This window comes from Oncorhynchus nerka, linkage group LG15, assembly GCF_034236695.1.
Source record: "Oncorhynchus nerka isolate Pitt River linkage group LG15, Oner_Uvic_2.0, whole genome shotgun sequence".
Classification (NCBI taxonomy): Eukaryota; Metazoa; Chordata; class Actinopteri; order Salmoniformes; family Salmonidae; genus Oncorhynchus; species Oncorhynchus nerka.
Genome location: NC_088410.1, coordinates 61,938,850 through 62,010,938, shown reverse-complemented (window position 1 = coordinate 62,010,938; position 72,089 = coordinate 61,938,850). Strand labels below are relative to the sequence as shown.

General features: G+C 43.2%; 1 protein-coding gene across 1 annotated transcript; it reads left to right on the top strand.

Moving 5' to 3' along the window:
* The first annotated feature begins 20,978 nt into the window (after positions 1-20,978).
* LOC115143068 (nck-associated protein 5-like) lies at positions 20,979-61,239 on the top strand. The gene is given in 13 exon segments (XM_029683084.2): positions 20,979-21,064; positions 23,274-23,408; positions 38,696-38,764; positions 38,977-39,015; positions 39,150-39,269; positions 42,800-42,892; positions 49,082-50,498; positions 50,501-52,331; positions 54,967-55,135; positions 55,242-55,320; positions 55,422-55,709; positions 55,957-56,099; positions 58,745-61,239. Coding segments are annotated over 12 exon segments (4,623 nt in total). The 5' UTR covers positions 20,979-21,064; positions 23,274-23,279; the 3' UTR covers positions 58,991-61,239.
* The last annotated feature ends 10,850 nt before the right edge of the window (positions 61,240-72,089 follow it).

Genomic DNA, 72,089 nt, shown 5'->3' with positions numbered 1-72,089 from the left:
CCCATTCTGAATGTTATATTGTTTTTTTCACCTCTGAGTGATGTTCTATCGATTTCCCATTGTAATTTCATGGGAATCTGAGTTAATGCCATTCAAACAGGCAGAAATACAGCCGGTATGATGACCAGTGGTACGAATGAAAATGTATGCAATCACTACGGCATTTCGCTCTGGATAAGAGCATCTGCTAATTGACTAAAATGTTAATGTATTCACTTTTCAATGGGGACCCCATTTTCTTTCTGCCAAAATATCTGGTGACCCATTTTATTTTCCCACGGATTTCTTGCGACCCAACCCGACCCAAAATCGAATGACACATCAACAAATAACCTCCAATTCATTGCATTTTCATCTCTTATCAAAATGTGAAAAAAACTATAAATACATGTACTAAGTTTTTTTTTTAATACCACTGGCTTAAGGTGACAGAGCAGGGTCAGGCATGCTTTCACATTGTCTGCTAGAATTCTGTATGTGTGTGTGTCCATTATACCTGAGAACTTCCTGGACACTAGCCCTCTGACATTTACACATTCACACATCATTGTTCCACTGCTTCCTTACAATAACTCACAAGGACGTTTGATTAGATTTCACTTCACACAGATGAGGTAGTTTGTTATTCTAAATCAAGCTCACTGTTGTTGTTCAGATGTGCCATCGTTCACCATCCATCCAATCTCGTTTTGTTCTCACTTTTGCTGATAGGGAGTTAAGTCTCTGTTCTAAGGCACATGGCTGCTATTTAAAATGTCAATATGCTAGCTCTATCTGTATGGGTACTTACTTTCTGTGACCTTTGCGGATGAAGTGGAGAAGAGAAGGTTTAATGTAGAGTAATCCTTTTGCCCTGGTGTCAGACACTCTACCCTCAATATGCAGTAGAGTAAAACTTACCGTATGCTTCACAGTCAACAGTTTGTGAATATACTATGACACATTTTTATTTGTTTTGATGTTCAGCAGGATTTTTTTCAGCTTTCGAGCACTTTTTTTTTCTCTTGAGGCTTGCCGAAGTTGGTGATTGGTCAACAGTAGGAATTCTTCAATTAAGTGTTTGTCATTCAACGACAGCCGACAAGTTTTCTCATGCACATTTTTTTCACTTGAGAAATACTGCACATTTTAAATTCCAGCGCTTCACTTGACTTTACTTCAAAATCCCAAGCGTGTTAGCCGTCTACGGCCATCTTAGATGTAAAATTGCGTGACCTATGAACTCTTCTGCAAAAACGTCTCAATAAATTACATATTTATTTTATCTTAGATTAATAAAGACTATATTTTGAAGAAGTGTACTGGCTACAGTGCATCAAGAGGGACAAACGCTAATACTGCAGCTTATTTCTTGTTTTTCAAGTGAAGGTATTTTAAGGGAGGATGCGAGCACAGACATTAATTTTGACTAGCCGAGTTCGGCTAGGAGCAAACCGAACCTATGTATGCGGATGCCTTAAGCCCCCTCACCCACACCCTAAACAAATCCCACCTTGGTGTGGTCCAGCTGGTTGTCAGGCAGTGTCAGGCAGTGTGTGTACAGACACATGCATACACACAGTGCGTACAGTGTTCCCCTCCTAGCTTCCCCCTTCCCTTTTGATGTGTGCTGTGTGGATGCAGCCCCTCTTATTTTTATATATTTATTCATTCTTACCCTCTCCCTAGGCAGGGATTTGAGTCCCACTTGGCTTGCCTTCTCTTTCTCTCTCCTCACCTCCCTCTCTTTCTCAAAATAAGCAAACTGGAATCCAACTGACTGAATTGGTCACAATTAAACAGTAGGATTCTGTATCAGCAGGGTGCAGGCTCGTTTGGGGACCTAATACCACAAAAGCAAGATATTCTTTTATAAAGCACATCTTCATAACAGGCAGCGTGAAGGACACCGAAAATGACCCTCTCTGGGGGTAGTCTACAAAATGTACTGTAGTGCGTTGTGTTTGGCGATCTAAGTTAGAAGAAAAAAAATCTGGATGGTTGGTTCTGGGTAAAAACATCTGCTAAATGAATAAATGTATGATGAATAGCTACATAGCAGACAACGGGGTAGTCCTATATACTTGTTATGACCGAGACACAGGCCTCTGTACCAGATAAACACTCAGAAGAACAGCTGATACTACACATGCGTGTCTTCTCTAACCTTATTACAAGATATGAAAATACATTTGGAGAGCTTATCTATACACACTATCGGTCAAAGGTTTTAGAACACCTACTCATTCAAGGGTTTTTATTTTATTTTTATTATTTTCTACATTGTAGAATAATAGTGAAGACATCAAACCATGGAATAACACATATGGAATCATGTAGTAACCAAAAAAGTGTTAAACAAATGAAAATATATTTGAGATTCTTCAAAGTACCACCCTTTGCCTTGATGATAGCTTTGCACACTCTTGGCATTCTCTTAAGCAGCTTCACTTGGAATGCTTTTCCAACAGTGTTGAAGGAGTTCCCACATATGCTGAGCACTTGCTGGCTGCTTTTCCTTCACTCTGCGGTCCGACTCATCCAAAACCATCTCAATTTGGTTGACGTCAGGGGATTGTGGAGGCCAGGTCAGTTCTAAATAAATCAAACAGTGTCACCAGCAAAGCACCCCCACACCATAACACCTCCTTTTCCATGCATTATGGTGGGAAATACACATGCGGAGATCATCCGTTCACCCAAACTGTGTCTCACAAAGACATGGCGGTTGGAACCAAAAATCTAAAATTTGGACTCCAGACCAAAGGACAAATTTCCATCGGTTTAATGTCCATTGCTCGTGTTTCTTGGCCCAAGCAAGTCTCTTCTTCTTATTGGTGTCCTTTAACCTCTCTAGGGTATGTGGGATGCTAGTGTCCCAGCTGGCCAACATCCAGTGAGATTGCAGAGCGCCAAATTCAAATACAGAAATACTCATTATAGAAATTCAGAAAACAAAACATATTTTACATAGGTTTAAAGATGAACTTCTTGTTAATCCAACCACAGTGTCAGATTTATAAAATGCTTTTCGGCGAAAGCATACCTAGCCCGGAACATACCTAGCCCAGAACATAGCCCAGTTGACAAATTATTACAAACAGTAACCAACCAAGCAGAAGCGTTACAAAACTCAGAAATAGAGATACAATTAATCCCTTACCTTTGTTGATCTTCATATGTTGGCACTCAGAAGACATTCATTTACTCAATAAATGTTCATTTTGTTCGATAATCTCTTTATATCCAAAAACCTCAGTTTGTTTGCGCTTTTTCTTCAGTAATCCACAGGCTCAAACGCAGTCAAAACAGGCAGACAAAAAAAATCCAAATTGTATCCGTAAATTTCATAGAAACATGTCAAATGATGTTTATATTCAATCCTCAGGTTGTTTTTAGCCTAAATGATCTATAATATTTCAACCGGACAATAACGTTGTCAATATAAAAGGTAAACAAGATATGCACTCTCTTGGGATTGCGCATGAAAAAGCTATGTGATACGGCAGGGTCCACTCATTCAGACTGGTCTTACTCCCTCATTTATAATAATACAAGCCTGAAACAATTTCTAAAAGACTGTTGACATCTAGTGGAAGGCATAGAAACTGCAAATGGAGTCCTATGTCAATGGATACTGCAATGCCCCCCCCAAAAATGATTTTTCTCAGGTTTTCGCCTGCCAAATCAGTTCTGTTATACTCACAGACACTATTTAAACAGTTTTGGAAACTTTAGAGTGTTTTCTATCCAAATCTACCAGTTATATACATATCATATCTTCTGGGCACGAGTAGCAGGCAGTTTAATTTGGGCATGCTTTTCATCCAAAATTCTGAATGCTGCCCTCTACCCTAGAGAGGTTCAGGCCTGATTCACACAGTCTCCTCTGAACGGTTGATGTGTCTTACTTGAACTCTGTGAGGAATTTACAGTTGAAGTCGGAAGTTTACATACACCTCAGCCAAATACATTTAAACTCAGTTTTTCACAATTCCTGAAATGTAATCCTAATAAAGATTCCCCGTTTTAGATCAGTTAGGATCACCACTTTATTTTAAGAATGTGAAATGTCAGAGTAATAGTAGAGAGACTGATTTATTTAAGCTTTTATTTCTTTCATCACATTCCCAGTGGGTCAGAAGTTTACATACACTAAATTAGTATTTGGTAGAATTGCCTTTAAATTATTTAACTTGGGTCAAACATTTTGGGTAGCCTTTCACAAGCTTCCCACAATAAGTTGGGTGAATTTTGGCCCATTCCTTCTGACAGAGCTGGTGTAACTGAGTCAAGTTGTATGCCTCCTTGCTCGCACACACTTTTTTAGTTCTGCCCACAAATGTTCTATCGGATTGAGGTCAGGGCTTTGTGATGGCCACTCCAATACCTTGACTTTGTTGTCCTTAAGCCATTTTGCCACAACTTTGGAAGTATGCTTGGGGTCATTGTCCATTTAGAAGACCCATTTGCGACCAAGCTTTAACTTCCTGACTGATGTCTTGAGATGTTGCTTCAATATGTCCACATAATTTTTCATTCTCATGAGGCCATCTATTTCGAAGTGCAACAGTCCCTCCTGCAACAATGCACCCTCACAACATGATGCTGCCACCCCCATTGCTTCAATATATTTTGAAGTGCACCACTCCCTCATGCAGCAAAGCATCCCCACAACATGATGCTGTTTCACGGTTGGGATGGTGTTCTTCGGCTTGCAGGCCTCCCCCTTTTTCCTCCAAACATAATGATGGTCATTATGGCCAAACAGTTCTATTTTTGTTTCATCAGACCAGAGGACATTTCTTCAAACAGTACAATCTTTGTCCCCATGTGCAGTTGCAAACCGTAGTCTGGCTTTTTTATGGCGGTTTTGGAGCAGTGGCTTTATCCTTGCTGAGCGGCCTTTCAGGTTATGTCGATATAGGACTCGTTTTACTGTGGATATAGATACTTTTGTACCTGTTTCCTCCGGCATCTTCACAAGGTCCTTTGCTGTTGTTTTGGGATTGATTTGCACTTTTTGCACCAAAGTACGTTCATCTCTAGGAGACAGAATGCGTCTCCTTCCTGAGCGGTATGACCGCTGCGTGGTGTTTATACTTGCGTACTATTGTTTGTACAGATGAACGTGGTACCTTCAGGTGTTTAGAAATTGCTCCCAAGGATGAACCAGACTTGTGGAGGTCTACAAATGTTTTCTGAGGTCTTGGCTGATTTCTTTTGATTTTCCCATGATGTCAAGCAAGGAGACACTGAGTTTGAAGGTAGGCCTTGAAATACATCCACAGGTACACCTCCAATTGACTCAAATTATGTCAATTAGCCTATCAGAAGCTTCTAAAGCCATGACATCATTTTCTGGAAGGCACAGTCAACTTGGTGTATGTAAACTTCTGACCTAGTGGAATTGTGATTACAGTGAATTATAAGTGAAATGATCTGTCTGTAAACAATTGTTGGAAAAATTACTTGTGTCATGCACAAAGTATATGTCCTAACCGACTTGCCAAAACTACAGTTTGTTAACAAGAAATTGTGGATTGGTTGAAAAACGAGTTTTAATGACTTCAACCTAACTTCCATTTTCAAATGTATTTGGGCTGCAATCTGAGGTACAGTTAACTCTAACTTGTCATCTGCAGCAGAGGTAACTCTGGGTCTTCCTTTCCTGTAGCGGTCCTTATAAAAGCCAGTTTCTTCGTAGCGCTTGATTGTTTTTGCAACCGCACAAAGTTCTTGACTTTTTCATTATTGACTGACCTTTATGTCTTAAAGTAATGATGGACTGTAATTTATCTATGCTTATTTGAGCTGTTCTTGCCATAATATGGACTCACAACACAACTAATTGGCTCAAACGCATTAAGAAGGAAAAAATTCCACAAATGTACTTTTAACAAGGCACACCTGTTAATTGAAAATGGATTCCAGGTGACTACCTCTTGAAGCTGGTTGAGAGAATGCCAAGAGTGTGCAAAGCTGTCATCAAGGCAAATGGTGGCTACTTTGAAGAACATGAAATATATTTTGATTTCTTTAACACTTTTTTGGTTAGAAATAGAAATAGTTTTCACGTGCAAACTTTGTGTCCGAACTCAAAATCAAATGTGTTTCCCATGAATAATATGGTTGCTGTGGTGGTTTTATTTTGATTTGGTGACTTTCTGCATGTATCAAAGTCCCAATAGATAGCTTGATATCAGATGGCTCCATTTAAACATAATTATTAGGGAAATTCTTCTCCTTGCAAAGGACGTAAATGTTTAAATCAAACTATATTAATCGGACTATTGATGATAATCGTATTATTTTTTGTGTTTAACCGTACTCATTTAAACGCCCTGTACGGTTCCTCTGTGAGATGCAGGGAGGGGGCTGACTTATAATTCAGACAGTAGATCTCTTTATCGTAATTGAGAGGGGAGCTGTAGTAAACCCTCATTGATTTGGTCACCAGTGTCTGTGTCCTTGTTGGTCCCTGGAGTGGCTTCATTACACCAGGATATATATCTAATATTCTTTGATTAGCTCTGACTCACTTTTTGTAGGCTACTTCGACATCTACCCTACACTCGTTTCCTATTAATCTCACTATCTCACTCTCTCTTAATTAACCACTTTGGGTGGGGACTCAGTGTGTCTCGTCTTGTTAATCAGATGACTTGGCTTGATTACCCCCCAGGGATGATGTGATACAGGGGAATCCCACCCCTCAACTGGGAGACAGAGAACCCCCCCCCCCCAAGCAAAGACAAACTGTTCTGGGGTCAAATGTAGTAGTGGGGGGATGCAGAAGAGAGCCAGCCATACTGTAGAATGAGGGAAGTGTGACGATGACATTTTTCACACAGTTTTATCACTCAAACACACACACACGCACATGTTTAGTGTGTGCTAGCACTATACAAACATTATGATGAAACCAAATTTGCTGACGGGTGTGTTTTTGTTGGTATGAAGCCGTTGTGAAAGGGAAGTGAGCTTGTCGTTTTTGGCTTTGTGTTCTTAGGGCTTTTGTTTGTCTGAGTCGGTCCACATGAGGAACAGTGTTTTGCCAAGGTCTTATTATTGCAGTTCTTCCTACTGTAATGCACAAACCATAGGTGCTGAATGATTGCTGATCATGGAGCGTCAGAACTATCATCCTATTACACTAAAAAGATCTCTATCCATAACAGTTGTGTGTTATTGTATCTGATGTTCATTCTCAAACTGATGATTCACCTGTTCTGGAGGACATTTGCTGATCTAAACTAGGTTTCCATCCAACTTTTTTTATGCAAGTAAATTGCGTGGGATAAATGTCACGACCGACCTGATGGAAACAGCACATTTTGACAGTAAACTTTCCAAATGTCGACAAACGATATACGCTAGACAAGGTGGTATCTTTTGGTAGCTGTAAAATTAATTATGCGAGAAATGGAAGTGTAAACCCCTTTTTATACACAAATATTGATATAATAACGTTTCGAAGTAAACTTAGAATCAAGCTATGATGTGGTGTGTGTGATCCTCCCACTACGACATGGAAAAGCATGCAGTTTATTAGGCTACAGTTTAAATTATGGTAAGTTATGATGAACTTCACATGGTTGTGAAAGTGCAAGGTGATGAGCTTGATGCTCCTTTCCAATAGACATTGAGGGTCTTATTCTGATGCTTGGCTACCGTTTGACAAATAAACATGTTCTAGTTCTCATACATAATAATCTCATCATGTAGTAAGTAGCCTAACCACACTGTATCTGCTAGCTGTTGGCTAGAGCACACGTGCTAAGACCAGAATGTGCACATTCGCTATATAAAGCAACATTTGTTGTGACAAAATCATCAGTAGAGTTGAAAATGCAATGAAAACCCATTTAACTTGTACTTATTCAGTGCATGGGAATTTAACCACAAGTTATTTTATGTGCACCTCATCATCATGCACAGCCTTTTTTATCTGCAACAAGTCAATTAGATGGAAACACTTCTCACGTATTGTTTTTATGCAGATTTTTGAATATTCGCATGAAAATCTGTCACCAATTGGACAGAAACCTAGAAATATTTTATTGGCCATACCTAATTGTCGATGTAGCCTAGATTTACATGATGGATGGCTCATACATGGTGAGCTCTGGGATTCCAGTAGATGGCAGCTGATTTAAAGCTTATCTTGAGGCATGTGGCTGAATGCTTCAGTAATGATTCAGTGGGGGTGTGTCGGAACAAGTGTATGGGTAATGGAGCTTATTGAGCCAGCTACAGTGACTAGCGTCAGAACCAGAGCCACACCGTGAATGTGGCCCAAATAGCACACAATTCCATATAGTGTACTACTTTTGACCAAACCGCTATGGTCCCATGCCAAAAGTAGTGTACTAGAAAGAGAATAGGGTGCTATTTGGGATGTACAATATACGTCTGAGCCACGTAGTTGAATTAGCCGCTCAGGCTAGGAACCCTTTAGCTTGGCTAAATGTGTATTTTCCAATAAGAGGCTATTCACTGCCTCCCTTGGGGCCATGAAGACAGCCAGCCATGTCGGGGTGCCATGTTGATGACGCACGCTATTTGACTGAGTAGTGTAGGGGGTTTTCAAGTCTTGTTTTTAATTGCAAGAGCTTTGTTGACCCTAACAGACAGTTGGGTATTAAAACAGGCTCTGTTTGCCCTTTGAGTAGTGAGAGACGAACCACAATACACAGTCAAGTGTGTAATGAAGAGGAACTTTTTGAGGACAACACTAGTCACACACTAACCGTATAGGGGAGACAAAACAAGCATTTTTTTTAACTCTTCAAGAACAGAAAATGTTTGAGTTTATAAACATCTACTGGGCTTCTTCTTTTAACTAACGTAAACTCACCCCATTCTGTACAAATGTGCGCAACCGCGACATTCAAACGAGGCTGCAAAGAAAACGAATGGGACTGTGTTGACTTCAAAATCGGGGGGTGTGAACTACGTTTCTATTCAAGCATTGATCGACATGGTAATGGCTCTATAGTATTGGAGAAAAGTTGAAAAAAACTGACCCTCCATTACATCATGACGTGTCATGCCGTAATGTACAGCACGCATAAAGCAACTATTTCTGTCTTACAATCTCTCTCCACCAGGTGTAGCACTTCTCTCATCCTTTAAAAACAAGAAATGGACAGTGCGTCATCACTGCAAGCATCGTGACTCTGAAAGCCGCTATTTACTTCTGAAGATCGCTTTAGCACCGCACTAAAAACCCGATTCAAATTCGACACAAACCTTCAAATAGGTATGTAATGACACTTATATATATAAACTCTTTAAAGTGTTTTATTTACATTTTAGAGGCGATAAGGTGATAAGTTGGACAGAAAAAAAGTGAAAAAAAGTTTTCCCACACGTTATCTGTCCTTCTCACAATCACGCATTAGTTTTGCTTCCCCACCCGCCATTTTTGAAAAGACCCGACGTAGCTCATTGCCTTGTTGAATTATGCAGAAACGGGCAGCGTGGAGCTCATGTCATTGATTTTGTTGGAAAGGGGAGAAATTGTGCTTTACAATGGTATTGACATTAAGTATTAAGTATTACGTTTTTGGGGCGCTAAAATAAGATCAATTGTACGAACCAAGGCGATGTACAAAAGTGAGTGAGTTTACGTTACAAAGCCTCAAAGTAAAACATTCCCCATCTGACCCCACTTTTCACTTTTCACCACAGGGAAAGAAATGGATAGAGGGTGATCTAAGAATGGTCCGCCTCTAAGGGCTCGAACACACCAATTGCGAACCGATTTTATATGTAGAATCACTGAAAATGTCGGCAGTCAGAAGTCAACAGCGCACTGAACGGTCGGAAGACAAATGGGAGATCCACATTTGGTGAGATCTGTACGACCCTTAAGACATCTTACTTTCTCTCCTTGTTCTTTCATCTCAATGTACACTACCGTTCAAAAGTTTGGGGTCACTTAGAAATGTCCTAGTATTTTAAAGAAAAGCTTGTTTTTTTTCTCCAATAAAATAACATCAAATTAATCTGAAATAGTGTAGATATTGTTAATGTTATAAATAACTATTGTAGCTGGAAACGGCTGTTTTAAAAAAAATTGAAAAGGAACATCTACATAGGCGTACAGAGGCCCATTATCAGCAACCATCACTCCTGTGTTCCAATGGCACGTTGTTTGCTAATCCAAGTTTATAATTTTAAAAGGCTAATTGATCATTAGAAAACCCTTTTGTAATTATATTAGCACACCTGAAAACTGTGGTGCTGATTGAAGAAGCAATAAAACTGGCCTTTAGACTAGCTGAGTATCTGAAGCATCAGCATTTGTGGGTTCAATTACAGGCCCAAAATGGCCAGAAACAAAGACCTTTCTTCTGAAACTTGTCAGTCTATACTTGTTCTGAGAAATGAAGGCTATTTCTGGGTGGAAAATTGCCAACAAACTGAAGATCTCGTACAACGCTGTGCACTACTCCCTTCACAGAACAGCGCAAACTGGCTCTAACCAGAATAGAAAGAGTGGGAGGTCCCGGTGCACAACTGAGCAAGAGGGACAAGTACATTAGAGTGTCTAGTTTGAGAAACAGATGCCTCAACATTAGCACTGTCTACACTGTATTTCTGATCAATTTGATGTTATTTTAATGGAGAAAAAAATGTGCTTTTCTTTCAAACAAGGACATTTCTAAGCGACCCCCAACCTTTGAACGGTAGTGTACCTCATGGACTGTAAATCAATGCCAAGATTCCAACCCACTATGCTGTCTGACAACAGGACAAAAAGAGGGTCACAGTAGAATAAATTGTCTTTACAGGAAATGTAATCTTTATAGGAGAGTGTATGTAAGTGTGGTATGTCAGTTTAAGTGAAAGGTAGATTCTAAACATTGTGAATACTATAGTATAGATGTCAATTCCCTATTTTACATAGTATGTCGTTGTTCCTTGGGAGGAGGAAGGGCAGTCTTGTGGTGGGTGGATGGGTGGGTGTGACAGCAGCAGGGTGGGCCCAGGAGTCAGGACCACAGAGTACTAATGAATACCCAGCATTCCAGAGCTGTAATTAGGTTATAGTGTCAGTCGGACACACACACACACACACACACACACTTATTAGGGTAAAGATGGTGGCAGGTTGTAGCCACCTGTCTTGGTGTGACGACACGTCTCTACATCAGTCTAATTCCATCTCTGCACCCTCCACGTATGGTGCACGTATGTAACCATATTTCATATTTTAATAGATCTCAAATAAAAAATTATCTGGCGGTTACTCAATAGATGAGACTTAGTTTAATCTACAATCGTAGTGTAGGAAACCTCCACGCCCCTCCCCTTCAGTTTTATAATTCTTCTTATTCCTGACAGAATAAAACGAAACATTTGACATTATCGATTCTCAGTTAGGAGTGCTCTACTTCCCCATTAATTTCATTGTGTGACTTTTTTGACTGCAGACTAATTTTTTCAGGGGCTGGAAATCCTCTTAGCTGACAGCTCCCTGCCCCCATCACCCCCCCCCCCCTGTCCCCCCTCCCATACAGCTCAAATGTCTGTGGAGCTGAGAGGATGCACTGTACGCTCCCTCCCCAGGCTTTGTCTATAGGCTAACACTGTTCCCTTTTGGAAACAATATCCCCTTTTTGTCTTTCTATGAAATCCCCTCCATCCCTCGCTCCTCTGCTCCATCTCAGCCAGCTAGCAACTACAGAGTTAATTCTGGGCACAAGGAGAGGAGGAGGTGGAGCGCACGTGGGCTCGTCCACAGCTGTTGTAGTGTAGTAGCCTGGGTTTGTCTGAGTGGAGGAGGGCTTAACTCTCTTTCACTCGCTCTACCCCTTCCTCTGTCTATTACAGTACATGCTCTTATGTGCTTTAGCTCTGGCTAGTGTGCTCGCTCTCTCACTCACACTCTCTCTCCCTCTCTCTCTCTCTCTCTCTCTCTCTCTCTCTCTCTCTCTGCTCGGCCTCTGGAACAATGACAGTCGCTACTGCAGACACACACAATATGCCAGCGTTGCTGCTGCTACCACTGCTATTGCTGCACTAGGATGGCCCTGACGTCTCAGCACTGAGCCTCAGATAGAGAGGGTTCTAGAGACGACACACATCCTTTACCTTCTCCTCTGCCTCTCCTCTTGGAGGGGAGAGAGGCTGTAACTGCAGCACGAGGCTGGCCCAGCTGACACTGGGACTAGGAGCAGTGACTGGCTGGCAGAGGCGCTATGTGCATGGAACATTTTCTCATTACCGTATGTTCATAGGGTTTATTCCATATTGATCCCAGACATGCCCCACACAGGAGCTCTGGAACGTCTAGGATGCTGTGACAGGGTGCTTTCACTATGAGGTGATGATCAGGAAAGAGTGGAGATGAACTGGAAGAAAGGAGGGATGCTATTTTTTTCCAGAGATCTGTAAATGCGGAGCTCTGTCGACGTGGGCTGGTGTGCTTTGTTTATCGTGTGAGTATTTATTTTGTGTATTTTCAGAAGATGGTGGCCTACTTATTTTGTGCATAATGTGTACTTCTTTGTGCACATTTGTGTATGTGGACTGTATGCATCTGGATGTGTTTATTAGATCATGTGTGTGTTGTAGCTAATTTTTGCATGCAGAATGTGTGTCAGTGTACACGTTTGCATGTGTACGCAATAGCATTTAGGTTAATATTTGTATATGCTTTCTCTCTGTGTCTGTGTGTGTATGGTTGTTTTTTCTCTCTGTGTCTAATTTTGTCAGCGGGCTGCTAATCCCCTGGCTGGCAGGCTTTTGCCTGGGTTTTGTTGTGGCGGGCGGTGATCAGAAGCTCTCTACATGATGACGGGGGAGGGGGAGCAGGATGAAACAGCTGGGCTGCTGTGGAAATGGGTGCGTGACCGGGAGTCACCCGTTGGCATGGATCAGCTACTAGCCCCAAATACTCAACTTGGCGTAGTCATAACCAGTTGCCCGCAGGGGGAGTAACCCATATTTGGGGCATTGGGAAGGAGGCACTGCAGGCTTCATTTGATGTTTCTGTTCTACTTAGTCAGCAGAATTATATTATAATGTGCGTAAGATGTTTCAACAAAGCTTAAAGCAACTGTTTATAGAGTAGAATGGGCTTTGGTATTCTTATCCTACACTACACACATTACAATTATTGCCAGTTGCAGCTCTGACATGACTGTACTTAGAGGAATATGGGCAAAACAGCGAAAAGAGGCTCCTATACCAATATCACCCCCGCGCCATGACCCTATACCAATATCACCCCCGCGCCATGACCCTATACCAATATCACCCCCGAGCCATGACCCTATACCAATATCACCCCCGCGCCATGACTCTATACCAATATCACCCCCGCGCCATGACCCTATACCAATATCACCCCCACGCCATGACCCTATACAAATATCACCGCCGCGCCATGACCCTATACCAATATCACCCCCGCGCCATGACCCTATACCAATATCACCCCGAGCCATGACCCTATACCAATATCACCCCGCGCCATGACTCTATACCAATATCACCCCGCGCCATGACCCTATACCAATATCACCCCGCGCCATGACCCTATACAAATATCACCGCCGCGCCATGACCCTATACCAATATCACCCCGCGCCATGACCCTATACCAATATCACCCCGCGCCATGACCCTATACTAATATCACCCCGCGCCATGACCCTGTACCAATATCACCCCGCGCCATGACCCTATACCAATATCACCCCCGCCATGACCCTATACCAATATCACCCCGCGCCATGACCCTATACCAATATCACCCCGCGCCATGACCCTGTACCAATATCACCCCGCACCCCGCGCCATGACCCTGTACCAATATCACCCCGCGCCATGACCCTGTACCAATATCACCCCGCGCCATGACCCTGTACCAATATCACCCCATGACCCTGCGCCATGACCCTGTACCAATATCACCCCTGCGCCATGACCCTGTACCAATATCACCCCGCGCCATGACCCTGTACCAATATCACCCCGCGCCATGACCCTGTACCAATATCACCCCGCGCCATGACCCTGTACCAATATCACCCCCGCGCCATGACCCTGTACCAATATCACCCCGCGCCATGACCCTGTACCAATATCACCCCGCGCCATGACCCTGTACCAATATCACCCCGCGCCATGACCCTGTACCAATATCACCCCGCGCCATGACCCTGTACCAATATCACCCCGCGCCATGACCCTGTACCAATATCACCCCCGCGCCATGACCCTGTACCAATATCACCCCGCGCCATGACCCTGTACCAATATCACCCCGCGCCATGACCCTGTACCAATATCACCCCGCGCCATGACCCTATACCAATATCACCCCGCGCCATGACCCTGTACCAATATCACCCCGCGCCATGACCCTGTACCAATATCACCCCGCGCCATGACCCTGTACCAATATCACCCCGCGCCATGACCCTGTACCAATATCACCCCAGCGCCATGACCCTGTACCAATATCACCCCGCGCCATGACCCTGTACCAATATCACCCCGCGCCATGACCCTGTACCAATATCACCCCGCGCCATGACCCTGTACCAATATCACCCCGCGCCATGACCCTGTACCAATATCACCCCGCGCCATGACCCTGTACCAATATCACCCCCGCGCCATGACCCTATACCAATATCACCCCCGCGCCATGACCCTATACCAATATCACCCCCGCGCCATGACCCTATACCAATATCACCCCGCGCCATGACCCTATACCAATATCACCCCGCGCCATGACCCTATACCAATATCACCCCGCGCCATGACCCTATACCAATATCACCCCGCGCCATGACCCTATACCAATATCACCCCGCGCCATGACCCTATACCAATATCACCCCGCGCCATGACCCTATACCAATATCACCCCGCGCCATGACCCTATACCAATATCACCCCCGCGCCATGACCCTATACCAATATCACCCCCGCGCCATGACCCTATACCAAGCTCTATCATGATCTTCCCGTATGTGTATTTCTCTTTGTTAAAATCACTGGATTGTTTGTTTAACCAGTGTTACATTTACATTACATTTAAGTCATTTAGCAGACGCTCTTATCCAGAGCGACTTACAAATTGGTGCGTTCACCTTAAGACATCCTGTTGTGTTGTGGGTGGGCCTTCATACTGCTAAACTGTAAATAAGCCCTGGGGAAGTGATACACTGGTGTGTTGACATAAGGCTTAGCAATGAGGGTGGTGTTTGAGTGCTTTTTAATAGCTGGACTAGTTAGTGCTTGCTGTTTTTTTACAAAGAACAAAGGCCAAGTGTGCATCCCAAATGGCACTATGGGCTCTGGTCAAAAGTAGTGCACTGTAAAGGGAATACTAGCGTGCCATTTGGGACATACACTATATTGATTTGTTGTTCTGGTCTGGTCTCCTCAAATGTGAGACATTTACATTACATTTAAGTCATTTAGCAGACGCTCTTATCCAGAGCGACCCAGTCCACAGTATTTTATCCCTTTTCAGGAGTCCTCTAAGCACGCGGTATTCATGCCAGATGGCTGGCCAGTGTTGGGTATGTATGCCATGCAGTTGGGGATGTTCAAAGAGCTAGACATCTCACCGTGACCGTGACTTTGAGGGCATGTCTGTAACTCATCTTGTCAGCAGAGTTTGATACAGCTAACTTTGTCATGTGCCTCAAAAAACAGCCAACCAACCTTCACAGAGACAGAAGGGCTCAAAAGAGCCTAAAAACCTTGAATGAGTGGTGAATTTACAACACTCTCACGAAGCCTCTAAAACATCTCTTGGTGAAGTCAGGACACAGTGGGTCCTCCACTAAAGTACAGACAGATGCTGTTTCTGTTGATAAGCTAGTCTGAGGTATTTGAGGTTATGTCTCATTAATGACCGACGGGGTCTGGTTTTTATAGCTCCTCAGCTGCCCCAGCCTACGTTTTGTTCTGCTCCGCTACGCTCGGTTGGGTGAATTTGCTGACTACTGCAATGTCACAGCACTGACTCAGTCAGACAGCGGCTGTAACTCTCAGGAGCTCAGACTCTAAGGAGTTTTTGAGGTAAAGTTGATCAAGATGGGGGAGCTTTAGACACGGGCCCTGTAATGTATTTCAATATGGTTGAAATAGGCCTATAGCCTACTGTTTATATTTGAATGCAGTTCACCTCTGTTTTCATACGTCACTTGTTTGCATCAATTGCAAAGACATTGGCAACTTTGCATTTGTAGTCAACTTTTTTCTGAAGTTACCGGCGGTCACAGAGAGATGAATAAACCATGTGATTCTATGTTTAGCTGAGATCTGTGTATAAAGTGACGCGGGAGGGCAAATCAACAGAGAAACATGGATGTGGGGTTTGTCTGTCCTTGTGCCCATCAGAGTTGGCAAAGATGAAAGAGAGGGGGGTGTTGATGAGTGATGTCTGAGGGGTCTTTGATAAGATTGTAATTCTTTGTTAATGTTGGCCTCTGTTTTTAGTTTAAAGATGGGAAGGATTTAGTGTTTTCCAGACTTTGCAGTTCACCCTGTGACTTACAGCAAACAGACACGGCTCTTTTATTGCAGTAGTAATGGATAGGGTTTTCTTAAAACGCTTGGATAACTTTTTTCCCTGTAGCTGTACAGTTCGGACTCAGTTCTTCTATGCCCTTTCCAGGAGTTTCTCCCGCTGTCATGACAAATTCATTTCAACAGATGGCTTGGCTTATTTTGGAGAACGTGCAGAATTCTTACCCTGCCATGTTCAAAGGGCCCTTGGATCAAATGTGTTATTGTTTGACTGATTGATTGTTTAATCTGCTCTATTTTTAACCCCTATAAGCACCTGATTTTAATCTGTAAACCACAGCTCCGATCACTCCCTCTCCCTTTCCACCCACCCGAAACACGATTAATTAACGATGGCATATATTTGAGTTGTTTTGATGAGCTAATTATAGTGGAATGGGATTTATCATGCATGGTAGTGTGGATTAATATTCTAGTTTCTGTGATCATACCTTATCCCAGTCTTTTAGGGAAAGGAGAGCTCCCAAGGCGGGTTGGTGGGGGGGTGGGTGGGTGGGGGCTCTTGGCAGGAGCTTAGAAATGCCCCCGAGGGTAGAATTCTTTTGAATTGCGTTCAGACGGGGTAGTCAAATCCACCTCCCCACCCCCACAATTTACACCTCTGTCTGCATCTCTATATTGGTATATATCTCTTTCTTCTTACTCCCGTTTTCTTTTCTCCTGAAATACCACTTTCTCTCCTCCAATTCTGTCATGACACCTTTTTCTCCCCGTCGTAATTTCTGTGTATATTGGGTGCATTCGGAAAGTATTCAGACCCCTTTTTCCACATTTTGTTACGTTACAGCCGTATTCTAAAATTGATTAAATAAATGCAAATTGTCATCAATCTACACACAATACCCCATAATGACAAAGCAAAAACAGGTTTAGACATTCAGACCCCTTGATACGAGACTCGATATTGAGCTCAGGTGCATCCTGTTTCCATTGATCATCCTTCAGATGTTTCTACAACTTGATTGCAGTCCACCTGTGGTAAATTCAATTGATTGGACATGATTTGGAATGGCACACACCTGTCTATAGCGCCAAGACAAGATTGTCTTGAACCCGATTGTAGTTTGCCAAAAGGCACCTAAAGACTCTAGGACCATGAGAAACAAGATTCTCTGGTCTGATGAAACCAAGATTGAACTCTTTGTCCTCAGTGCCAAACGTCACATCTTGAGGAAACCTGGCAGCATCATGCTGTAGGGATGTTTTTCAGCAGCAGAGACTGGGAGACTAGTCAGGATCGAGGGAAAGATGAAGACCTGCTCCATAGTGCTCAGGACCTCAGACTGGGGGTGAAGGTTCACCTTCCAACAGGACAATGACCCTAAGCACACAGCCAATACAACACAGGAGTGGCTTTGGGACAAGTCTCTGAATGTCCTTGAGTGGCCCAGCCAGAGCCCAGACTCAATCGAACATCTCTGGTGAGACCTGAAAATAGCTGTGCAGCAACACTTCCCGTCCAACCTGACAGAGCTTGAGAGGATTTGCAGAGAAGAATGGGAGAAACTCCCTAAATACAGCTGAGCCAAGTTTGTAGCAATTTTTTTCAACTTGTTTTAAGGGTACTGTGTGTAGATTGATGAGGGGAAAAAACAATTTCATCAATTTTAAAATTAGGCTGTAACTTAACAATGTGGAAAAAGTCAAGGGGTCTGAATAATTTTCAAATGCACTGTATAATGAAGAAAATATAAATGCAATGTAAAATGTTGGTCCCCTGTTTTATGAGCTGAAATAAAATATCCCAGAAAATGTTAATATGCACATTATAAAGCGTATTTTGTGCACAAATTTGTTTACATCCTGTTAGTGAGCATTTATCCTTTGCTGAGATAATCCATCCACCTGACAGGTGTGGCATATCAAGAGGCTGATTAAACAGCATTATCATTACACAGGTGAACTTTGTGCTGGGGACAATAAAAGGCAACTCTCACTCTCATGTGCAGTTTTGTCACAAAACACACTGCCACAGATGTCTCAAGTTTTGCTGACTGCAGGAATGTATACCAGCTGTTGCTAGATAATTTAATATGAATTTCTCTACCATAATACAGCTCTGACATTGTTTTAGAGAATTTGACAGTACGTCCAACTGGCTTCACAACCGCAGACCACATGTAACCACGTCAGCCCAGGACTTCCACATCGGGCTTCTTCACCTGCGGGATCGTCTGAAGGGGTGCTGGGTGCTGAGGAGTATTTCTGTCTCTAATAAAGTACTTTTGTGGGGAAAAACTGATTCTGATTGGCTGGGCCTTGCTCACAAGTGGGTGGGCATCTGCCATCCCATGTCCACCCATGGCTGCGCCCCTGCCCAGTCATGTGAAATCCATAGATTAGGGCCGAATTTATTTAAATATATTGATTTCCTTATGAACTGTAACTCAGTAAAATCATTGACATTGTTGCGTTTTTATATCGTTGTTCAGTATATCTTTCTTTATGCCTCTTTCTTTTTGTGTGTTGACTCCACATACCCACTCTCCGAAAAACCAACCTGCGAACTCACTGAGCCTCTATCTCTGATGCCCACTCCTGGCAGACAATTGTGGAATTACCCTCCCTGATACTCACGCTGAAATAACGTCCTGCCGCCTGCCTACCCCCCTTCCACAGCCTCCAGGTGCACAGTGACACAGAGTGGTTTAAGTCTCTCTAGCCCCAACGCTGTGGCGGCTGCTGGTGAAGTCAGGCCTCATAGGTCTGTTCCTCATTCTGATGCTTTGTCTGCTGACTCCTCAGGGCATTTTATCATTGGAGTGATTCACAGGATCCCAGCATTGGGTTCAGCCCATATATTGTCTTGTTCACCATCGAAACCTGGCACGTGAGGCTATAGCCTAACCCTAGCAATTAGTGTCTGTAGTCATAAGACGAGTCCCCATTCACTGTAGAGTTTACCTTGTAGATCGGAGATTAGATAGGTTATACGTACGGCCCACTGTAGTGAGAGCACTGTTATTAGGTTATCTACTGAAAGATGTAGCCTCACATTCTGCTGCATAGATAGATCAGTATTATTCAATTATGTTATAAGCATCTTTGCTGTGTCTATTTTTTTTATGTGTGGTGGATTATCTTTGTTAGGTTTGAAGGGAGACAGCCGGGGATGATAAAACAACACCATGTCCATCGCAATCTTTTTTTACCTTCTCTTTCCCTCTGCCCCGAACAGAAGGCATTCCCCTAACATGGGTGGTGGTGGGGGGTTAACAGTAATGTCTGGGAGGCAGCAGCTGATGTCAAGACTGAGACAGGTTTTAAGGGGCTCTTCTGAAGCACCTGTTTGGTGGTGTGAAAACACATCCCACCTGGCAGCGCCAGCCCTGCCTGTCTGTGCTTTCTAGAGAGGGGAACTCGGGGAGGATAGGGCAGATGCTCTCAAATGCTTATCTAACTGTAAACGTTGGCACCTGAAGGGGTCCAAGGGAGTCCAGGGGAGGATGAGATGGGGAACTACCTGTCAGAAGTGACATGGGACGGACGGTGAGAGGAACAGGGTGTGGAGAGGGGGACGAAAATGCCTGCCAAGAATCTTTCACTGCAGAGTTTGTTGTTTTTTAGTCTTCCTTCGTTTCACTCTGGTGATGAATCAGCTTTTCGCTCTCGGTAGGTAATATAAGCTTCCATATTGGGCTATGTTTTTATGTCAACAAATTCCTCTAAGGCTGTGCATTCCATCAGGCCGACGCCTAAACATCCGATCCGCTCCCAATCAGATCTCAAACCGCAACCAACTCTAAACTTACCCCACATAACCATTAGTAGACTAACCACTTGGAATTTAGCTCTGCTGGTTTATCGCAAACCCTGAGCTTTGAATTAGGTGCAGGGTTTGAGCTAATGAGAAACAATGCATTGTAGTGTCCTGGTTTACCATCTGAGGTACTATCAGTTCATGACCCTATCTGTTAACTCATATGAACTCGTTACAAATCCCATAGTGGGGAATGGGCATGAGCTTTATTGCTAGAAGATTTTTATTTTAAAAGGTGGACAAAATGGTTAAAGCAGTAGCACGTTATATCTGGTGATTTGGAAATGCCACACAGGGCTAGCATAAACGGGAGGGTCAGTTTAAGTGAACCTAATGTCACATGGTGTCTTGTCTTTGAAGTTTGGATGCAGTTGTTTATCTGTAGGGTTGGATAGAGGATGTTTTGCAGGTTTATTTGGAAAGGGTGCTGGAAATGTCAATGAAGTGGACTGGCTGGTATAGACTGTTTTTGGTTTGTCTTGTGTCACATCTAATGGAAAATGCTTAAAGAGGATGGCTGCGAAAATAGTGAAAGAATGTTTAGCATTACATTGTGGGGGATTACAATGTTGTTTTTTGGTGTGGTTTTTTCCCATGGAAGATGTATGTTAAACTAAATAGCTAACTCGGGGGAGACCATGAGACTAAAGTTTTGTCCCATTTTATGTGTTTCTCAGGTAAATTGTGGAGCGGGCCTGAAGGGCATCATAACTAAACTTGTCCTTTCTGCACATTGTAGATCCAGCCTGACAGGTGGGTACCCCCTCCTACACTCACACTCACTCACTCACTCACTCACTCACTCACTCACTCACTCACTCACTCACTCACTCACTCACTCATCACCATGAGTCTATTTTAGTCATTTCTGAACCATTATTTGAATTCTTAGCTGAATCAAAACCCAACCCCTAAGCTCTATCACGTCAACAGACAGACGTCATCACGAAATAGAAGAGAAAAGCACTGATCTGCAGACCGATAGGAAAAGGTGAAGGAACACTCAAAATGTCAATGTTGTTCCCTTTTACCTTTCATGTGACTTTGTGAAAATTAGCCCCTAACTACGCAAGTCTGCTTATACAACTGCCCTGTTTATTTTGGATTCTCAGAAAGAGGGATACATGGGAGAGGAGAGGCTGCAGTGGCGGCAGTGTATTGATCTAAGCCGGCATGTGGCACCCATCACATGTCCCTGAGAGTGCTCTCTGTCTGGCCTAGACTCTTTGGCCTCTCTGGGTGCATCCCAAATGACACCCTACTCCCTATATTAGGGGTTGGCAGACTATGGTCCACGGGTTTGACCATATCAAAACCTGTATTTGAGGGGGGGATTATTATTTGGGGTTTTTAAAAAACACTCCAGGGCACACTTGAAAATCTAAAGTAGTTTGGAGAAATTAAAATGGACCTCCTATATTTTCAAAAGCCCTTTTTCTGGACAGAATTTTTTTTTTTACTAAAAAAAATCTGTGCGGCCCTCCATAGAATTTTGAAATCCCGATGTGGCCCTCGGGGCAAAATTCTGGCCCACCCCTGCCCTATATAGTGCAGCATCAGACTCTGGCACACAGCCTCCTGTTCACTTTGATCCCTCCATAAATGAATCCCCTGGTCAAAGACAGTTACCTCAGCTCTGATCAGCTGCATTGAACCATAAACTGACAATTACTGCAGACTGTCGCAACACTGGCAGTTATGCAAAGGATGAACTTTTTCCCTTAACTGACCAAAATAGTCTCTCTGAAGTGTGCTTCAAAGCGGTACCTCATGTATTCCTCACCTGAGAGAGTTTGTCTTTACTTCTCTGTCACCCCATACTTGTTTTATGTCTGCCGTGTCCTACATCATTATTAATCTTTTTATTCCTTTTTATAATGTATTATAGATGTAAATCAGCCATTTAAAACTCTGTGGAATCCCATATAGGCGAGAAGACTGCAGTTTGCCCCACGTAGTCCACGCTTCAGATACCTCTGGCCGTCTTGAAAGGGGTCAATAGGTTGTTTTGGATGGGCAGAGAAAGGGGTTAGAATAGGGGCGACTGTGCTTTAATTTACTGGCCCTGTCTACGGCCCATCCTCTGGATACAAAGACTGGTTGGTTGGTTTATGGCCTGAGCTGGCAGCCCTTCCCAATAAAGCACAAAACTGGGGAGCTGGGGAGAAGAGTAAAGACACAACTGTTCCATTTTTAAACCTCAAAGTAGGGCCTAAATGTAGTGGTATTGTGTATTTCAGACTAAAACTCTAATGTTCTTTCTACTGAATAACTCTATTATTTTCCTAATAAATCACGAGACCTCATCTTCACATGATCGTGATTGATAGTTTGATAAAGGACTCTGAAACCTTGGATGGAAAGTAAGTCTGGCAAGTTTTTATAAACCACAGAGCTTCTGTTTCGCCGCTTCTGGCCCAGCCATGGTGACCTGGTGATCAAATGAAACTATATCTAGAGAATCATCCCCTGCTTCATTAATGTGATTGTCATGCACGTATGATCAGGGGTGTTAAGAATTCATATGCACAGCTTTTTATTCGGGTACAGCATTAATTTAAATCTCAATTAATCCCGTTTTCATTGTCACTATCACTACTGAAAACAGTCTCCGTAACCAAAATCAGAGTGGGTGGAAAGGTGAAATGTAGGTGAAAATATAAAAGCTTATTTTAATTATCACCCTGGAAAGAGTGTGAAACCATGACAAATCCCCATGAAATGTTGATGTTGTTATTGTGTGCAGTGACATTATTACCCAACTTCTGTATTACTATGGTAACCGTGTCCCCAACCTCTCTCTAAGCTTCGGTGTGAAATTTCCCCTAGGTTCAGGAACCCTCTCCCAATCCTGACCTTAATTCTTAGCCGGACGCAAAACTGACCCAAGATCAGCTTCTAGGGGCAACTTAACCCTGTGCTGTTACTAACCGTGTCCCTGACCGTCCTTTCTGCACTGCAGGTAGTAATGGAGTCTGAGGAGACAGAGCTGAGAGATTGTGATGAGGCCTTTGAGTCAGAAGAGGGCGATGTGGAGCCATACCTGGAGGAGCCGGCGAGCAGCAGGGAGCTCCTAGAGAGGCTCAGGGAGCTGGAGGTGAGACCCAGGGAGAAAGAGGGCAGGGCTGGGGAACACAAGACTGTGGGCTGTATGCCAATTTGTCTTTCTTTGATTCCTCACATCCGATATCCTCACCTACTCAACTGTATTGGATGAGAAAGCCCAAGGTTCCCTCCCCTTGGATCTTCTTCTTCAATTGGTTTTGAGAAGGAGACAAAGAGGAATTGAGAAAGGGCTTTAGTCTTGACCCCTGGAGGTGGGGACTATCTGGGTACACCTGGAGACTGAGAGCTGCATCAGTCAAAGCATTCAATGGAAACGAATAACAGTTTGCAACATTTAATTAATGCAGTTGCTTGCTTTGACCGAGAATTGCAGCTGTCGATACGATCACATGCTTCAGTCTTTGATTCATCCTAGAGCAGCAGTGATATTTACTTTTAATACCATCACTAGCACTGTGTCATTATTAATGCTAGTAGAATTTGTATTTCATATTTATTTTCAAGATGATGCCAAATTGATAGATGTGCACATGGTGGCGTATATATCAAGTGTCTCGGGGTAGGAGTGCTGATTTTAGGAACAGTTATGCATTTTACATCTCAATGAATAAGATTTCATGGACTGGGGGAACCAGGGCCCGTTTACACATAGTGTCTCAAAGTAGAAAATTGCTGCGAATAGAGGCATTTTACTCCTACTGTTATGGGCAAAAGTAAAAGCTATGCATGAACCGTCTTTAGTCATAACAGATATTTAGGAGACCTCATGAGCTGTCCTAACCATTTAAGAGGTATCTTGTGACTTGATAATAGAACAATGCAGCGAGTCAGTGATTCCTGCGCCACGTGCACATTTGAATTGGAGTTAAAGTAAGGTTTTTATATATTTCATATTTTTATATGATTAATCCATAAATAATCTAGACCTACATGCAACAGTATCTCTAGCGCTTTTGACAAAGATTTCACTAAATACTTATAACCACTAAGCTAATAAAAAATGGATTTTGTTTAAGTTGTTATTTCAAGTTACCCATTTGGAGGGCAACATCATGTTGTTACAAAATATGTCTAGTCAGGATAACGTGATGCCACGGAATGGCATGCTAGTTTCTTTCGCATTCCAGATGTTGAAATTCAGCAAAATATAGCCTCTTTAACACCCTCAAACGCCCACTTCTATTTTGTAAACTGCGAAACTGCGCTTTGTACACAGTTTGATGAATGACTGGTAGAGTAGTCCAACAGCAGACCGGGCAAACAGCAAAGAAACAATATACAGATTGGTGTCCTACCGAACAATTTATGACCGAGGAGGAGGCGTCGTGCTGGGCACGGCACCTGACTGAGGAGGTCACCAAACTTAAGGTATCATTCTAGCAGAGGTTTGATGGACTCAATGAGTAAAGAACTTAAAAAGACACCAAGGCCGTGCTGAACAGAGTAAGCAAGGAAGAGACTGTTGACGGAGAAGACCTAAAACAACTTAAAGACCGGGACCACCTGAATACTAAGGTGATCGACCTGGAATCGCGTGGAAGGAGGAATAACCTGGTTCAGGTGGGCCTGGTGGATGAGATGAGATGGATGAGATACTCCGGTACATTCTGGACATGAAAGAGACTGAACCAGTACCAGAGATGGAGAGACATCAGACGCTTCCGATCCCGCTCAAACCCACCCAAACCACCGCGTCCATACTACATACGCCTGCTACAGTGGGGTGACCGACAAAACATCATGAGAGCTGCAGGCAAGAAGGAGAAGCTGATCTGGGGAGGGAGACCGTTCCATGTGTACCATGATTTCCCAGTGGAGCTCCAGCTACAATGCGTGGAGTATGCCAACATCAAGAAGAAACTTCAGGACACAGACTACCCCTACAGACCACCCCTACTGTATGCAGCCAGGCACATCGTCACCATAGATGGGAAGAAATATACAGTATCTACAGTAGCGCAGAAGATGTGGTCAAGGACTTGAATTTACGGCTCCCTAACATTTTTTTTTGTAACTCGGGCAAGTTATTGAGGCGATGAAGGACTGCACTAGTCTCTAATGTTTTTGTTGAGATTGTTACTTTTCTCCCCTTATATTGACCGAGTGTTGGTAAAATATATACAGAAAAAGGGCTATAAATGCCTTTAATGGCACTCTAAAATATGGCTATAGCCAGCTTACCAGGCCAATACATTATGCAATAAGGGAGACAAATTTGTGCAAATAGTGTTTTGGTGTAGACTTGAAATTGGTGGTTACGTTTTGACTCTCGTTTGCGCACGGTTGCCGTGCAGTCTCGAACAATGCACTGGTCTGGAGAGCACAGTGAGGGTGAAACAAATCCACCTAATAAGAGGTCTGGCTATGGTGGATAGCAGCGCATACACCTGTTCTTTCACGAATAAGAGCTGGATAGGGCATCTATCTAACTTTTGTTTCATGTTTTCTATTTGCCTCATGACATCCTTTAATGTTTGTTTGTCTTGTGTGTTCCCTCCACATTCCCTCCCTACTGGTACAGAATACAAACAATAGTACATTGATGCCGAGTCCTTTCTCTCCTTACTAAGGCTGATATTATACACATTGTCACAAATGGAATCTAATACTATATAAATCTGATTTCATTGAAAGTGAATAGGATTTTGAATAAAGTCCAATAATTTCTCATTTGAAATCCCTAGCCTGTGATGTGACCATGTTACAAGAAACACACCTTTTTAATGACAATACATCTTTAAAGTATTTTCAGCACCAGTGAATGAAGCAGCCAGGCGTGTCAGTATTTTAGTAACTCAAATAATCTCTAATATTGTATTGTCAGGCTTTTTACAAAATGAAACATGTACTCTTGTAAATATTTATACTCCTAATTCAGCACAAGCTATGTTCAGATCACCCCTTGCTGGGGACCCCATTCTATTGGGAGGAGACTTTAACCTGGTCAATGATCTTAGAATAGACCACTCTAGTCGTCCCCTTCCAGCAAATAAATGTTACAAAGTAAAACATGTTTTAATAGTGGAATTTAATTTTATTCTGCCACCATCTCTCTGCTACCAAAGCCTAGCAAGGATCCTATGCAAATGACCACTTTCGTCCTTTGAGTTTATTAAATAACGACAATGAATTGTTTGCCTAGATCCTTGCTATGCCCATAGAGAAGGTTATCCCCTCTTTAATACACCTGGATCAGGTGGGGTTTGTACCAAGTCGTTTATCCTCCCAACAACATGAGACCTTTCTCATGTAATGTCAAGGGATAGCTCTCGCCGGAATCCAGCACTAGCAGTATCGCTGGATGCAGAGGAAGCTTTTAATAGAATGGTGCTCTTACCTGTTATATGCACACTCTCGATTTTGTTTGGGGTCTGTTATCGTGCAATAGATTAGGGAACTCTATCATTAACATATTACTTCAGTTAAAACTAATGGTATGATATCTGACCCCTTTCAGCTCTTCTGTTCTACAAGTTGCCCCGCGTCCCCAGTCTATTAATTTTGGCACTAGAGCCCCTCACCTGCACCATAGAGCTAAGAAGGATATACAGTGCATTCGGAAAGTATTCAGACCCCTTGACTTTTTCAAAATTTTGTTACGTTACAGCCTTATTTTTAAATGTATGAAATAAAACAGTTTTTTAGAAATAATTTGCAAATTTTTTAAGAATAAAAAACTTAAATACAGTGCCTTGCGAAAGTATTCGGCCCCCTTGAACTTTGCGACCTTTTGCCACATTTCAGGCTTCAAACATAAAGATATAAAACTGTATTTTTTGTGAAGAATCAACACAAATCATGAAGTGGAACGACATTTATTGGATATTTCAAACTTTTTTAACAAATCAAAAACTGAAAAATTGGGCGTGCTAAATTATTCAGCCCCCTTAAGTTAATACTTTGTAGCGCCACCTTTTGCTGCGATTACAGCTGTAAGTCGCTTGGGGTATGTCTATCAGTTTTGCACATCGAGAGACTGACATTTTTCCCATTCCTCCTTGCAAAACAGCTTGAGCTCAGTGAGGTTGGATGGAGATCATTTGTGAACAGCAGTTTTCAGTTCTTTCCACAGATTCTCGATTGGATTCAGGTCTGGACTTTGACTTGGCCATTCTAACACCTGGATATGTTTATTTTTGAACCATTCCATTGTAGATTTTGCTTTATGTTTTGGATCATTGTCTTGTTGGAAGACAAATCTCTGTCCCAGTCTCAGGTCTTTTGCAGACTCCATCAGGTTTTCTTCCAGAATGGTCTTGTATTTGGCTCCATCCATCTTCCCATCAATTTTAACCATCTTCCCTGTCCCTGCTGAAGAAAAGCAGGCCCAAACCATGATGCTGCCACCACCATGTTTGACAGTGGGGATGGTGTGTTCAGGGTGATGAGCTTTGTTGCTTTTACGCCAAACATAACGTTTTGCATTGTTGCCAAAAAGTTCAGTTTTGGTTTCATCTGACCAGAGCACCTTCTTCCACATGTTTGGTGTGTCTCCCAGGTGGCTTGTGGCAAACTTTAAACAACACTTTTTATGGATATCTTTAAGAAATGGCTTTCTTCTTGCCACTCTTCCATAAAGGCCAGATTTGTGCAATATACGACTGATTGTTGTCCTATGGACAGAGTCTCCCACCTCAGCTGTAGATCTCTGCAGTTCATCCAGAGTGATCATGGGCCTCTTGGCTGCATCTCTGATCAGTCTTCTCCTTGTATGAGCTGAAAGTTTAGAGGGACGGCCAGGTCTTGGTAGATTTGCAGTGGTCTGATACTCCTTCCATTTCAATACTATCGCTTGCACAGTGCTCCTTGGGATGTTTAAAGCTTGGGAAATCTTTTTGTATCCAAATCCGGCTTTAAACTTCTTCACACCAGTATCTCGGACCTGCCTGGTGTGTTCCTTGTTCTTCATGATGCTCTCTGCGCTTTTAACGGACCTCTGAGACTATCACAGTGCAGGTGCATTTATACGGAGACTTGATTACACACAGGTGGATTGTATTTATCATCATTAGTCATTTAGGTCAACATTGGATCATTCAGAGATCCTCACTGAACTTCTGGAGAGAGTTTGCTGCACTGAAAGTAAAGGGGCTGAATAATTTTGCACTCCCAATTTTTCCGTTTTTGATTTGTTAAGAAAGTTTGAAATATCCAATAAATGTCGTTCACAAAAAAATACAGTTTTATATCTTTATGTTTGAAGCCTGAAATGTGGCAAAAGGTCGCAAAGTTCAAGGGGGCCGAATACTTTCGCAAGGCACTGTAAGTATTCGACCCTTTGCTATTAGACGTGAAATTGCGCTCAGGTGCATCCTGTTTCCATTGATCATCCTTGATGTTTCTACAACTTGATTGGAGTCCACCTGTGGTAAATTCAATTGATTGGACATGATTTGGAAAGGCACACACCTGTCAGTGCAAAAACCAAGCCATGTTAGAGCAAAAACCAAGCCGTGAGGTCAAAGGAATTGTCCGTCGAGCTCTGAGACAGGATTGTGTTGAGGCACGGATCTGGGGAAGGGCATCAGCACATTTCTGCAGCAGTTAAGGTCCCCAAGAACACAGTGGCCTCATCATTCTGAAATGGAATAAGTTTGGAATCACCAAGATTCTTCCTAGAGCTGGCCGCCCAGCCAAACTGAGCAATCGGGGTAGAAGCGGTCAGGAAGGTTCTCTGGTCTGATGAAACCAAGAATTAACTTTTTGGCCTGAATGCAAAGTGTCACATCTGGATGAAACCTGGTACTATCCTTACTGAAGCATGGTAGTTGCAGCATCATGCTGTGGGGATGTTTTTCAGCAGCAGGGACTGGGAGTAGGACTATTGCGGTGACCGTATTACCACGGTCATGATCCATGGAGGCAGTCAAATTCCATGTGACCGCTTAGTCACGGTAATTAGTCTTCTCCAAGCTCTGATGCTGCTGATGGTCATTAGTAGCCTACCAAACTTGCTAACTGCTTGGTACTCAGCACTCTATTGTCTCTCTAATCACTCTGACATTAATGCAAATGTATTAAAAAATCTAATCAAACACTTTATGAGAGCCCATGAGCTGATGTTGTGCAACATTTCAATAGGCTATGGAATTGCGCTAGAAAACAGAGTGATGGCCTCTACTGAAAAGAGGAGGATGAGCTTTCTATAGGCTAGGCCTACTATATTTATTTTTCAACTTTCCTAATATTAAGCACATTGCTTATATTTACAACAGGAGTACAGCCTACCTGACTGGCATGAAAATAAACCACAAGGAAAAGCGTCTTCCATTCACTATTAAGGGAATAGATGATATCGATTTTTCGTTGCAGGTGCATGAAAATGGTCCATTCTAAATCAAAACAAATGTCACACATATATTATTTAGTATATGTAACGACAATATTAGATCAATAATAGTCCAATGCGTGACAATATTAGCCTATCAGTTGTGAATGATATATTATCACTTGTGGATGATGCCCAGCATTAGAAACAATGCCTTTTTTGGGCTACTTCTTCGAATCATAGTGGCACACCTCATGTAGCCTAGCCCATAGGCCTATATGTTTTAATAAGGTTTGTATCAAAAGTGGCTAAATAACTTCTTAAAATGAAGCACATTAATCTGCTTTACAAGAGGTGTAGAGCCTAACTGGCATACATAAACAGCGCATGAGTTTCAAGTTTGGGGAAGATGATTTTCACCTTTTTAATAAAAGCATTACATGCATAATCGCATTTGTGGTTGCTTTTGAGAATGGTGTTTTCCTGCTAATGGAACATTCACACTTGAAGCCTACTGCCGTGTGCGCATTGCTGCACTTATAATGTGAAGAATAGCCTAATAGTTTATCAACATTTTAAACTAAACGTTCTTATCTGTTGCATCAGCCTCATTGCGTAAAACAGTTTTGGGATGCTAGTGGATTTACTCATTTGTGATCTATCGCATCCCACAACTGCCCCAGACTCTTTGGAATATGTATTTATCGCACAGAATAGAATAGGTCAACTTTTGTTCTATGGGGGATAGTAGATTGACATAGGCTAGTGCTTCTGCTGTTCATTAGGCCTACTCATCTGGTTGGCTGACGAAAAGTAGATGTGGACAGTTCTTCCAATATCTTTAATATGCACCTCGGAATTGGATAAGGACGCGCGCAGTTCCATCCCGGATGTGTCAGTCTTCACTTGTAGTCTGTGAGAAAGACCCGATCATGTGATGGAGAGCGGTGTGAGATGAGAGATGCCTCTGAGCAAGTAGCATTTAGTGAGAAGGGCTGCAAAAGCTTGGATTGTTTTGCCACACAAAGGGGATGCTGCGGGGAAATTCAAGGTATTATTAAGCGACTGACTAAGTGTGTACAGCCTGCGCAAAAAGCAGAGTTCATTCCAGAGCTCACTCAGAGCTCACTTTTTTTTCAAATCATCATTACAGTTGCATCATGCAGCCTTACAATGTATTAAAAATCAAAACATGTTTGGAGAACAACTAAAGTTACATTAATAACTCTAAATTAAGCATATAGGAGTACCTATTTCTTTGTTAACCGCTCAACACAGAATAGTCGCGTGTGCGCACTCGCTCAAATCGTTTGGAGAAAATATCCTTTCTATTTTATTTAGCTTTGTTCAATTGTATTCTTCATACTATAAAATAATATAAAATAATGCCACAGAATTCTAAGCAAATCTTGTCTGTTACATGAACTGGTGTAGCCCACAGCCATTTGGCATAGGCACATCAGGACCTAACATAAGGAAACTGAGTATGCTATTCTGTTCTTCTGAAATAAACTACATTTTCATTATATCATGCTTCTTTAGACCTGTCTAAAATAAATCATGGATTTATTGTGAAGGTATAGGCTATATTACATGGATTTATTAGACTAAAATGTAGATGTTTCAAATGTCAGCATCAGTGGCTTGTAGGCTGTGTGGAAGCCAGGAGATGCTAAATGTGTTTATGTTAATTAACGGTCAATTACCATGAGGTCGACAGTTAGTTGCTTGACAATCACCGGCTGATGTAATTTCGTGACCGCCACAGACCTAACTGGGAGACTAGTCAGGATCGAGGGAAAGATGAACTGAGCAAAGTACAGAGAGATCCTTGATAAAAACCTGCTCCATAGTGCTCAGGACCTCAGACTGGGGGTGAAGGTTCACCTTCCAACAGGACAATGACCCTAAGCACACAGCCAAGACAACACAGGAGTGGCTTCGGGACAAGTCTCTGAATGTCCTTTTGTGGCCCAGCCAGAGCCGGGCTCCCCATCCAACCTGACAGAATTTGAGAGGATCTGCAGAGAAAAATGGGAGAAACTCCCCAAATACAGGTGTCCCAAGGTTGTAGCGTTATACACAAGAAGACTCAAGGTTGTAATTTCTGCCAAAGGTGCTTCAACAAAGTACTGAGTAAAGGGTCTGAATACTTATATAAACGTGATGTCAAACGTCAAACCTGTTTTTGCTTTGCCATTATGTGGTATTGTATGTAGATTGGTGAGGATTTAAAAAAAAATCCATATTAGAATAAGGCTGTAATAAAATGTGGAAAAAGTCAAGGGGTCTGATCGATCTGTATCAATCTGAGTGGTCATAACTTCAGTCAACCTACATGCTGATGATATCTTAATCCCAGCAGTTCGATACTGGGTGTGCAACAGCTCATACGAGCATTTGGCAAATTTTCTGGAAATAAGGTATAATCAGAGTAAGAGTGAGGCTATTCTTCTGAACCACCACACATTTCCAGCTCACAAGGGAAATGCTCCATTTGCATGAAATACCTTGGGAGAAATATCAAGTCACCAGTTAATAAGATATTTCATCTAAATGGACCAGGTCTCCTTAAAACCATTCGGGACGACATTACAAAATTATATTCTACCTTTATCACTATGGGGTTGCGCAGAGGTGATAAAGATGAGCATACTCCCGAGACTATCTTTCCTTATGTCAGCTATACCACTTCAGTTCCCTCAGCACTGGTTTAAAGAGATAAACTGTTTCTTTTCAAGCTTCTTGTGGAAAGAAAAGAAACTTAGAATTAACCACAAAAAAACTGTCCGTGCCAACAAGTAAGGGTGGATTAGGTGTTCCTAATGTGTATTTGTACTACTTGTCATATAATGCAAGATACCCACTGGCATGTGGCTATACAAATGGGGGAGTAGCAGGAACCTGGGATTGGTTAGAGGAAGAAATTGTGAGGGAACATAAGTCGACCTCTTTATCACTATGGTATTATCCCAAGTTCCACTGCAAGATAGATAACCCACTACAGGAGTACTCTTGTGAAGTGGCAAAGATACTTAATTAAAGGTTATCTATCAATGGAGAATCCTTCCCTTCATGTCCAATATGGAAGCACCCATTGTTTACTGAAGGGGAAAGACATTGGCTGATATCACCTGGCAACGCCAGAACGTCAGTCAGGTGTGGTAGGTTGTAAGGGGCGGAGAAAATATACCATTCCAAGAGCTGATGTCAGCGTTTGGCCTGAATAATATAGCATTTCTACCCTATTTACAGCTCAAATGAATTCTAAAGTGTATTTCCTCAAAGTTTTATTGATGTGGGATCTAAAAGTACTTTAGACAACAAACTGGGGAATGTTGCTAATGGTAAAGGAACAGTTTCTGCCCTATACAAGCTGGTTGGTCTCTCCTCCCGAAATAGTAACACCTCTACTCCGTTATGTTGGGAGCAGGACATGGGTGTATCTATTACCACAGCACAATGTGATGCAATATGGAAAATGCAACATCAATATCCAATTGTGTAAGGTATAAGATTATTCAAATAAAGATATTACACAGGGCATGCATCACATGACACAAGTTGAAAAAGATGGATCAAAGCCTGGAAATGTCCAGTTGTCAAAATATTCTGGACTGAGGTAGTTGATATGCTGTCTGAAATCTTGAATGTACAGTGATGGAGTGCTGCATCAGCTGACTAGGCCTCCACAATCACCCGACCTCAACCCAATTGAGATGGTTTGGGATGAGTTGAACCGCAGAATGAAGGAAAAGCAGCCAACAAGTGCTCAGCATATGTGGGAACTCCTTCAAAACTGTTGGAAAGGCATTCCTCCTGAAGCGGTTGAGAGAATGCCAAGAGTGTGCAAAGCTGTCATCAAGGCAAAGGGTGGCTACTTTGAATAATCTCAAATATAAAATATATTTAGATTTATTTAACACTTTTTTTGGTTACTACATGATTCCATATGTTTTATTTCATAGTTATTCTACAATGTAGAAAATAGTAAAAAAATAAAGAAAAACCCTGGAATCAGTAGGTGTGTCCAAACTTTGGACTGGTACTGTTTGTCTCCAACTGTGTCCTGTAGTGTACCTTCTTGGGAGCATTGTGGGTAATATCCAACCTAGAACCATGCACGCATCATTGCTCTGGCCCAACTATCAGTGAAACAGACAATTCTTATAAAAAGGACTTCTTGGACATATTGACTATGGAACGAGCAGCATCGGCCCTCCAAGACTATGACAATGGACACTATCAGAACACATGTAAACCATAGAACAACCTCAATATATCAATTCATAACCTAAACTATCGTTTGTTCAAAATTGTTCCACACTGTAGATGGCATGTGTGCTTATCCTGGTGATTGTGGGTGCGCTCGCTTCCATGCCTGCCTGGGCGTCCGGCAAGGCTTGATGCTTCCCGTCCTTGGAAAATCCTTTTGGGGCAGGGGTGTTGCCCTGATGGCTTCTCTGAGCGGCTTTTAGGCTGGGTTTCTGTATAAGCACTTTGTGACATCTGCTGATGTAAAAAGGGCTTTATAAATAAATGTGATTGATTGAGTAAAATATGTACATATAACTAGGATTAAAGTCACTAGGAAACAGGATAGATAATAAACAGTAGCAGCAGCATATGTGATGAGTAAAAAAAGTTAGTGCAAAAAGGGCCAATGCAGATAGTCCATTAAATATTTGATGGCTTGGGGGTAGAAGCAGTTCAGGGTCCTGTTGGTTCCAGACTTGGTGCATCAGTACACCTTGCCAATGCGCTAGAGACAACAGTCTATGACTTAGGTGGCTGGAGTCTTTGACACATTTTAGGGCCTTCCTCTGACACCGCCTGGTATAGAGGTCCTGAATAGCAGGAAGCCTTCTACAGTGATGTACTGTTTTGATCATGCAGACTGGAATATGTTCTGGTCAGCCTTGGAGAACAACATCAACCTATACGCTAACTCGGTGAGAGCGTTTATAAAGAAGTGCATTGGAGATTTTCTACCCACTGTGACTATTAAAACCTATCCTAACCAGAAACTGTGGATGGATGGCGGCATTCGCGCAAAACTGAAAGGGCGATCCACCGCATTTAACCATGCCATGGAAAGAGGTCTGGGAATATGTCTGAATATAAACAGTGTAACTATTCCCTCCGCAACGCAATCAAACAAGCGAAATGCCAGTACAGGGACAAGGTGGAGTTGCAATTCAACGGCTCAGACACGAGACGTATGTGGCAGGGTCTACTAGAAAGAAATCCAACCAAGACAACAAAAAGAAATCCAGCCCCCCCCCCCCCTTCTCCGTGGCTGACATGAGTATAACATTCTAAACGTGTTGACCCTTGCAAGGCTGCTGGCCCAGACGGCATACCTAGCCGCGTCCTCAAAACATTGCCCAGACCAGCTGGCTGGTGTGTTTACGGACATATTCAATTGCTCCCTATCCCAGTCTGCTGTCCCCACATGCTTCAAGATGGCCACCATTGTTCCTGTACCCAAGAAGGCAAAGATAACTGAACTAAATGACTACTGAACTAAATGTAGCACTCAGTTGTGTCATCATGAAGTGCTTTGAGAGACTAGTCAAGGATCATATCACCTCCACCTTACCGGCCACCTTAGATTCACTTCAGTTTGTATACCGCCCACACACAGGTCCACAGACGATGCAATCGCCATCACACTGCACACTGCCCTATCCCATCTGGACAAAATTAATACCTATGTAAGAATGCTGTTCATTGACTACAGCTCAGCATTCCGCACCATAGTACCCTCCAAGCTCATCATCAAGCTGGAGGCCCTGGGTCTCAACCCCGCCCTGTGGAATTGGGTCCTGGACTTTCTGATGTGCCGCCCCCAGGTGGTGAAGGTAGGAAACAATATCTCCACTTCGCTGACCATCAACACAGGGGCCCCACAAGGGTGCGTGCTCAGCCCCCTCCTGTACTCCCTGTTCACCCACGACTGCGTGGCCATGCACACCTCCAACTCAATCATCAAGTTTGCAGACGACAGTAGTGGGCTTGATTACCAACAACAACGAGACAGTCTACAGGGAGGAGGTGAGATCACTTGGAGTGTGGTGTCAGGAAAACAATCTCTCACTCAACGTCAACAAAACAAAGGAGATGATCGTGGACTTCAGGAAACAGCAGAGGGAGCACATCGAAGGGACAGCAGAGGAGAAGGTGGAAAGTTGTTTAAGTTCCTCGGCGTACATATCACAGACAAATTGAAATGGTCCACCCACACAGACAATGTGATGAAAGAAGGAAGGATAAAATACAAGTTAAATAGTTAATAATTAAGAGTAGGCAAAGTGATTGTCAGGTGAAAAGTATATTGAACGTTTTACCATTGCACCATTTGATGTACAGTCACATTCACTGTGGTTGTCTGAAGTGTGCTATGGAGTTTGCAGTTGGCGATGCCTCGTTGCTATTGGTTATTTCCCATAATTTGCAGCAATGTCAATGAGCGTCATCACTATCTTTGCTGTACCTCAAGTTGTTGTGATTACAGAGCTGAGAAACTTTTAGAAATTGATTTTACTCCTGGCTCACAGTTTGTCTGGGCAGTGTCTTAACATCCTCCTTAAACCTACTCTGAGCTAAGAGTTGTTTTGTTTTTGTCTTAAAACAGGTTTTAGCAGGATTCCCAGAACCTTTTCTGAGATGCTTTGTAGATCAGCAGTCCTACTCTTAGACTCTTGATAGCCCTGATTTCAGGGCTATGCATTTAATTGTATCATATTCCACCAGGTGTCTCCCTCCTCCCGTGAAATAAGCTGTTTTAACACAGTCTGATCTCTGAATGAGTAGGATGCTTATGTATGTAGTGATGGGTGGGGAGGCCATAGAAGTCAGCTGAGAGCCTGGCATGGCAAGTGAATATACCATTTATATGCTCAATAATAGTATTGGTTTTGAATGGTTTTGTGGGTCAAAGATCCCTCCCCGCATTTGACTAATTCACTATTTTTATCTCTTTTGGCGATGAGGGTATTTTGGAAGGGATGTTCGGGGAGCCAGGGGCCACTTTGCATGACATACCCCCACTCTCCTCTCAGCTTAGTACAAGATGATGGATATCACACGACTGAGTAACCTGCAGCTACTTTCAGGGCTTTGCTTTATCGACAAATCTAAAAGGCTCTGCCATTAGAGCCTTAAGTGCCTGTGTTAAATCTCTTAACTCGGCACTATAGACCGCTGCAGCACTTTAAAAGTTGTTATAACACCTTGAAGTCTCCCAGCTCTTCTGACCCTATCTCCTGAGCCCTAGTGGCAGAATGAGAGGTGGGAAAGAAAGTGCTTTAAAAACACTTCTTCTCAGAGCCTCTTTTTTTTATAGAAAAAAACAACATTTTTGTGTTTTATAATCATGCCACTGTGATGGAGAGGGCTCTTACTGTTACTGTGGTTATATACCCTCGACTGAGGCCCTGCAGTACTTATGAAATGTTGCAGAATCAGGTGATGGTCCTCTGCCTTCTATATGTCAGCCAACCCACACTTTGTGTAGAGGACACCATTGAAGCTTATTACACATATTGCTCGCAGGTTTTGTAGTTGAGCGACCCATTGAGTTTCAGACGTGACAGGATCACACACACACACACACACACCTACACACACACATATATATATATATATATACTCACACACTCAAACAGAAAATCTCCCTACCTACACACTACGGAGATGACACTTTCACAAACGGTCTCTCCCTGTCCCAATTTGTATACACGTGCACACACCTTCACCCTTAGCACAGCGGTGTATTGATGTGTGAATCAGGCTGTCATTGCTGCTGCGTCTCTTCCCTGTTCTGCGGGGAATTATATTGATTGTGATCATCTTGTACTGCTCACTGAGGGATCCACCAAGCCCTACTTTAAAGGTGATTAACGCTCAAATCAGAGGCCGAACCAAATCTCCATAAGATTATACATTGACCAATGTGTATATGTTTATCTATCTAAGAAATGATCTCACCCTTTATCTGGCTTGAACTGAACTGGCTTGCCCACACATTCTCTGTCACTCACTCACTCACACACACACACACACACACACACACACACACACACACACACACACACACACACACACACTTGATAATGCAATACATTTTGACTAAGCAAGTCTCTGATTCCTGTTCCCCTTCGAAACGTCATAAACAAACAGATAGAAAACTCTGTTTTCTCTGCTCGGTTGAGATGTGAATTTATAGTGCGGGGAAATGATTTGGTCTCTCGTCTTCCTTTTTCCCTCACCGTTCACCTGATCATTGAGCACTTGGGCCCGTCACAGCTTCTGTGACCCACTGTAGAGGGAGCATTAAATGTGTGAGGGCTGTTTTGATGTGCAGACACTGGTGGTTTTAGTGCCTGTTTTCTATTTTTTTTTCTTCTTTCTCACTCCCTTTTTTATTCCAATCAGCCTGTTCGTTCTTTTTTCTTTCCCATTATTTCCTCCACTACTTAATGACACTTAGAAGATTAGTCCAAATGAGTACTAAAAGAGATCCTAATCATTTCAAATAAATCAAACTACTAACCCTCCTCATCTTGTCTCTGTTTCCCTCTTTCTTTCAATCTTTCAGAATGCTTCCCTCTCTTTCTACTTTGTTCCTTCTTTCCCCCATCACTCAGTCTGTCCCCTATCAGCCCCTCGATTTCGTCTTCGCCGCGGTGACATATTCGCGCTTTTGATCATGGCGAATGAGCCGGTGGCCGGATTCTCTTTGACTCCATCTGCACCTATCAGAGCAAGGAGAAGGAGAAGAGAAAAAGACCTACCTCATAATTTCCTCTTTCTTCCATTCTTTAACACTGTTACATTTTCCATGAAATGAAACAGAACATATTGTTGGGAAAGATTGTGAAATCAAGGGATTTTTTCATTCTAGGTGTAGACATTTGAAACGGATCATATGAAACAGAGGTGGGGATGAATCTCCTGAGGTTGATCTTTGTTGTCAAATGAATGCTTTTGATAGACACCGATTACATACGTCTATCTCTTTTCTCTCCTCTCTCTCTCCTTTGTAGGCTGATAATTCAGTCCTGGCCCTTGCGAATGAGAGCCAGAGAGAGGCGTATGAAAGGTGTCTGGATGAGGTGAGTTTTCATATAGAGCTGCATTATACATTAGGAGAATGTCATCCTGACACTGTCACACTGTATTCTGTCTGTCTCTGTACCCATTACTTAAAATGTCTCAGCTTTTATACTCTGCTATGATTACTGTCCACTCTTAAGACTCCAAAATCATTCTCAATTTCTGGCCACAGACCAAAGCAAAGATTAAACTTGTATTATATTTCACTCAGGTTGCCAACCACGTGGTACAGGCCCTTCTGAGTCAAAAGGTAAGACATGGTGCATCAAGACAAATCAATGATGTTCAGACTGAAGTCTAACAAGTCAAGGAACAGTTCATTACACAACAAGGTGTGTGTGTGTGTCAGTTGTTTTTAAATTTGTGTTGTGTGTTTTGTCCTAGGACTTGCGGGAGGAGTGTATTAAGTTGAAGATGCGTGTGTTTGACCTGGAGAGACAGAACAGAACTCTGACTGAGCTCTTTGCCCAGAAACTACACCCCCAGGATAGCTCTCTGCAACAGGTACAGAACTAGTGTGTGTGTGTGTGACAGTTTTCTCTCTCAGCAGTAAGTTGCTTTTCATTTTATTTTCAGTCGTTTTTTCTAAACTAGATTGAATGCGACAGGAGACATTAATTAGAATTAGTCATGAGTACTGACAGACAGTTGTTGAAAGTGTGACCAAAGAAGGTGTGTGTGTGTGTGTGTGTGTGTGTGTGTTGGACGCAATGCATACAGATGTACTATCTTAATTTGACCATTTTCTTAGAGAAAAAAGAAATGTGGATTATAATTCATGGACATTTTTGCATGGGTTGATACATTTTTTGTTAAGTGGAATAAAAGTTTAAAATGCTTGTGGAAATTACAGTGCCTTCAGAAAGGATTCATACCCCTTGACTTATTCCACATGTTGTTGTTTCAGCCTGAATTCAAAATAGGTTAAATATGATAATGTTTTACCCGTCTACGTGCAATACCCCATAATGACAAAGTGGAAATATGTTTTTAGAAACGTTTGCTAATTTATTTTAAATGAAATACAGAAATATCTAATTTACACAAGTGTTCACATCCCTGAGTCAGTACATGTTAGAATCACCTTTGGCAGTGATTACAGCTGTGAGTCTTTCTGGGTAAGTTTCTAAGAGCTTTGCACACCTGGATTGTACAATATTTGCACATTATTCTTTAAAAAAAATATTCAAGCTCTGTGAAGCTGTCTGTTGATCATTGCTAGACGATTTAAGTCAAAACTGTAACTAGGACACTCAGGAACATTCAATGTCATCTAGTTAAGTAACCCCAGTGTTTTGGCTGAGTGTTTTAGGCTATTGTCATGCTAAAAGGTGCATTTTTCTCCCAGTGTATGTAGGAAGGCAGAATGACCAGGTTTTCCTCCAGGATTTGCCTGTGCTTAGCTCTATTCTTAACTCTTTTTTTATCCTAAAAAACTCCCTAGTGTTTGCCGTTGACAAGCATAGCCAAAACATGATGCAGCCAACACCATGCTTGAAAATGTGATGAGTTGTGTTGGATTTGCCGCAAACATAACGCTTTGTATTCAGGACATAAAGTTAATTTCTTTGCCACATTTTTTGCAGTTTTACTTTAGTGCCTTTTTGCAAACAGGATGCATGTTTTGGAATATTTTTATTCTGTACAGGCTTCCTTCTTTTCACTCTGTCATTTAGGTTAGTATTGTGGAGTAACTGCAATTTTGTTGAACCATCCTCAGTTTTCTCCAATCACAGCCATTAAACTCTATCTGTTTTAAAGTCACCATTGGCCTCATGATGAAATTCCTGAGTGTTTTTATCCCTCCAAGTGTAATTAATAACTTCATCATGCTCAAAGGGATATTCCGTTTTTTTTACCCATCTACCAATAGGTGCCTTTCTTTGCGAGGCATTGATAAAACTCTCTGGTCTTTGTGGGTCAATCTGTGTTTGAAATGCACTGCTCGACTGAGGGACCTTACAGATAATTGTATGTGTGGGATACAGAGATGAGGTAGTCATTCAAAAATCAATATTGCACACCAAGCGAGTCCATGCAACTTTATTATGGAACATGTTAATAAAGCAGATTTTTACTACTGAACCTATATAGGCTTGCCATAACAAAGGGGTTGAATACTTATTGACTCAAGACATTTCAGATTTTCATTTTTAATTAATTTGTAAACGTTTCGAAAAACATAATTCCACTTTGACATTATGAGCTATTGTGTGTAGGTAGGCCAGTGACACATCTCAATTTATTTGAAATGTAACAACAAAATGTTGAAAAAGTGAAGGGGTGTGAATACTTTCTGAAGGCACTGTAAAAGCCTTTTTAAACCTCAAATACACTACAAGTTTGCATTTCAAGTGTGCAGGAACATTCTCTGTGACAGAGTGATCAAATTAAGATCGTACATCTGTATCTAAACCACTGCCTTGCTTATCTCCTGTTCATTATGATTATATCGCTGTTTTATCGCTGTTTTATATAAAAGTTAATAGGACCCATGTGTCATGCTGTTTCTGTTTCCTACCTAATAAGCACAGTGTTTCTGATTTGAATCTGTTTTCATTTGGGAGGGAGATGAGATGTTCTCCCTCATCTCTGTCACACTGATCTCATCACTGTTGTTGCTTAGGTGACTGTCGTCAAGCTGAAATGAAGGAAAGGTTATTTGTAGTTCTATTGAAGTGCAGCTAGTGATGTATTATGCATTGAGGTCCGATAGATGTTTAGATATCCCTTATTTTGGATTTATTTTATCCTAACTGATATCTAATATTAATTGTAACATGGACTGTAGCTTGGAGCCCAAAAGCTCTTTGGAGCTCTTACTCTATCCATTTTGGCCTTGTTGAAAGAAACCAAGGACAAAAGTGCTGCTGTCATAGTATAGTTTTAGAATCCCCTGCTGAGGTGTTTATACAGCAACTCTTAAGTTTCTGAGAATTTGGCTTCAAAAGAACAGAGGCAGAGATTGTCTTTGATAAAGATGTTCAGTGACCTTGGTCATATTTTTCATTTCTTTGTGTGTGACACAGGGCACCTCTTTCTCCACTTGTCTCCCTCTCTATCTGTCACGCCCTGGCCATAGAGAGGCTTTTATTCTCTATTTTGGTTAGGCCAGGGTATGACATGGGTGGGCGTTCTAGTTTCTTTATTTCTATATTTTCTGTTTCTATGTTTTGGCCGGGTATGGTTCTCAATCAGGGACAGCTGTCTATCGACTCATACTTAGGTAGCCTGTTTTTCCACCTTAGTTGTGGGTAGTTGTCTTTGTTAGTGGCCTGTATAGCCCTAGTAAGCTTCCCTTTCTTGTTTTGTTGGCGACATTTTAAATAAAGAGAAAATGTACGCCACCACGCTGCACCTTGGTCCGGTCATTTCCCTGATGACGTTCATGACACTATCTCCCTCCTTCCCTCTCTCTTTCTTCAGCTCTGTTTATTAACCCCAACTCCTTCGCTCTCTCTCTCTCTTTCTTATCAACTGTATTAGTATTCAAACGTGGAGCGGATAGGAGAAAGAAGCAATCTGCTGCAGAAATCTCAAAACAGTATTTAATCTGAATAAATGTGCCCTGTAATTGCCAGGGCAGCAGAATGGCACATTCTCTATTACTGTAAATGAACATTTTAACTGTCCCCAACTCCCCCCAAATCTAACACCTTCTCCCTACCTCTCTTCTCCCCCCACGCCTCCATTTTTCTGTATTCTTCAGTCGTTCTCTTTGCGTCTCTTACCTGTGGGGAAAGAATAAACATCTTTCCTCGCATACAGAGTGAGAGTTTCTGCCCCCGCCATCGCCTTTCTTTGTGATGAATATAATAATCATATGGAAAACTGATGCCATCTCACTGCCGAAGCAATTTAATTACTCAGGGCTGAGATGGGAATGAAAAGAGGCTGGCCCGCTCCTTTAATGCCATTTTTATCTGTGTATTAGGAGGCAGGTTAAAGGAAATCAGGAGAGGGTGCAGAGAATGACAATAGTCAATATGGTGCCCTTACTGTCATTCCTCTCTCCCTGTTCTCTCCCGTTCCAGTTGCAGTTGGTGTCTGTCCCAGAGCACAGCACAGAGCCCCTGACCATGGACAGTGACAAGCTGCTGGTGTCCCAGAGCCAAAGCGAACTCAAGGTGAGCAACTGACCCACACACAAACCCTGACCCCTGACTAAAACTTCACTTTGACCATAGAATCACGAACACATATACTGGAGAAAAATATAAACGTAACATGCAACAATTTCAAAGATTTTACTAAGTTACAGTTCATATAAGGAAATCAGTCAATAGGCTCATCCACTGGGGAGCCAGAGTCATCCACTGGGGAGCCAGGCCCAGCCAATCAATGACATTTTTTCTCACAAAAGGGCTTTATTACAGATAAAATACTCCTCAGTTTCATCAGCTGTCCAGGTGGCTGGTCTCAGACGATCCCTTAGCTGAAGAAGCCGGATTTGGAGGTCCTGGGCTGGCGTGGTTACACGTGGTCTGCGGTTGGGAGGCAGGTTGGATGCACTGCCAAATTCCCTAAAACGATGTTGGAGATGGCATATGTTAGCGAAATGAATATTAATTTCTCTGGCAACAGCTCTGGTGGACATTCCTGCAGTCAGCATGCTAATTGCATGCTCCCTCAACTTGAGACATCTATAGCATTGTGTTGTGTGACAAAACTGCACATTTTAGTGTCTTTTATTGGCCCCAGCATAAGCTGCACCTGTGTAATGATCATGCGGTTTAATCAGCTTCTTGATATGCCACATCTGTCAGGTGGATGGATTATCTTGGCAAAGGAGAAATGCTCACTTAAAGGGATGTAAACAAATTGTGCAAAATGAAGTCAGTCAAATTCCACATGACCGTTTAGTCATGGTAATTAGGCATCTCCAAGCTCTGATGCTGCTGATGGCTATTAGTAGCCTACCAAACATGCTAACTGCCTGGTACTCAGCACTCTATTGGCCCTCTAATTCCTCTGACATCAATGCAAAGGTATTCGAAAAAATCTAATCAAACACTTCATGAGAGCCCATGAGCTGATGTTGTGCCACATTTCAATAGGCTATGGAATTGCGTGAGAAAACGGAGTGATGGCGGAGGATCCCATCAGCTTTCTAGGCCTACTATATTTATTTCTCAACTTTCCTAATATTAAGCACATTGCTTCTCTTTACAACAGGAGTACAGCATACCTGGCTGGGATGAAAATAAACCACGGGGAAAAGTGTCCTCCAGTCGCTTTAAGTGCATAGATGACATGTATTTTTTCCAGCTGCCCCTGTTTCAATACAGGTGCATAAATAATGGTCCATTCTAAATCAAAACAAATGTCACACATATGTTATTTAGCATATGTAAAGACAATATTAAATCAAGAATAGTCTGATGGGTGACAATATTAGCCTATCACTTGTGAATGTTCTAATCATAGTCTCACACCTCATGTAGCCTAGCCCCATAGGCCTATATGTTTTAATAAGGTTTGTATCATAACTAAAGTGGTTAAATAACTTCTTAAAATTAAGCACATGGAAACCACTTTACAAGGGTTGTGGAGCCTAACTGGCATAAAAGCAGCTTTCGGGTTTGGGGAAGATAATGTTTACTATAACAATGCACCTTTATAATAAAAGCATTACATGCATTATTGCATTTGCGGTCACTTATGATAATGGTGTTTTCCCGCTGCTCTTATGATGTGAAGAAATAGCCTAGTAGTTTATCAACATTTTAAGCTAAACGTTCTGATCAGCCACATTGCATAAAAAAGGTTTTTGATACTAGTGGTTGATTTAATTTGGGATCTATCGCATCCCACATCTGTCCCAGACTGTTTGTAATATATGTTTCTCGCACAGAATAGAATAGGTCGACTTTTGTTCTATGAGGGATAGTAGATTGACATAGGCTAGTGCTTTTGCTGTTCGTTAGGCCTACTCATCTGGTTGGCTGACGAAAAGTGGTTGGCTGACGAAATGTGGACCGTTCTTCCAATATCTTCAATATGCACCTCGGAATTGGATAAGGACGCGTGCAGTTGTGTCCCAGATGTGTCTGTCTTAACTTATAGCCTGTGAGAAAGACCCGATCATGTGACGGAGAGCCATGTGAGTGAGAGACGCTTTGGATTGTGCAGCACACTCAGGGAGAAGGGCACAACACAGCACTCTGGGCCGCAAAAGGCATGGATTCTTTTAGGGTCTATTACGGCCACAAAGGGGATGCCACTGTGAAATTCGAGGCATTATCAAGTGCTTATCAAATTGTGAATGAGAGACTATTGGAGTGCGGTACAGCCTGCGTAAAAAAAAAACTGAGCAGAGCTCATGCCTTTCAAGCAACTCTTTTCAAATCATCATTGGTCGCATCATGCAGCCTTACAATGTATTAAAAATCTAAACATACAGCCCAACGTTTGTAGAACTAAAGTTACATTAATAACTCTAAATTAAGCATGTAGGAATACCTATTTCTTTGTTAACCGCTCATCGTGTGCGCACCTCAAATCGTTTGGAGAAAATATTTATATTTTATTCAGCTTTGTTCAATTCTATTCTTCAAACTATAAAATAATATAAACTAATGCCACGGAATTCTAAATGAACTAGTGTAGCCCACAGCCATTTGGCATAGCCACATCAGGACCTAACATAAGGACACTCAGAGTATGCTATTCTGTTCTTCTGAAATAAACTACATTTTCTTCATATCATGTTTCTTTAGACCTGTCTAAAATAAATCATGGATTTATTGTGAAGGTGTAATAAGCTATATTACATGGATGTATTATTCTTTTTAAAAAGACTTGTGTGGAAGCCAGGAGATAGTAAATGTGTATGTTAATTAACTGTCAGTTACCTTGAGACCGACAGTTATTTGCTTGGCAATCACCGGCTGATGAAATTTTGTGACCACCACAGCCCTAGCCAGATTGTGTTAAATGATTGTGTTAAGAAGTGCAACGCAGCTGGGTTTGTCACGCTCAACAGTTTCTTGTGTGTATCAAGAATGGTCCACCATCCAAAGGACATCCAGCCAACTTGACACAACTGTGGGAAGCGTTGGAGTGGAACGCTTTCAACACCTTGTAGAGTCCATGCCCTGACGAATTGAGGCTGTTCTGAGGGCAAAGGGAGGGACCCTTAATCAGCTCAGCAAACTCATATTTTGTTTACCTCTGCTTCACCAGCATTGGACACATTCTGTTAGTTATCATGGTTTATTTTCATACTCATACACTACAGTACATGATCAAAAGTATGTGGATACCTGCTCATCGAACATCTCATTCTAAAATCATGGGCATTAATATGGAGTTGGTCCCCCCTTGCCTGCTATAACAGCCTCCACTCTCCTGGGGAGGCTTTCCGCTAGATGTTAGAACATTGCTGCGGGGACTTCCTTTCAGCCACAAGCATTAGTGAGGTCGGTCAATGATGTTGGGCAATGACACCTGGCTCACTGTCGGCGTTCCAATTCATCCCAAAGGTGTTCGAGAGGGTTGAGGTCAGGGCTCTGTGCAGGCCAGTCAAGTTCTTTCCCACCGATCTTGACAAACCATTTCTGTATGGTCCTCGCTTTGTGCATGGGGGTAATGTCATGCTGAAATAGGAAAGGGCCTTCCTCAAACTGTTGCCACAAAGTTGGAAGCACAGAATCATCTAGAATGGCATTGTATGCTGTAGCGTTAACATGGACTAACCCAAACCATGAAATACAGCCACAGGCCATTATTCCTCCTCCGCCAAACTTTACAGTGGGCAGTATGCATTCAGGCAGGTAGCGTTCTCCTGGCATTCGCCAAACCAGATGGTGAAGTGTGATTAATCACTCCAGAGAACGTGCTTACACTGTTCCAGAGTCCAATGGCGGTGCGCTTTACACCACTCCAGCTGACGGTTCACATTGAGCATGGTGATCTTAGGCTAAAGAACAGTTCTTGTGCTGATGTTGCTTACAGAGGCAGTTTGGAACACAGTAGTAAGTGCTGCAACTGAGGACAGACTGTTTCAACGCTTCAGCACTCGGAGGTCCCGCTCTGTGAAAATGTGTGGCCTAACACTTCGCGGCTGAGCTGTTGTTGCTCCTAGATGTTTCCATTTCACAATCACAGCACTTCCAGATGACGGGGGCAGCTCGAGCAGGGCAGAAATTTGATGAACTGACTTGTTGGAAAGGTGGCATCCTAAGACGGTTCCACGTTGAAAGTCACTGAGCTCTTCAGTAAGGCCATTCTACTGACAATGTTTGTCTATGGAGATTGCATGGCTGTGTGCTCGATTTTATACATCTGTCAACAACGGGTGTGGCTGAATTAGCCGAATCCACTAATTTGATGTGTTCCAAGGAGGTTCCTCAGTGAACAAAGTCCATTCTCATTCCCAGGATGAATTCACCCACAAATTAATATCATTTAAAGGGGCTCGGCTCGCTCAATGTTCTAGCGCCACCATAACATTTTCTGCTTTGAAGGTTCCTCCTGTTTTGCCCCACCACTCACCAAAGTACCCCCAACGGCGCTCACCGTCCCCTCTGTAATGTTCTCTCTTAAAATAGGCCAGTGTTATTGCTGCCCCAAGGAGCAGCACTAGACTCCTGCTGACAAATGACTGAGAAGCAAGTGGAAGACAGGAACGAGAGAGACCCAGTCATTTCAACCCCAAGGGCAACTGATTGGTTTCTTGTTATCAGGCAGAGAGAGAGGTGTCAAATTGAATATAGATTTTTGTTTCCCTCTGAACAAACACCCTATGCATTCCTCTCGTTCTCTCCCTCCGTCTCCACTCCTCCGTAATTCTGTGAGGTTGAGGCTTTATTTCCATCAGATCTCCTTGGCCAATGGTTTCTCTCTGGCCCCAAGTCTCAAAGCATTTAATATACCATCCATATGGCTCTGGGATTTTAAACAAGAATATAGTGGGATGGAGGTTTTGGGATCAATGCGGCACCCCTTAAGAGAGCCCATACCACTAACCCATCACACACATCGATGGAGTCCACTGTTGAAGGGCTACTTTACAACATAGATCCTCTCTCATGGATGCTGAGGCGGCAACTCAATATTAGGAAGGTGTTGCTAATGTTTGGTATAATCAATGTATATTCATGTTTTTGACTGCACTGGGCTTTTAATGGACCATGAGTAGAGAAATGTATTGACTGACTGACCGAATCCCATACAGTTCAGTTCTCCATCCCCATATCCTCAGCTAAGCTCTGCATCACTCCCAGCTCCCCTGATCCAAGTGCATCACCCGTCCAGATTGTGTATATATATATATATATATATATATATATATACATACTGCATATATATGGGCTTATCAGAGCTCCCAGGTGTAGACTGAGAATTTATTAGGTAGACGTAAATCATTGAATCAGAATAGGCACTTCTGCAGCGATGGCAGAGGGGTTTTCAAAGTCACCTCATTCGACTGGGTTTGTCAAATTTGCACGCAATGGCTCTTGGCTCTTTGGGTTCACTTGGGAGAGATGGAGGGAGACTGAAAAGGGAAAACAATGCACAGTGTATGCTGAGGTAATCAAGTGGGCCCTAACCTGTAGAAACCAGGCCTGTTGCTTGGATTCATCAAATGTACATGCCATGGCTTTGGAGAATGCCAGTGGAGTAGTAGTGGAAATAATGACAGGGGAAGAGAACGAATGGTCTGTGTATGCTAAGCAAGTGGCTCTGTCTCACGCCCCTCTGTCTTAATTGGATAATCCCAGAGGTCCCCACTGGCGGTGACTATTTTAGTTAACAGATTGGCTCCTCTCCAAGAAGACGGGATGAGGAGGAGGGTGGAGGAGAAGTTTTCTCACTGATTACAGAATTAATTGCTTTAATTAAAGATAAAGACTGCTTCCTAAGGTTGGCTGGCCATGTGTAACCAAAGTGACTTCAGTTGCCTCTCCACTCTTCTCTCCTTCATTCATTTATTCCTCCCCCTGTCAGGACAGGGGTGCTCAGCATTCTCAGGATGTCCTCTTTTGCTGTGACAGAGTCATTGGGGACTTGGGCGGTTAGTTCATTACAGTATGTTCACTTGAAACATGAGATGCAGGTCCCCTCAAAAAGTCCTGAAGTATCGAAGCAAATGTTGTTTTGTTCTCATCAAAGTAAAAAGGAACCTCCACAATCGATTGTCAACATGAAATCAATACATTTGAGTCCTGCTCCACTATGCACGCAATGTGTTAGATGTTGGAGGCTATGTGAACTTTTCTTTAGATTTTAGCCATACTGTACTTAACTTTTTTAGTTTGTATTGTCTGATGAAGATGTAGTGGAGTTACAACCTGATGTCCTTGTTTATGCAGAGCAATGGGGACCACACACAGAACGGAACAGCCGGCTTGGCCCCGGCCCCTGCCACCTCCATAGAGGCCCTGTCTCCGTTCTTCAAAAAGAAAGCACACATCCTGGAAGTATTGCGCAAGCTGGAGGAGTCGGACCCCCTCAAGTTCCACCCCTCCTCCTGCCTGTCCCCACACCACGACCTGGGTCAGGCGCTGGTTTCCATGGAAAGAGACCAGATGTCCCTGATGTCCTCTGTGGGGTTACCCTCTTCTCAGCGCCTGGTAGCACATCCCTCGTCACGCTGCCACTTCTCAGACTCAGACAACCATGATTATACCAACAGAGAAGGGGCTCTCCAGGAGGACCATGCCCTGCACAAACAGCACCAGCACAGGGACTGCCAGTCCTGCCAAATTCTCTCCCAGAAGAGTAGCCTGGACAGCCTGCTGAAGTGTGCCCAGGTCCACGGCGCCGCACACCCGGGCAGAGTGGAGAGCCTCAACGGGCAGGCCTGGGCAGAGGACCAGGGGGCGTTGGCACAGAGCACAGGCCTTCCCCAGGCAGCAGCTCTCCCCCACCTCCTCTCTACTGGCAGCACAAGCCAGTGCTACATGCACAAAACAGCAGTGGACTCTCTAGAGCAGCCTCCAGAACTTCTGGTTTCTTCTGATCCAATCTCCTCGCTAATCCAAGCCAACCTCAACGGGATGCTACGTCAGGAGACCAGGAACTTTCAAAGACACAAAGACAGGCATCCGTTTGGCAAACTGCTGCCTCGGGCTGAAGTGCAACCCTCTCACAGTGAGGATGTGAAGCACACGTCGCTGACCCAAAACAGGGACAGTCCGGAGGAGAGCTGCTACCTGGAAGAAGAGGCTGCATCAGTGGCACACAATGTGAACAACAGCCTGCACACCCCTACCTCACATACAGACCCCGTTGCCACGGAGACGGACCCAGGGTATCAAGAGGAGCAGGAAGTGAGCGAGCAGGTCTGCAACGGGCTCTACTTCTCCTCCAATGAGACGTCTGTCTGCAAGAAGGTGGCGGTGGAGTTGTACTCTCCAGCCCCGGTTCCCGAGAGGACCAGCTCAGCTCAGGCCCTGCCTCCCTCTGGCAAGAGCAAGCTTGCACTCAGCCCCACCTTTTCCACAGGCCTAGGTGAAGTCAAGCCCTCCCCCATTTCCTCCCCGTCCCGGCTGCTCAAGTTCCTGAAGATCCCGACGGGGATGAACCAGGCACAACCAGGCAACCCCCTCCGTCTAAGTCCCCAGCTCACCCGCAGCTCCAAGATCCCCTGCAGGAACAACAACAACTATGAGGTGTACCACTCACCTGTCCTGACCCGCAAAGCCACCACCACGGAGAGGGAGAAGCAGCTGTCCTCATCCCCCTACTCTGCCCCCACCTCGCCACCCAAGCCAGAGGACAGTGCGGGCCCCCTCCCACAGTCAAGGAGATAGCTTTCAGCAGCCACTTTGCGCCCAAACCCAGCCACAGTACAAAGGCAGCCCCCTCCTCATCTTCTCACACACAAAGGGGCTCTCAGAAGGTGGCTCACTACGAGAAAGTCTGCACGTCAGATGGGACGCCCCAGTACCTCCCTTACACCCAACCTGAGGGGCTTGTAGACAAGCAGCAGCAGGAGGAGAACCTCCTCAGCCATCCATCTTCACAGCACCCTGACTCATCCCCAGAACCAGATGACCAGGACACTGACCAGGACACTGACCAGGACACTGACCAGGGCACTGACTCAGAAAGCCCTGTCTGGCACAAACCCCACCAACACTTCAGCCTACCCTCCTCGTCCTCCGCCGCTGCTAGTAAAGCACACAGTAGTCGCCCAAGCTACTCCAGCATGAGGGACAGGCACCAGGAGCACCGTGCAACTCTGGAGCCCAGTCAGCCAATCTGTGAACCCCCCCAGCCAACCCAGTCTGCAGCCAGGCAAGGTGACCGGTCGCCTGGGTCTTCCACCCCCAAGAGGCTGGTGCAGGGAAAACCCCAGAGTGAGTCCAGTCACCACCCATTCAAAGAGCGCCTGGCTGCTCTGGGGAAACTGAAGAGCACAGAGAACCTGCCAGTAGGCGCACAGCCCATGGACAAGAAGGATGCACAAAGTAACGTGGGTAAACCCCCCACCAACAATATTGAGAAAAGCAAGACTGCTGAAAGGCAAGGCGAGAGAACTGGGACAGAGCAGCACAGACATCAGAAATACACTGATTCCCTGGAAGGGAAGCAATACCCCAAAACCAGCCTCTGCAGTCACCCTAGGGTGCCAGGTCCAATACATGAATCAGGCGCCAAATCATCAGCTACCCCATCATCCATACCCAAGGCAGAGCAGGAGTCATCATTCTCTCCCCGGATATATGTAGCGAAAGCAGATGGTCCAAAGATCAAGATGGGCACATTATCCTCCAATACAGAGACCTCTTCCGTGGTTAGGAGCTATGGGAAGTGCCCCATCACCCGGAGCCACCACAGTAAAACTACCCCTAGCCCTCAAAACAGCCCCACTAAAGTTTCCTCAAAGTCCCCTTCAAAGGTCGGCCAGGCTTCCTCTTACCCCCGAGGGGTCAGGCCTGCTCACGAGGACCGCGCCCTGGCTCAGAGACACCTGCCCAGGCTGGAGGACAAAAGCAAACTCCTGGCCAGCAAGAAGAAGACCTTCGTCCATGCAGAGAGCTTCCCTCCTCCTCCTCCTCTGCCACCGCGGTCGTCTACTGAAGCCATCATGAAAAATGACAAGAAGCAGTACTCGTCCGGCCCACCAGTGCCCCAGTCGGCCATCGAGCAGAAAGTAATGCGTGGCATCGAGGAGAACATGCTTAAGCTGCAGGAGCAGGACCGGGGCCAGTTGGTTGAGCCCAAGCAAAAGGCTTCCAACGGCATCGCCAGCTGGTTCGGCCTGAGGAAGAGCAAGCTCCCCGCCCTCAGCCGTAAACCAGAAGTGTCCAAACTCAAGAACAATATGTCATCCTCTCCTTCATCATCCTCTGCCTCCGGCGGAGGGGCTAAGGACTTTAAGTCAGGTGGGCCCCGGAAGGTGGTGGAGAGCCTGAACATCTCCATGCTGATGGAGAAGGCAGAGGACCTGCGGAAGGCATTGGAGGAGGAGCGGGCATATGTGAACGGGGTCGGGATGGACCGCTCCGGCAGGGGCCACTCCTGTGAGGTGGTGATGGACCAGGCCCAGGGCCAACTGTCACTCATGTACAGAGGAGTGACCGCAGACAACTTCATGCAGCAGCTCCTCAACAGGTAAGAATGATATGTAATCTTAAATTATGTTGCTAAGATTTCATTAAATACATCAGAAGTCTTGCACAAATGTATAATATTGCAGCCATGAGTGTACTGAATGATGATTACAAAATACAGTGCATTCGGTAAGTATTCAGACCCATAGACTTTTTCCACATTTTGTAAAAAATTATTATTATCCTCATCAATCTACACACAATAACCCAAAAATGACGAAGCAAAACAGGTTTTTCAGAAATGTATGCAAATGTGATAAAAAAAAAACAGATACCTTATTTACATACAGTACAAGTCAAAAGTTTGGACAACTACGCATCCCAGCCTCCGAAGTTGCAGCCCAAATAAATGCGTCAGAGTTCAAGTAACAGACACATCTCAACATCAACTGTTCAGAGTAGACTGCGTGAATCAGGCGTTCATGGTCGAATTGCTGCAAAGAAACCACTACTAAAGGACACCAATAATAAGAAGAGACTTGCTTGGGCCAAGAAACACGAGCAATATACATTAGACCAGTTGAAATCTGTTCTTTGGTCTGACCAGTCCAAATTTGAGATTTTTGGTTCCAACCGCCGTGTCTCTGTGAGACGCAGAGTGGGCCCCGGAAGGTAAGTGAACGGATGATCTTCGTGGTTCCCATCTTGAAGCATGGAGGAGGACTTGTGAAGGTGTGGGGTGCTTTGTTGGTGACACTGTCAGTGATTTATTTAGAATTCAAGGCACACTTAACCAGCATGGCTGCAACGGCATTCTGCAGCGATACTCCATCCCATCAGGATTGCGCTTAGTCGGACTATCATTTGTTTTTCAACAGGACAATGACCCAACACACCTCCAGGCTGTGTAAGGGCTATTTGACCAAGAACGAGAGTGCTGCATCAGATGACCTGGCCTCCACAATCACCTGACCTTAACCCAATTGAGATGGTTTAGGATGAGTTGGACGGCAGAGTGAAGGAAAAGCAGCCAACAAGTGCTCAGCATGTGTGGGAACTCCTTCAAAACTGTTGGAAAAGCATTCCAGGTGATGCTGGTTGAGAGAATGCCAATAGTGTGCAAAGCTGTCATCAAGGCAAATTGTGTTTTTTTTACTACATGATTCCATATGTGTAATTTTATAGTGTTGATGTCTTCACTATTATTCTACAATGTAGAAAAACCCTTGAATGAGTAGGTGTATCCAAACGTTTGATTGGTACTGTAAGTTTTCAGACCCTCGAAATTGAGCTCAGGTGCATTCTGTTTCCATTGATCGTCCTTGACATGTTTCTACAACTTGATTGGTGTCCACCTGTGGTAAATTCAATTGATTGGACATGATTTGGAAAGGCACATTCCTGTCTATATAAGGTCCCACAGTTGACCGTGCATGTCAGAGCAAGCCATAAGGCTTGAAGGAATTGTCCGTAGAGCACCGAGACATGACTGTGTTGAGGCACAGATCTGGGGAAGGGTACCTTAATTGAAGGTCCTCAAGAACACAGTGGCCTCCATCATTCTTAAATAGAAGAAGTTTGGAACCACCAAGACTGTTCCAAGAGCTGGCCGCCAGGCCAAACAAGGATAGAATTGCCTTGGTCAGAAAGTTTACGAAGAACCCGATGGTCACTCTCACAGAGCTCCGCAGTTCCTCTGTGGAGATGGGAGAACCTTTCAGAAGGACAACCATCTCTTTGTCACTCCACCAATCAGGTAGAGTGGCCAGACGGAAGCCGCTCTTCAGTAAAAGGCACACGTCAGCCCGCTTGAAGTTTTCTAAAAGGCACCTAAAGAACTCTCAGACCATGGGAAACAAGATTCTCTGGTCTAATGAAACCAAGATTGAACTCTTTTGCCTGAATGCCAAGCGTCACGTCTCGAGGAAGTATGGTACGGTGAAGTATGGTGGTGGCAGCAGCATCATGCTTTGGGGATGTTTTTCAGCGGCTGGGACTGGGAGACTAGTCCGGATCAAGGGAAAGATCAACAGAGCAATGTGCCGAGAGATCCTTGATGAAAACCTGCTCAAGAGTGCTCAGGACCTCATACTGGGTCGAAGGCTCACCTTCCAATAGGACAACTACTCCAAGCACACAGCCAAGACAATGCAGGAGTGGCTTTGGGACAAGTCTTTTCTTGTGTGGCCCAGCCAGAGCCCGGACTTGAACCCGATCGAACATCTCTGGAGAGACCTGAAAATAGCTGTGCAGTGACGCTCCCCATCCAACTTCACAGAGCTAGTGATTATCTGCAGAGAAAAATTTGAGAAACTCTCCAAATACAGACAAGCTTGTAGCGTCACACCCAAGAAGACTCGAGGCTGTAATCGCTGCCAAAGGTGATTCAAAGTACTGAATAAAGGGTCTGAATACCTATGTAAATGTGAAATTTCAGTTTTTTATAAATTCGCAAAAATTCCGTTATGGGGTATTGTGCATAGTTTGATGAGGGGGGAAACGATTTAATCCATTTTAGAATAAGGCTGTAACGTAACAAAATGTGGATTAAGTCTGAATACTTTCCTGGATGCACTGTAATTACAAAACTTGCCACAGGGTTAAACTCTTTCTCGTATGATCAAATCTGATCTAATTTGATTAGTATATGTCGAAAACTAGTTCCCCTATGAGTTTGTAACTTCTTCTTTCTTAAGTCCCTCGACGTCTTGTTCTGGAAACAGGGTGGACGAGAGGGGAGCTATACCTACCACCTTTGGAATGGCACACAGACGCCTCTCCTTTGACTCGAAGAGGTCGCGGCCCATCTTCGGTCACCAGAGGGATGGGATCAGCCACACAAAGAGCAGGGACGAGATGGACCAGGTAAATTCTCTTCTCTTTCTCCTCTTAGACACTATAGACAAATTAATAAATGACACATCAGTAATATGATTCAATCTTACGTGGAGTGTAACCCTTGTTGTTTCAGGCTTCTGATATGATTGGCAAGGATGAGGTCACATCAGACGAGAGCTTGGCAGAGTCCATTAGTTCCCAGCACATTACAGGTGAGAGTCATAATAATGTCTGTCATCCATTTCCCTTGACTAACATTCCCCGTCTCCCCCTGACTCTAGTCTCACTTCATTGTTCTTTCCTCAATGTTTAGGTTCTGGTGCATCCATGCGTACCCTCGACAGTGGCATCGGCACGTTCCCCATGCCAGACTATGCCAGTAATGCAGCAGGGAAGAGCATCACTAAGGGGAAGCCACAGGGAGAGCAAGGGTTTTCAGGCTCCCAGGGGAAACATGGGGCCAAGATGAAAGTTTCGCGGAAAGCCCATACGCTGGAGAGAGAGCTGTCATCTCTGGATGAAGTCAACCCATCTATCCTGTATGGCTCAGGACTGGAGGGAAAAGGTCCCAACATGCACCTGTCCAGCACCATCCATGAGGGTCAGCTTGGACTCTTAGACTTTGTATTCCCATAGGACTTGTTGTGTTCCCATATAGACCTTTCAATGCTGACATTTTACATTAGTGGTTTAGATATGGTTGCGTAAGTCTGATCAGTTCTGCAAAACCAACATTTTGTGTGTTATTAAAACTGTGGACTAACTATTCACATAAGCTTAAATTTTGAAACAAAACACCTGAGTTAAGCTCTGTTTTTACATCTTGAATTACATTTGTTCTTATGTAGACATTGATGCCTACGGGGCTCATATGCAAAATCCCCCAACCAAGGACTGGACCTTTCCCAACCTGAAAGGCTCTGCAGGAGTCAGTGATGTTTACCTGGATGTGCAGGGAGACCCGGGCAGCCAGAGGACACCCTCCAGAAGGGTGAGTGAGTCAGCGAGCTGAGTTCATCTCCATTGTATCAAGAAATGTAGTACTCTGTGCTGACATGTGCCAACTTTCTCATCTACAGTGAAAAATGAAATGACGAAAGCTCCTCTCTTTATTAATATTTTAAGAGATGAGGCTGATAGAAAGACAGCTGGGGCCTTGATCACTTGTCTGTCAGTTGTCATCCCTTGTCAGCACTTTATACCATAGTCCCATTAGCTGACATTATTATCCTCAGATTCTGCCCTCCAACAAGAGAGAGAGAGGGAAGGAGGGATGAAGCGGAGTGCAATGTTAGTTATCTGCATTTAGATTGAAAGACGCCTAACTCCTCATGCCACTTCTCAGGGATGGGGATGGGGAGGTGGGGGTTGCTGTGGAAACGAGATGGAGAAGGGGTTTTGACGAGTGATGGGAAGTTCAGCTTACTGACTCTGATCTTTTCAACTCGTTCAGCCACTCCCCGTCTCCCCCTGACTCGTTTCGTTCATTCGATTCAGTAATGCCCAGAGCACTCAGGACCCCCTACAGGCGAATGATGAACTGAAAACTCGAAAGGGTCATGATTCTGCAAGCCCCTCTTTCACCATAAGGGGCTTATTGGAGCAGTTATTTGTGACAGACTTGTAAAAGTGTGTTTTAAACAATGTACATATGTGATAGCTAGGCATAAAATAAGATTATTTCTTGATTCCTTTGAAACGAGGTCTAGTTGTGGCCGCAACCGGGCTAGATTGTGAAAGATTTTTGGTGGAATGCTTGACTGCCGAGAGGGTGTTAAGCACAGTATCGTAATCAATTAATTGTATTCATTCTTGCACCATGAGGTCGATTATCAGTTCTAAACATGCATTTTTCTTCTCTATGCTGCCTGTGCGCACATATGATAGACAGTAGTTGGTCGGAGCATTCTGGAGCCGGTGAGCTGGAGGAGCATGTATCAGTCCTGCTGTAGGCATGGGTGTAGGCACTGGGGAGCCATGCCCACCTAATCAGATTGAGCAAAAAATATTGTGTGTGTGTGTATACACAGTACCAGTCAATAGTTTTGACACACCTACTTTATTTATTTTTACTATTTTCTACAGTAGCCACCATTTGCCTTGATGACAGCTTTGCACACTCTTGGCATTCTCTCAACCAGCTTCATGAGGTAGTCAACTGGAATGCATTTCAATTAACAGGTGTGCCTTGTTAAAAGCTAATTTGTGGAATTTCTTTCCTTAATGTCTTTGAGCCAATCAGTTATGTTGTGACAAGGTAGGGGTGATATACAGCCCTATTTGGTAAAAGACCAAGTCCATCATTACTTTAAGACATGAAGGTCCGTCAATCCTCTCGGCAGTCAAGAATTCCGCCAAAAATGTTTCACAATCTAGTCCGATTGCGGCCGCAACTAGACCTTGTTTCAAAGGAATCAAGAAATAATCTTATTTTATGCCTAGTTATCACAAATGTACATTGTTTAAAACACACTTTTACAAGTCTCAGTCATAATGAACGAGGCACAATCATGTCTCTCAAGTCAAAAACAGTTTTGACTAACTTGTTTTTGACTCTCTCCCTTTGAATGGGCTGTGTTAATGGCAGCCTGGACTGAAATGCACAGCAAGTTCCCTCCAGACACTCCTTTGCTTTTCTTAAGAAATTACAACAAGAAAGTTAATGGGGGAGAGTGCAATGGCCCATTCAAACTCCAACCCACCATTCAGAGTATGTTTTGCTGGGTTTCCATCCCATTTTTGGAAAGATTTTCTAGCAATAAATTATTCTAACATTTGCACAAAGAAATATGTGCATTTTCTCAGCAACAGTGTGTTTCAAACAAACAGTCTTTTTGCAAATAAAGAGCTGTGCATATAAGAATCACTTCGTCGTATAACTTTTCATGTACCGATTTTAATGGTTTTGTCTCAAAGACCTGTGAAATATGGCAAGTTTGCCCACTCATCTTGGCACATGCTCACAGATACAGTGTAGAGGGTACATGTTGAGATAATGAATAAAAGCTAGATCATTTTTATTTGTCAATTGGCAGTTAAGCAGCGATCATCATGTCACCACCATACAAGTTAAGACCCTCGATATTTATTGGAAAGGAGCATCAATCTTATGACAGTGCACATTCACCACCATGTGAAGTTCATATAGCTTATTTGATCGGTAGCCTAATAAACTGTACATGCTTTTCCAAGTCGTATTGGCAGGACCACACAACATAGCATTACGTGACTGCAAATTTATCAACAATATTCTATGGGAAAAAATTAAATGTTCACTGCCATTTGTCGCATGATCTATTTCACCAACAAAAAAATGATCTACTCATGTGAAATATATTTTTTGATGTCATTTAGGAAATTTACTGACATTAAGCCTGTTGTGAGTTTTTTTTAATCCAATAGGTAGTTTACTACCATAAAAATGGTTGGCTGGAAACATGGTTACTGACAAAAGCATTTATTGAAGTGGCAGATATAAATGCATGTTTCCCTTCAACCTGGTAAATTTCACATCAAAAGTAAAATAATTAACTATAGCATCCTTCTGATCCCTGTCTATCCCTACCATCCATATCCTCCCCTTTTCCCCATCCACCCTCCCCCTTCTTCATGTGCCCACCTTTCCTCTCCTCCAAGAGTTTGAAACAGTGTGTCCCCCAGGGCCCCCTGGCTGCTGACCCATGCAGCCTCCCCTTGCCACCCCAGACGGGGCTCAGCACACGGGGTAAGGGGAGGATGCCCAGTGCACCAGAGGTGGGGAAGGACGGAGGGCTGGAGCTGGTGAAGGAGAGACTAGAAGATATCATGTCCCCAAGAGAGACGCCCGAATCCCTCAGTGACTCCCTCTACGACAGCCTGTCCTCCTGTGGCAGCCAGGGCTGACAGTCCCAAGGGCCCATGGACAGAGAGGGGAGCAGAGAGAGAGGCGGATCGACCGACACCCTTTAAACCCCTGCTATGAGGCACACCCATCCCTTCTTGTAGTGGTGGGGCCAGCCCCTGAGGCAGACGGAGTTGAAGTACCTCCTCCCTCTTCCACATACACCTCTTTCTGCGGACCCTCTCTGTGTTACTAAGATCTGGTTAATACTGCTGGAAAACTCACCCTCAGGTTGACTGATGTTCACATACATAATTTGAGGAACTAGGCTGAGAATTGGACACCGTTGTCCTCCAAGCAACAAGCATCATACGACAGACCAGCGCAACTCAAATGTACACACAGACACATATACAGTTGAAGTCGGAAGTTTACATACACCTTAGCCAAATACTTTTAAACTCTGTTTTTCACAATTCCTGACATTTAATCCTAGTAACAATTCCCTATCTTAGGTCAGTTAGGATCACCACTTTATTTTAAGAATGTGAAATGTCAGAATAATAGTAGAGAGAATGATTTATTTCAGATTTTGTTTCTTTCATCACATTCCCAGTGGGTCAGAAGTTTACATACACCCAGTTAGTATTTGGTAGCATTGCCTTTAAATTGTTTATCTTGGATCAAACGTTTCTGGTAGCCTTCCACAAGCTTTCCACAATAAATGGGTTAATTTGGCCCATTCCTCCTGACAGAGCTGGTGTAACTGAGTCAGGTTTGTAGGCTTCCTTGCTCGCACACGCTTTTTCAGTTCTGCCCACAAAATTTCTATAGAATTGAGGTCAGGGCTTTGTGATGGCCACTCAAATACCTTGACTTTGTTGTCCTTAAGACATTTTGCCACAGCTTTGGAAGTATGCTTGGGGTCATTGTCCATTTGGAAGACCCATTTGCGACCAAGCTTTAACTTCCTGACTGATGTCTTGAGATGTTGCTTCAATATACGGTATCTACATAATTTTTCTTCATGATATATTTTGTGAAGTGCACCAGTCCCTCTTGCAGCAAAGCACCCCCACAACATGATGCTGCCACTGCTACCCTTGTGCTTCACGGTTGGGATAGTGTTCTTCGGCTTGCAAGCATCCCCCTTTTTCCTCCAAACAGAACGATGGTCATTATGGCCAAACAGTTACATTTTTCTTTAATCAGACTAGAGAACATTTCTCCAAAAAGTACGATTTTTGTCCCCATGTGCAGTTGCAAACCGTAGTCTGGCTTTTTTAATGGCGGTTTTGGAGCAGTGGCTTCTTCCTTGCTGTGCGGCCTTTCAGGTTATGTCAATATAGGACTCGTTTTACTGTGGATATAGATACTTTTGTACCTGTTTTCTCCAGCATCTTCACAATGTCCTTTGCACTTTTCACATCAAAGTACGTACACCTCAAGGAGACCTTCCGATGCGGTATGACGTCTGCGTGGTCCCATGGTGTTTATACTGGCATACTATTGTTTGTACAGATGAACTTGTGGTACCTTCAGGCGTTTGGAAGATGCTCCCAAGGATGAACCAGACTTGAGGAGGTCTACAAAAAAAAAATTATGAGTTCTTGGCTGATTTCTTTTGATTTTCTCATGATGTCAAGCAGAAGCACTGAGTTTGAAGGTAGGCCTTGAAATACATCCACAGGTACATCTCCATTTGACTTAAATGATGTCAATTAGCCTATCAGAAGCTTCTAAAGCCATGACATAATTTTCTGGAATTTTCCAAGCTGTTTAAAGGCACAGTCAAATTAGTGTATTTAAACTTCTGACCCACTGGAATTGTGATTCAGTGAATTATAAGTGAAATAATCTGTCTGTAAAGAATTGTTGGAAAAATTACTTGTCATGCACAAAGTAGATGTCCTAACCCACTTGCCAAAACGATGGTTTGTTAACAAGAAATTTGTGGAGTGGTTGAAAATCGAGTTTTAATGACTCCAACTTAAGTGTATGTAAAATTCCGACTTCAACTGTACACACAGTAGGGTTGGGCAGTATCCAGATTGTCATACCTTCATACCGACCTTGTGTCATACCGGGATATTTGGTAATATTGGCACTGGACACAAGGGGCACTATTTTCAAACCCCACTAAGCCTAATCTGAAGGTTAGCAATGCTAACAAGTACATGTCAAGTCCCATAGAGAATGCTAACTAAATGCTAATGAGCACTTTGCGAACATTCTGACCTAAACTGTTTTCAGGACGGATATGCCAGCTCATAAAGTTATATGCTACTCACAATTTGCTGCATGCACAAAACAAACAAGCAAGGCTCTTGATCCAGGATGGGATTCTCTACTGTTACTGGCAAGTTACTGGCAAATAGTTATAAGATATCTAGCTGGCAAACATTTAGTTGTGAATTTAATACTTTAACTAGATGGCGTGTGCTGCACAATAGTGAGTGACTCACAAGGCTTCGGTCATTGTGTGCTTGTAAACAAACACCACGTGTCTGGGTACTACCAGTAAGCTTCACAATGAATAATTATGTAACAGGTGAAATGAAGAATTTCGACTGTATTGAAAAACCATCCCGTGGCTATTTCCAAATACCCCGGTATACGGTATACTGCCCAAGCCTAACACACACCAACGAGATGCATGGAAAAAACATCACCTAGTTCGAGACAGCCACATGCTCACTATGGCCTGGATCTGAAGAATCATTGTTAAATCATGTAACTGGGATCATTGGTCCCCAAGAAGTGGCTGGTATCAGGGGTTTATCTTGTCTGCCCTGGATGTAGACATGTTTCGGTCACATAGAACTGGGTTGCCTTTAACGCCAGAAAAAATAACATGTTACCGTCCATTAAATGTGATGCAATGTGGTGATCGATCATAAATATGTCATAGACTTCCATGGTTTCAGTCGTAATGTTATTTTTTTTAAGCTGTTGTGCTTTGTCATATGGTATATATCATGTTACTTTAACCCTTTACACTCATACACGTATACGGGTTGAAAATAGCAGAGTTGGGCACTGATAAACGCCTAAATTGGAATGCAGTGGCTGTAAAGTAACATGCTAGACATAAAGTCAGAGCTCTGGCTCTGTGCTTGACAGTGCTGTATGGGTTTTGACTGACAGCCATTCTGAACTTGAGCACCTCCCTCGACAAGAAGTTGCCCCCATCCCTCGTGCTAATTGGGCAACCTTTGCACATTTTTGTTGTCTGAGTGAGGGAAATTCTGTAAATGAAGAGGATTATAATAAATACAGCTTTGATGTCATACAAGCAAGCCAAACACCCATGAATCCAAATGTGCACTTCACATTTCCATAGGATAAAACTCATGTCATATACAGTGTTAACGTTTAGGATCAAGATGTTTGATGTACAGTTACAAGATGTTCTGAACAGAATAAACCTATGTTTTGTCTATTGTGTAGAAAATGTCGCAGCACACGAACTCATGACTCCTTTCGATGCGCACCAAAATGACGACCTGTTTCCCTGAATTCCATTGTAAAACCCTAACACTGTAATGTTGTATTTTATAACTTTTCTAGTCATGTTGGTAATAGAATAAGCTTTCAAATGATGCCCACCTGACCCAGATTGCAATTTATAATGAACTGTTTTTGGATTGCATTTAACAACAACCGTAATTGTGTGAGGGAGGGGATGCGGGGTTGCGTTCCAACCTAAACAACTACAAATGTGCTTGCTTTAGTTCCTGAACGGCACAGCTAGGAGAGCTCACATAGCACCTTTATAGTCGAAGACTCTTATTTGAGTAATAAAAGTGCATTGAAATTACTTAGGAACTGTGCACACTTTGGAGAGGTGTGTAGCCACTCAAACCGTTGTCATTGTTTTGTCTTATGTTGCACCTACCCCACAATTTCCAGGAATATTCTTATCATGTTACTGAATGTATCCAGAGTGTTTTCAGTTTTCGTTCTCAACGAATGCAGCTAAAAGTAAAATGCTCATATAATCGAGTGTAATGTTTGGTTTCGGTCTTGTGTCAGATGAACTGTTGTCCTCACCTTGGGTCAACTAATTTCCCATAATCTTCAAACTGTTCCCTTTCACTTGCTACCATTTTGCTATGCATTTCATATTTCTTCTATAAGAAACTTTTCAATTGAGCCCTATCCATCTAGGCCAATTCCCATGAGTGTAAAGGGTTAAGTTTTTTTTTTTTTTTTAAGTGTGGGGATGTATGAGTGTATGTGAGTGAGACTTAATGCAGTGTCTCCATGATAGCTTTGACCAGTTTCCCTGAAGCTGCCATATACTGTACTGTATCACAACTTACTGTAACACTGACAAAGAAATCGACCTAACATCTGAACTAACAGATAGTGGCTGATCAAGACAACAACCATTATATTAGCCTTATGACCAGATATTACCTAGTAGTGTATGTGTTATGGACAATGACATTCTAAGAATCTCAACCAAGAGTCAAATGTTTTACATGTGTTTGATCCATTTGTCAGACTGTTTTACGTAGTGAAACAGTTATGTCAGGAATAATGCCATTATAACAGCATTATAAAGGCAGCCTGTGACGGCCACCATTAAAAATGTAGTTCTCAACTGAGCTGCCATTTAATACTCAAAATGAGAGTTTGACATGCTGAAAGAGTAAACAAGTAACAGGACTCATCCACCTTTTATACTGACTATAAACTGAGTTTGCATACATGGGCCAGGATTCAATCCAAGGCGTGTTCAAGAGCAGCGTAATGTAACAGCCTTTTAAAGATAATGCATGCTTTATCTGACATGTACAGTGTTAACCATGAATGCGATCTCTGTGAACATCGGGGAAATGCCTTTAAAAGGTGCATTGTCGACTGTTTAGTCCACAGCTCTGTTACTCACCTTGGATTGAATCCCTGCTATAGTCTTCTGACATTTCGTTTGGCACAGGGTCCATCTTTATTCTGCCAGAAAAACGATAACCCTACTTTGGGTCCACAAAATGCTCCACTAAAGCAAAAAGATATATGTAGGCCTTCCTTGTGAAGGATTAACATAGAGTAGTTACTTACTTCTGCAATATGGGCCAATGTTTGCCTAAACAGACACACATTTAATCAATTTACAGTTGGCCAATTAAGACAACATATGTGCTATTCAATCACTAGTGCTGTACTGCAGATGATACACTAAAGTGTTTAGGTAGGTTTACAGATGTTTGTTGCAGAAGGAAGAGTATTGTGTTTCTACACACATTTAGCATTTGTTAGAATCTGAGGTTATGCTAATGGAGAAGTGCTGTATGTAAATGTGTTTTAAATTCCCTCTGGCTGCCAAAAACACGTTTTTTTTTATGTTCAACTGTGGGTCGTTTCAGGTTGTGGCAACCCTGTCTGTGGCTAAACACCTATCGCTTTTTTTGATACAGTTTCATTCTTCTTTGCGAACAGAATATAAACTGATAGGAGATCCTAGCCCATTAGGGAACTTTACTGAGTCTCAAATGGCACCCTATTCCCTAAATATAGTGCACTACTTTTGTCAAAAGAAGTGCACTATAGGGAATGGGGATCCATCCCCCCCTTGTTTAAACGCCCAGTTCAGAACAGCACCAAGAGACACTAAGAAGGACATGGACTCCTCCCTCCTTTCCTGCCTATGTACTTGATTATGTCCTCATAAGTACACTGAACAAAAATATAAACGCAACATGTAAAGGGTTGTTTTCATGGGCTGAAATAAAAGATCCCCGAAATGTGCCATACGCACAAACGCATACGCATATTTCTCAAATATGTTTACATCCCTGTTAGTGAGCATTTCTCCTATGCCAAGATAATCCATCCACCTGACAATTGTGGCATATCAAGAAGATTATTAAACAGCATGATCATTACACAGGTGCACCTTGTACTGGAGACAATAAAAATACACTCCTAAATGTGCAGTTTTGTCACACAACACAATGCCACAGATGTCTTCTATTGGCATGCTGACTGCAGGAATGTCCACCAGAGCTGTTGGCAGATAATTTAATGTTAATTTCTCTACCATAGGCAATGTTGTTTTAGAGAATTTGTCAGTACGTCCAACCGGACTCACAACCGCAGACCATGTGTATGGTGTCACATGGGTGAGCGGTTTGCTGATGTCAACAGAGTGCCCCATTGTGGGATTATGGTATGGGCAGGCATAAACTACGGACAAAAAACACAATTGCATTTTATCAATGGCAATTTGAATGCACAGAGATAATGTGACGAGATCCTGAGGCCCATTGTCACCGCCATCACCTCATGTTTCAGGATGATAATGCACAGCCCCATGTCGCAAGGATCTGTACATGTACATAGTTCCTGAAAGTTCTTCCGTTGCCTCATCAGACATGTCACCCAATGAGCATGTTTGGGATGCTCTGGATCAACATGTACAACATCGTATTCTAGTTCCTGCCTATATCCAGCAACTTTGCACAGCCATTTTTTCTAACTGTTATTTAACTAGGCAAGTCCGTTAAGAACAAATTCTTATTTTCAATGACAGCCTAGGAACAGTTAACTGTTCAGGGGCAGAACAGCATATTTTTACCTTGTCAGCTCTGGGATTCGATCTTGCAACCTTTCGGTTACTAGTCCAACACTCTAACCACTAGGCTATCTGCCATCCCATTGAAGATGAGTGGAACAACATTCCACAGGCTACAATCAACAGCCTGATCAACTCTCTGTGAAGGAGATGTGTCATGAGAGCAAATGGTGGTCACACCAGATATAGACTGATTTTCTGATCCATGTCCCTACCTTTTTTTAAAGGTGACCAACAGATGCATATCTGTTTACACAGTAATGTGAAATCCATAGATTAGGGCCTAATGAATTATTTTCAATTTACTGATTTCCTTATATGAACTGTAACTCAGTAAAATATTTTAAATGGTTGCTTGTTGCATTTTATATATTTGTTCAGTATAGGTCCATCCACTTCAACTTCATAACTCCCAGAAACTCCTTCAGGGATAAGACATCCGTGTGCTTCCAAACTCTGAGCTTTCAGAAGCAAGTGATCTTTCAAAACGGACATGAATTTGACCTTTTTCTAGTTGAAAATTATTCATAATCCCACTTTGAACCTTGCCTTTCCTTTAGCTCCTTCCTCTCCCCCTTCTGAGTTAAAAAAAATAACTACTCTGTTATACTATGAAAATGGAGATCTGACTGTTACTGTATACACAGTCCTCTGTGAGAACAGATAGATTTCAGTTGAAGAGGTAGTCTTCCAGAATATCTGCTACCGTTCCACCCTTTCAAGCCCGTCTGGTTTATGTCAAAATGAAAACAAGGGTTTGACATGAAGGCCATTCGCTTTACAATCATCTCATAAAACATCCTGTGTTCTACGTTGCGAACAAACCCCCCAAAACATGGGTCATGCCCCGGTCAGGAGTCTTAGCAACAGCATGTACAATAACCATGCCAATGCTGACTAGTATGGAGTGGCGTGGCGATGTCGTGGAATCTTTACTTAGTACGTTTGCTTTATGGACTCGCTATTTATCTCTATCTGTTGTATTTATGTACTTATTTATTTTTTAGGTCAAATCATACTGAAATGACATTTTTGTTTCTGTTGAGTCATTGGCGTTATTGCTGTTTTTATTCTGATACCCGTTATTTTTGTACTATACTCTTATTTTATTCTATTGAGTGAAAGGTTGTTATTTTCATCAGAGGCCTGTCTTTTGTTCTGTTGTCTGGGGTATTCTCATTTTATTACTCATGTATTTGTAAATAGTATTTCAAGGTGTTATGTACATAGAATTTCCACCAGATCTCAAATGAAGCCATAAATGTATAAATACATAAATGTATTTTATCAAGGCAGTAAAAACACAATGATGATGATTATGTTCATTTTATGTCTCTAAACAAATGCAAGAACCCAACAAATAAAAATCTCTCTGAGCTCGCTTGACATTCTTCATTTATTCATTGAAGACTATTGATTGAAAAGCTAACCTGCTATGTATATAATATCCACGAAGCATCAGAGCCTGCTATTTTGACACAAACAAAACGTTCTTGCTGTTTCAATACTCTGCATATGCAATACTCTGGATTAGGGTTGAGTCGGGGTTAAACATAAGGCTAGGGTTAGTGTTATGTCAAGTTATGGTTGTGGTTGAGGCTAGAGTTAGGGTTGAACCGGGTTGTGGCCATGAAGCTAAGGTTAGGGTTGTGGTTGAGGCTTGGGTAAGGGTTGAACCTGGATGTGGACATGACGCTAGGGTTAGAGTTGTAGTTAAGGGATCGAGTTGAACCGGGATGTTGACATGAAGCTAGGGTTAGGATTGTGGTTAGAGCTAGGTTTCAGGTTGCAAAGGAAAGGTATATTACTAGAATCCTTTGAAGTTTACCAGTAAACTACCAGAATATTGGTATTTTTCAACAACAAAAATGATTTTATCAGATGACATCTAGTGATCTTTTTGGGTACTTCCGATTATTACATTTGACATTTTAATCATTTAACAGACAATTTGGGGATTCGAACCAGCGACCTTGCAGTTACTGGCCCAACGTTCCTAACAGCGAGACACCTGTGATAATGATCACAAAAACACAATGGCAAAGCTGTTAAACACTAAACTAAATATAAACCATCAACTTAGTGAATACCATCGTTTTTTAATATGAGGGTTTCAGCATGAAATACTGTATCTTCTTTCTTTTTTTACACACTTAATTGTTTTACTATGTTCATATCTTTGTTGTAAATGTTTTGGTGCCAAACTGGTGGCACTTGTGAAAAGTCAATAGTCTGGCATAGTTAATTGAAAATAATGGCAGTATTTCATAAAAATTACTTATGGTAAATTACCTGTATCTTTGCAACCCTGATTGGGGTTAAACCAGGATGTGGACATGAAGCTAGGATTGTCACGAATCCAAGGCAATACAATATTACAGAGAGCAAGTTAATTCTCACATCTCGGAAAATATTTGTAATGTTGTACTTCTTGTTGACAAAATTTGTGCTGATGTTGGGGGTTTTGAGCTAGAGCCCAATAGACTCCCATTCACTCCTTGAAGGAGAGTGCTCCTTGTCCCAGAATCGCCCAGAATGCACCGTGCGGTCCATTGACGTAGCATGGGCAACAATTCCCATTTTCTCAAAAGTATATCTGCCATTGAGAATGTTAGACCCCACTCTGTGGGGCAAATCGATCTGCAGGTTGTACATTGTGAGATTGTGGACCCCTATATTTAGGTGATTTTACTGCTAACTAGCTACTTCACATGATGATATTGTATTTGGTATTATTGTGTGGCTATGTTTGCTAGCTAGCTACCTAGCCAGCCCATAGCGAGAGCATTGCATTATGGATTTTGGAATTGACTTGAGCTGCAACAGATTTCCACAACGATCTTCCATGTTACTATCAGTGGTGTCCCGTCATTCAGGGCAGAGCTCACCTGTTTTGAGCCCCACCTGTTTAGCTAAAATAAAATATAAATGTTGTGCCTGTTTTGCCTGTTATTTTGGCATCAATACGTGTTTTACATATCAGTTTGCAAACAATGTACAAAAACAAATAATTTAGTTAATAAAGCCGCATACAAACACCGTCTTTTTTTGTTGCTTTCTTGAGTAAGGCAGGTGTTTCAGCCTAGCTCAGTGCTGTCTGTGGTGGTGGGGCAGCCAGCTAAAACAAAACGGAGCGTAGGGGTTGGTAATGTTCTCTAGTTACGCCGTGATTGGCTCAGTGTTCTGTCACTCATGGGGACACTACATCATTGCAAAATCTACGGGTAGAGCTCAAAAATTCAAGCCCCTTGGGGTGCTGCAATAAAGTTACATTAGAAGTGCCAATCCAGCAAGGCGCAAAGTCATTGGCCACAGATAGGGTTGGGGAGTAACGGATTACATGTAAAGGATTACAAAAAACGGTAACTGTAAACCATTACGTTACCAGCTAAAATATTGTAATCAGATTACAGATACATGTCACACCCTGATCAGTTTCACCTGTTCTCGTTATTGTCTCCACCCCCTCCAGGTGTTGCTTGTTTTCCCCAGTGTATTTATCCCTGTGTTTCCTGTCTCTCTGTGCCAATTCGTCTTGTATGTTTCCAAGTCAACCAGCGGTTTTCCCGTTCTCCTGCTTTTTTGCATTCTCCTTTTTCCAATCCTCTCGGTTTTGACCCTTGCCTGTTTCTGGACTTTGTACCCGCCTGCCTGACCATTCTGCCTGCCTTGACCAAGAGACTGTCTGCCACTCTGTACCTCCTGAACTCTGATCTGGTTTTGACCTTTTTGCCTGTCCACGACCATTCTCTTGCCTACTGTTTTGGATTAATAAACATTGTAAGACTCCAACCATCAGCCTCCTGTGTCTGCATTTGGGTCTCGCCTTGTGCCTTGATAGTACGAACTGGCCATGACAGACCCATCAGACTTGGACCAGCTCCGCCATGCTGTCTCCCTGCAGGGAGCCACCAGTGGGAGACATCAGGAGTTGCTACAGGGACTTTTGGAAGGACTCAGTTCCTTGCCGGAACACCACGACCATGGGTTAAAGGCTATTATGGAGCAACTCAGGGAGTTAGCTCAGAGACTGTCTGCCACCTATGAAAAACCCCAATCACCCAGTAATTTTTTCCCCTATCTGTGGTGAGTTGGTACAGCCCATCCCGACTCCACGTGAACCCTGCTTACCACCTCCAGAGCGATATTCGGGGAATCCTGGTGCCTGCCGGGGTTTCCTTTCTCAGTGCTCGCTTATTTTTGAGCTACAGCCATCTTGGTTTTCTTCAGACCGATCGAAGATGGCGTATATAATTATGCTAATGTCGGGAAGGGCGCTCTCCTGGGCTAAGGCAGTTTGGGAGCAACAATCTGCCATTTGCGGGTATTTGGAGAAATTCATGGCAGAGGTGAGAAAAGTTTGAGTCTCCGGTATCCGGGAGATAGGCGGCCAACAAACTGCTTGACTTACGTCAACTCCCATAGTGTGGCAGACTACGTGGTGGACTTTCGCACGTTGGCCGCCGAGCGTGCCTGGAATCTGGAGTCTCTTTTCGATACTTTTCTGCATTATCTGAGGAGGTTAAGGATGAGCTAGCTGCTCATCCCCTTCTCATCCCCTTCCCTTATCACCTTAACCATTAAAATTCATGGACGCCTAAGGGAACGCAAGAGTGAAAGGTCTGGTTTCGGGCATACTCATGCACCCGATATGGCGCCTACCTCTCCTTTGAACCTCTCCAGGGAACCACCATATTTTCCAAGTTGGACCTTTGAAATGCCTACACCCTGGTTTGGATACGCGAGGGGGATGAGTGGAAGACAGCCTTCAACACAGCCAGTGCACATTATGTGTACCAGGTCATGCCATTTGGACTCACCAACACCCCTGCTGTTTTCCAGGCTTTGTTTAATGATGTGCTTTGGGACATGCTAAACCGGTTTGTGTTTGTGTACTTTGACGACATCCTGTTTTTTCCCTGATCTGCACAAGAACATGTTCTTCATTTCAGACAGGTCCTCCAGCACATCCTGGAGAACCAACTATCCGTGAAAGCCAGAAGTGAGTTCCACTGCTCTACAATCACCTTTCTGGGATATGTCATTGCTGAGGGAAATGTTCAGATGGATCCTGGAAAGGTGAAAGCAGTGGTGGATTGGCCTCAACCAACGTCCAGGGTGCAGTTGCAACGGTTTCTTGGGTTTGCAAACTTCTACCGCCGTTTCATTCAGCACTACAGCACCCTGACGGCCCCCCTCTCGGCACTCGCCAAGGTACCGTTCAAATGGTCTCCAGCTGTCGACAAAGCCTTTGTGGACCTGAAGCATCGGTTCACAACAGCACCCATCCTCATCCATCCAGACCGCTTGCGTCAATTTGTGATGGAAGTGGATGCTTCAGATGTTGGAGTGGGGGCCATCCTGTCCCAGCGATCTGCCCAGGACCAGGAGCTTCATCCCTGTGCCTTCCTGTCCCGTCGTCTCAATCATGCTGAAAGGAACTACGATGTTGGCAACCAAAAACTCCTGACGGTGAAGATAGCGTTGGAAAAGTGGAGGCTCTGGCTGGAAGGAGCAGAACAGCCATTCCTGGTCTGGACCGACTGTAAATACCTGGAATATCTCCGTACAGCCAAGCGCCTCAACTCCAGGCAGGCCTGGTGAGCCCTCATGTTCACCAGATTTAACTTCACCATCTCCTACCGCCCAGGGTCAAAGAATGTGAAGCCTGACTCCCTCTCCCACCTATACAGTTCCTCTGCAACACCCACAACCTCTGAAACCCTTCTCCCTACCTCATGCCTTGCTGCCACTGTGGATTGGGGTATTGAGAACCTGGTCCGCAAGGCACAATGCTCCAAGCCTGGACCTGAAGGGGGCCTGGCTAACCGGCTGTTTATCCCTAATCCAGTCTGGTCCCGGGTCCTGGAATGGGCTCATTCCTCCAGGCTGACCTGTCATCCAGGGTCCCGTCGTACACTAGCCTTCCTTCGACCATGTTTCGACCCTTGCCTGTTTCTGGACTGTGTACCCACCTGCCTGACCACCAGCCTGTCTGCCACTCTGTACCTCCTGGACTCTGATCTGGGTTTGACCTTTTTGCCTGTCCACGACCATTATCTTGCCTAACGCTTTGGAATAATAAACATTGCAAGACTCCAAACATCTGCCTCCTGTGTCTGCATTTGGGTCTCGCCTTTGATAATACTTTTGAAAAACTAGTGGATTACTTCGAGGATTACTTTTAAAATTAAAGAAAGGATGTTTGCGGAAAAAAATCGGACACTTCTCTAACATTCAAATCAGCATTGAAAAAGGGCACAAGTATAAGTTTGTTCCACCTGAGTGAGTCTGACCAAAATTCAGAGACCACTATGATGACACCAAATTTGTTTGGTGGGAAAAGAGCAGGAATAGGCTTTTTTAGGCTACAGTCCAAGCTGTCTTCCAATGGTGCGACTGCTGTCGGCATCCAAAAGATTATCCAACTTGAATAAACTCTTGGAGGTAAGGACGACAGCAGTGGTGTAGTCTACGTAAATACGGATATCACTTATGGATATCTACATAGCGCATTGATGTGAATCACACTGCTGCTCTCTCATTTAGCTATTTGCACCTTAAGGATAAATGTGTATTTG